The sequence below is a fragment of the Lolium perenne genome, chromosome 3 (assembly GCF_019359855.2).
Source record: "Lolium perenne isolate Kyuss_39 chromosome 3, Kyuss_2.0, whole genome shotgun sequence".
Lineage (NCBI taxonomy): Eukaryota > Viridiplantae > Streptophyta > Magnoliopsida > Poales > Poaceae > Lolium > Lolium perenne.
In genome coordinates, this window is record NC_067246.2 from 135,492,139 (window position 1) to 135,553,086 (window position 60,948).

Below are 60,948 nucleotides of genomic sequence, written 5' to 3' on the forward strand. Positions count from 1 at the left end.
AATCTTCTTGTGAGCAAGCATCTATTCTTGAGGAAAATGTTAGGCTAACAAAGGAACTTGCAAAGTTCACCACCGCCAAGAACAAGATGGGATTGGATGACCTCTTGAGTAAGCAAAGGTCAAACAATCAAAAGTATGGACTTGGATATGTCCCCAAGTCCCACAAGAAGAACAACTACAAGAAGGAGAAACCCGCTCAAGATAAGAACAAGAAGGTCACTAACAATGGCAAAGCCTCAAAGGGCAAAGCCACTAGTGGTGACCGCACGGGGCCAAACGATCACTATGCATTATTTGTTGATTACTATGGTGATGTCTATGCTAACTATGTTGGCCCTCCTAATGGCTATGCTTATAGAGAGTACTCAATTTGGGTACCAAAATATATTGTTGCCATTGTAAAGGAACTCATTAATCGATGGGTTCCTAAATCCTCTACTTGATTTTGTAGGGGTATTCCTCCGGTGGTCCAAAATGGGTGTTTGATAGTGGATGCACCAATCATATGACCGGAGGAAAAGGTGTGCTTGATCAATTCATTGAAGATATCAACAAGAAGTCAAGCATTACCTTTGGTGACAACTCAAAGGGAAAGGTACTTGGGTATGGCAAGGTAGCAATCTCTAAGGACTTGTGCCTTGAGACGGTTATGCTTGTTGAACACCTTGGCTATAACTTACTTTCTATATATCATCTTGCCGATGCCGGTTACAATTCATATTTCACTAAATATTATGTGCAAGTCTTTAGGAGTGACAATCTCAAATTGGTCCTTGTTGGATATGTGGAGAACAACCTTTACGTGGTTGACCTCTCGAAAGAGAGCCCCTCTTTCTCCACATGTCTAATGGCGGCCAAGCATGACGAAGGATGGTTGTGGCATCGCCGCCTTGGTCATGTTAACATGAGGAATCTTAAACAACTCCTAAAGGGTGAGCATATTGTGGGACTAACCGGCATTTCTTTTGAGAAAGATCGTGTTTGTAGTGCATGTGTAGCCGGAAAGCAACTCAAGAAGAAGCATCCCATCAAGAGTATTGTTACCACATCTAGGCCTTTGGAGCTCCTTCATTTGGACCTCTTTGGGCCATCATATTATGATACTCTTGGTGGGAGCAAGTATGGACTTGTCATTGTTGATGATTACTCAAGATACTCTTGGGTCTTTCTCCTTAAGTCTAAGGACGAGACCCATAGAGAGTTCATCACCTTCGCCAAGAAAGCTCAACGTATGTATGAATCCGAGATCAAGGCAATTAGGACCGACAATGGCACCGAGTTCAAGAACTACACTATGCAAGAGTTTGTGGATGATGAGGGCATCAAGCATGAGTTTTCGGCGCCATACACCCCTCAACAAAACGGTGTTGTTGAAAGGAAGAACCGGACTATCATTGAGATGGCAAGAACCATGTTGAGTGAATTCAACTCACCCCACAACTTTTGGGGAGAAGCCATCTCTACGGCCGTCCACTACTCCAACCGGCTCTTCCTCCGTCCCCTCCACAACAAAACCCCATACGAGCTACTTACCGGTAACAAGCCTAATGTCATGTATATTCGTGTCTTTGGATGCAAATGCCTTGTTAAGAACAACAAAGGAAAGCTCGGTAAATTTGAAACTAGAACCATAGAGGGTATATTTGTTGGATATGCGGAGAACTCTCACGCCTATAGATACTACAACCGGTCCTCCGGGACTATTGAAGTATCTTGTGACGTGGTGTTCTTGGAGGATAATGGCTCCCAAGTGGAGCAAGTTGTTCCATGTGTTGCAGGTAATGATGATGATCCATCTAGTGCCATCAAGCATATGGGCATTGGACACATCCGGCCCATGGAAGTTCATAATGATGATCAAGATGATGGAGTAGATGTCTCAAGCACGCCACAAGTGGAGCCTAGCTCAACTCAAGCTGAACCATCAAGTGCAACTCAAGAATCATCCTCTACTCAAGATGAGCCTCAATCCGAAGAACAAGAAGAAGATCCTCATTCCATGGAGCAAGATCATGATGACGATCAAGAAACATCCTCAACTCATGATCAAGCTCAAGTGGTCCCTCATGATCAAGTACTAGCAAGAGATGAATTCATTGATCATGAAGGAACCGTTCGGAAGATCAAGGCCGCTACAAGGGCAAGTGACATGAAAGTGGATCAAGTCCTTGGTAGCATCTCAAGAGGAGTGGTAACTCGTAGACACCATGCATTACTTATCACCTATTGTCAACATCATGTTTTTGTGTCTAGTTTTGAACCACTTAAGGTACATGAAGCCTTGGTTGATCCGGATTGGGTAATTGCCATGCAAGAAGAATTGGAGTGTTTCACTCGTAATGAAGTATGGTCTCTAGTTGAGAGACCCAAGGATCATCGCATCAATGTCATTGGGACCAAATGGGTATTCAAGAACAAGCAAGATGAGAATGGCATTGTTATACGAAACAAAGCAAGGTTAGTGGCGCAAGGGTTTGCCCAAATAGAAGGTATGGATTTTGAGGATACCTTTGCGCCGGTAGCCCGTCTTGAAGCTATTCGTCTTTTGCTTGCATTTGCATCTTTCCACAACTTCAAATTATATCAAATGGATGTGAAAAGTGCATTTTTGAATGGTCCCCTAAAAGAAACCGCATATGTGGCTCAACCCCCGGGTTTCGAGGACCCATGCCGACCCAACCACGTGTATTTACTCCATAAGGCACTCTACGGTCTCAAGCAAGCTCCACGTGCTTGGTATGAGTTCCTTAGGGATTTCTTACTACATGATGGGTTTTGCATGGGTACGGTCGATTCCACCCTTTTCACCAAGCGGGTTAAAGGGGGTGGCCTCTTTATATGTCAAATATATGTTGATGATATTATCTTTGGTGGAACTAACCCCAATCATAACAAAGCTTTTGAGCTATTGATGACTAGGAAATTTGAGATGTCCATGATGGGAGAGTTGAAGTTCTTTCTAGGCTTCCAAGTGAGGCAACTTGCAAAAGGCACCTTCATCTCTCAAGAAAAGTATGTGAAGGACATGCTCAAGAAATTCAACATGACCAATGCGAGTCCAATGAAGACACCCATGCCCGTAAAGGGGCAACTTGGTTCATGTGACGGTGAGAAGGATGTGGACATAAAGGTATACCGCTCCATGATAGGATCCTTGCTCTACCTTTGTGCCTCTAGGCCGGATATCATGCTAAGTGTAGGGATGTGTGCTCATTTTCAATCCGCTCCCAAGGAGAGCCATTTAGTGGCGGTCAAACGGATACTAAGATACCTTGTTCTCACTCCTACTCTCGGGCTATGGTATCCAAAGGGGTCAACCTTTGAACTCATTGGCTATTCGGATTCCGATTGGGCCGGTGATAAGGTTGATCGGAAGTCTACCTCCGGGGCTTGCCAATTTATTGGCCGGTCATTGGTGAGTTGGTCATCCAAGAAACAAAACTCCACCGCCCTATCCACCGCCGAAGCCGAATACATATCCGCGGCATCTTGTTGCACTCAATTGTTATGGATGAAGCAAACCTTGAAAGACTATGGTGTGTCTCTTGGTACGGTGCCTCTTCTTTGTGACAATGAAAGTGCAATAAAGATCGCCAATAACCCGGTTCAACATTGTCGCACCAAACATATTGACATTCGCCATCACTTCCTACGTGATCATGTTGCCAATAAGGATATTGATCTCACTCATGTGGGAACAACCTACCAATTGGCGGATATTTTCACTAAGCCTTTGGATGAAGCCCGCTTTGTTAACTTGAGAGGAGAACTCGGTATTCTTGATCCTAAAAACTTGGATTGATTAACTTCTTGCACTATATTCTTGCATTTATCTTGCTATCTAGCTTAGAGGTATAGCACATATGGGGATAGTCATCTTACCATGTCTTGGTATGATGCATACCTATGTGTGCAACATAAATAGACCCAATGTCATTATATGGACCCAAGCATGTCTCTTCGCGGTCACATGACATTTGCGCTTTCACATAGGGGGAGTAATCCCCCGCCCCTCATTGAGCCTTCATTATAAATTGATTTGACTATATAAGGCCCAATGATCTTAGTGCGAGCATCATTTCCAAAAATAACTTATGATTCTTGATATACACTTCGAATCATGCCCATTGTTGCTATTCACATCTTGTTTGGATTTTCTCTCCAATGGGTATGCCTAGAGAACTTTGTGTTTCCAACCCCATGTCTATGCTCATCTCATCATCATCTATCTATCTATATGTACATATCATCATTTGAGCACTCACACACATTTACACACAGCATAGGGGCAAAAACGAGGCAAAATTAGACAATTCTGGGCTGGCCGGTCCCTGGCCCGGTCGGACCGGGTCCCTGACCGGATGGTCCGGTGGACCGGGCGGCAACCGGGGTCTGGGCCGGGTCAGCCGGTCACCAGCCCGGTCTGACCGGACATCTGACCGGTCGCGCAGCCTACTATATATTGGGGAAAGGATACCCCTTGGGGTCATCTTCCCCATTGTTTCCCAATCCCCAACCTCCATGGCCGGCGCCCTGACCATCTCCACCACAGCCTAGGTCTTTCCCACCACTAGTTCCTCCCCAAACTTCACCCAACCATAGATCGGGGTCCCTCAAGCTTCTTCACCGAGGGATTTGGTCCTTCTCGAGTTCGTTTGGGAGATCTTGGGGATTTGGCCCTCAAGCCCTCTTCACGTTTTCTTCTTGCTCACTTGGGCAACAAGGACAATGTCATCGGGTAAATCTCCCTTCTATTCCCTCTCCTTCTTGCTTTTCCTCTCCCATTGCCACATGTTGAGGAAATTTGAGAAAACTTAGGGTTAGGGTTAGAATTTGTAAGTCCTCATGCCTTTTAGAGTGTCTCACACCACAATGCACTTCTCCACTATAGTGCTATAGTCTATATTCAAGTTTATGAGCTTTTGCATGGTTTTGTGGTAGAAAATCTGGGCACAACATCACAAATCGACAGATCCGGTCACCAGCCCGGTCGACCGGCCGCTCAACCGGCCGGCCCGGTGTGTGGCCCGGTCAACCGGTCGCAAACCGGATCGTCCGGTCTGCTGCCCGGTTTGACCGGCCTGTGCGCCGGGTTGCCCAGTTTTCGCACAATCTCATTGATACGTCTCCGACGTATCGATAATTTCTTATGTTCCATGCCACATTATTGATGTTATCTACATGTTTTATGCACACTTTATGTCATATTTGTGCATTTTCTGGAACTAACCTATTAACAAGATGCCGAAGTGCCAGTTGCTGTTTTCTGCTGTTTTTGGTTTCAGAAATCCTAGTAAGGAAATATTCTCGAAATTGGACGAAATCAACGCCCAGGGGCCTATTTTTCCACGAAGCTTCCAGAAGTCCGAAGACGAAACGAAGAGGGGCCACGAGGCAGCCAGAGCATAGGGCGGCGCGGCCCCTGCCCTGGCCGCGCGGCCCTATGGTCTGGGCCCCTCGCGCCGCCCCTTGACCTACCCTTCCGCCTACTTAAAGCCTCCGTGACGAAACCCCCAGTACCGAGAGCCACGATACGGAAAACCTTCCAGAGACGCCGCCAACGCCGATCCCATCTCGGGGGATCCAGGAGATCGCCTCCGGCACCCTGCCGGAGAGGGGAATCATCTCCCGGAGGACTCTACGCCGCCATGGTCGCCTCCGGTGTGATGTGTGAGTAGTCTACCCCTGGACTATGGGTCCATAGCAGTAGCTAGATGGTTGTCTTCTCCCCATTGTGCTATCATTGTCGGATCTTGTGAGCTGCCTAACATGATCAAGATCATCTATCTGTAATTCTATATGTTGCGTTTGTTGGGATCCGATGAATAGAGAATACTTGTTATGTTGATTATCAAAGTTATATCTACGTGTTGTTTATGATCTTGCATGCTTTCCGTTACTAGTAGATGCTCTGGCCAAGTAGATGCTTGTAACTCCAAGAGGGAGTATTTATGCTCGATAGTGGGTTCATGCCTGCATTGACACCTGGGACAGTGACAGAAAGTTCTAAGGTTGTGTTGTGCTGTTGCCACTAGGGATAAAACATTGATGCTATGTCTAAGGATGTAGTTGTTGATTACATTACGCACCATACTTAATGCAATTGTCTGTTGCTTTGCAACTTAATACTGGAGGGGGTTCGGATGATAACCTGAAGGTGGACTTTTTAGGCATAGATGCAGTTGGATGGCGGTCTATGTACTTTGTCGTAATGCCCAATTAAATCTCACTATACTCATCATGATATGTATGTGCATGGTCATGCTCTCTTTATTTGTCAATTGCCCAACTGTAATTTGTTCACCCAACATGCTGTTTATCTTATGGGAGAGACACCTCTAGTGAACTGTGGACCCCGGTCCAATTCTCTTTACTGAAATACAATCTACTGCAATACTTGTTCTACTGTTTTCTGCAAACAATCATCTTCCACACAATACGGTTAATCCTTTGTTACAGCAAGCCGGTGAGATTGACAACCTCACTGTTTCGTTGGGGCAAAGTACTTTGGTTGTGTTGTGCAGGTTCCACGTTGGCGCCGGAATCCCTGGTGTTGCGCCGCACTACATCCCGCCGCCATCAACCTTCAACGTGCTTCTTGACTCCTACTGGTTCGATAAACCTTGGTTTCTTACTAAGGGAAACTTGCTGCTGTACGCATCACACCTTCCACTTGGGGTTCCCAACGAGCGTGTGCTTTACGCGTCATCACTCATCACTACACTTGGATATATGCTATGCTTTTTGGATTCCCTCTTATTGATGACATGTACACTTACCCCACTGCTATCCTTGCTAAGTTGGAGTGGTGAGCCACCACGTGGCAATGTTGCCAAGCGAGGTAGGACGGCTGATCCTCCCCGCCGTTCTAGTAGTCGTGCACCCCCTCAAGCTCATCAAGGTACTGACACTGGCAGCTCAGCTCGGGGTAGAACCAAGTCTGTTGCTACCAAGCACAAGGATAAGAATGTTGCCCAAGAGGATGATGAGGTAGTACCAACCATCAATGTTGGGGCTGCAAACCGTCTTGAGTGGCAGGAATGGAGGACAGTGAATCCGTATCGCTTTGAGAAGCCAACTTACACTCTTGCGGACAAGGCATTCTGGACCAACACACAAGCAGCCCTCTGGGAGGGTTTCTATGATTCTCATGAGTTTATGAAGCATGGTAATATTGTATCACCCAAGGCCATCAATCCTGACGAACTTGCCTTGCATGAAGCCACAAAGTATCGTTTTGTGGTTCAAACCTTGAGGAGTCTGGGATTGTATGACCTTGTGTGCCTCAAGCCCGATGATACCCAAGATGATCCTACCTTTTGTCCCCTCCTTGTCCGTCAGTTTCACTGCACTGTCTTCTTCCATGATGATGAAGACCGCACCCTCACCTGGATGACCGGCAAGACAAAGTACTCATGCTCCTACTCTCAGTTCCGTGCAGCCATGGGTTGTGGTGATGACAGTAATCCAGGGTACAAGATTCATTCACGGTCCAGGCTTACTAGGGGTGACATCTCTTTCTGCTATCCTGCGAACCCTACGCCTGGACCTCCCACTATCTCTGGGATGTACTACTCCTATTTGGTACTTGCCAAGCTGTTCCGTGAGAACCTCATCAGCAAGTCTGGAGACCACAGTGAAGTCCGGAACTATCACCTCAACTTGATGTACTATTGTCATCCTGACAGGGTGAGGAAGATTGATGGCTGTGATCTTATCTACTGTGAACTGAAGAGAGCAATTATGGACCGCATGACTCCCAACTACGCCCAGTATGTTCAGCGACTCATCAACTACATTGTTCCCGCTCCTCGGAACGCTATTGGTGAGAAAGTCATCATGGATCCATTCAGGTTCCCCATTCAGGAGGCCACTCGTTCAGACATTCCCTCCATGACGACCACCACTGAGCGCCGTTCCAAGGCACACCATGATCATGATGCTAGCTCCAGTCACTCTCGGCGCTCCCAGCATGGGGCCGCTCGATTTTTCACATGCATGTTCCAAATGTGCAAGAACAGCAATGATGTTGCACATCAGACCCTTACTATGACCCAGGAGACACGGAGGCGCCAGAATGAATTCATGGCCTCAAGGAACCACCCTGTTCCTCCTCCTGGACTTGAGATGGAGCCTGTGATAGCACCTCAGTGGGAGATGCCTCTTCTTACCGATGAGATGCTCCAGAACTTCGACTTCTCCGTCTACGCTCATGGTGCTCTTCCTACTAGGCCTGCTCGTGCTCCCACTCCTACTGCTGGTGATGCTGATGATGATGCTGATGATGATGCGGGTGATGATGATGCGGGTGATGATGGTGCACGCGAGAGCTCCTCCTCGCTTGGGTTTGGTCACTACTGATGGGTGCGATAGCATCTCTCCTCTTTTCTTCGCCTTTTTGGTGTTCCGATGCCAAAGGGGGAGAAGAGAGTAGAGTCTAGACCACGGGGGTTCTTTGATTGCCACAAGCCATGGGAGTTGCTTTATTTGGATTTTATATGGCTTGTGCTTGTTTACTTTGAGTTTTTCAAGAACCATTTGCTATTTCCAATTATTCGTGTATGGATGTGTATGGACGACTATTATGTGTGCTACTCTATGTTAGGATGATTATGCTATGCTTATATATCTTGATATGCACATCTCCATACCATGCTTGTTTCCTAAAGATATTGGGGGAGCTTCTCATGTTTCACAAAATGGTGCACTTTGCATTCAAACGCAAATTCTCCAAGTGCACACATTATGGGGGAGCTTTCGTAATATCTTATATGGAATCAAGGTTTAGAACTTATCATAATATCTATTTGTGACTCTAGCTCGGTGTAATGTCCCAGGTTTAGAGACGATCGAGGGGTAGAATTTAGAAAGGGATGTGCATTGCATAGTAAATTCTGGGGAAATTTCGCGCTTTTAAACAAAAACTGCATCGAAGGGGGACAAGTTTCTCTCTCGACACCTTACAGGGTTAGGGTTTCGAGAGTGCGACAAACTTGCATCTCACTTCACTAGTTTAGGGTTTTGAGAAGAGAGGGGAGAGTTTACTTGATTGAATTCTAAATGATATGACATGGTTGAATTCAAACCAAGGTTGAATTTGAATTTCAAATTCAAACATTAAATAATTACCTTAAATAATTCAATTAAGGAAATTCATTAAGTAAATGAACAATAATAAATAAGATGAACAATTATAATAAAGTAAAGCTCATTAGGGAAAACTTTGAGCTTTATTGACCATCACACATATTACAATGTCATTACAATATTCATAAGTGAAATAAAAGAATAGTACAACACATTACATAAATGGGCAGAATTAAAAATAAAGAAAAATTACAAGTTAATAGTCCTAGTCTAAATTCTACAAGATCATCTTCACTTTATCTTGTATATGATGAACTCCAAGTCCATTTTTATCCATTCTTGATCCCTGCACAAAATCACATAGAAGAAGAACAAATTATGCCAAGTGGCAAAGCCACTTGGCAGGTTAGAAAAGAAGTTAAAATGGTGGATTATATCACAGCTCTGCCGAGCTGATCCTTTCCAAGCCAGATGCACAGGATCTGGTTCACACAGACACACAAGCAAAGACACACATCAGGTGTGCATGCTCAACACCCAGGCACTGAGTGTGCATGCGGCACCACACACTCACACATCATCAGTGAGTCACCAAAGTGACAAGCAGGAGCTGTCAACCAGGGATGCAAGAGAGCACCATATATAACCTTTTCAGAGCCAAACCCTAGTCATTGTTCATCCATCGACAGGCAGCAGTGGTAAGTTCATCAAGAACACTAAGAACACTTAGAACAGGAAAAACCACAAGCCACCAGAAACCATCCAGGGACAGTTTCACCAAAAAACTGTCAGCTGTGAGCAAGTACCAAATGGAGTAAAGCACCACAAGCTTGTAAGGAGGAGAAGGGCAAGCAAACCAAGCATCACAGAAGCAATCCTCTACAACAACACTTAATTCTAGGAGCTGGAGTGAGGTATACCACACAAGAGCCTGAGCAAAGATCATATCTTGCTCATACTTAAGCATGATTGCATCACAGGAGCACAGAAGGGTAGAAAACCCTAGGTGTATCATCATTTGGTTACTAAACCAATTGGTGCCAGCAAGTACAACTAAGGCTAACAGGAAAATAAACCAGGGAACACTGGTTATGACAACACAGTGTCAAAACCAGAGAAATCCAGCATGGATTTATTCCTTGCAGCCAATCAGAATCACAAAGCACCTATTGACCTAGCTAAACCATCAGATTGACAGGCAACATGTGCCTATCCTAATTATCAACATCAAAGCTACTGGAAATTCACTAAGTGACTAGCCAGTGAGCATTTATCCATCACAGAAAGCCACCAAATAGGGGAGCCATCCCAGGGCAGCACATGAATACTGCCAGGATCACCTCAACCACTTAACCAATTCCAACAAAGAAACCATGCACATATATCATCACCCAGTAGGGTTCAAAAGGAGGGTTAGGGTACACAACCAGGTGTTGGCATCCATCTAACCCTACCAAACTAAATGAAATGATCATAACTGCAGAAAGCAGTTCACATCAATTATCCATGTGATTAAGCCAAACTAGACAGATAACTGAAATACACAAGCAACCAGTAATACATACACTTGCTCATGATCTAGAAGATCACTGCAAACCACAGCAGGTGCTGGGGTAAGCAAGAGCATGCATCAGCACATGCTTGAGTACTACACAGGTCAAGTAAAAGCATCAGTGAAACACAAGCCATAGGACAGCAGTGAATTATCCGATCGATGATTATATGATCATCGTGGCTTGCCTTAACATACAAAAGCTTGACAAGGGCAAGTCTGGCAGCAATCCATGAATCATTTAAATGAAATAGCCACGGTTAAGCAACGGTTATATCACAGGACAATTACATAAATCATTTATAATTGTATCCGAAGCACTCCATCCAGGGATGGAGTTGATAATCTGTGATAATGATCAATTGAGCATAATCATGAATCTGAACTCAATGAACTAGCCCAGAGGCACTGGCACTTGCAAATATGCAAGGATTAACCACCACAATCAAGCCAGGGACAGGATTAAGCACACACAGTATGCCCAAGTGACAGTAAAAAGAATAGGAGCATGCCAACAGGCCATGAGCATCACTGGATGCTCATGAGCAATCACAGGAGGGCCACAGCCAGAAATTACAATGAACAGAAATAGCTAGGTAGCACGAAGCATGGTAATAACAAAGACAAGAAGCAAAGCATACGCATAGTCGTAGAGCGACAAAGACAACATAGGCATCCAGGCAGAACAGAGCAACATAAGCACATACAACGAACCAAGCCGGTAGATTTACTGACAACGTAGCGATGCTGAGCACGGCCAGCACCTCCACAAGGAGGAAGCCATGGCCAGGGATACCGGAGGAGGAAGAAGAGAGGCACAGGAGAAAGAGGGAGGCGGCGCGTGTACCGGAGCGAGCAGACGGCAGCGTGGCCGTGGCGGCCACGGCGGCGCGCGCCGAAGACACGGCGGCTTTGGCCGAGGCCATGCCAGGCCCGACGAGCGCCGCAGCGCTCCACATCTTGGCGGCGACGGCCGGCGGCGTCATCACGCCCGAGGTGCCGGTGAGCACCGCACCACCGTGCGGTCAAACGAGAAGGGGATCGGCATAGGGGCGGCTTAGAACCAGATCTATGCCGTGGATCTGGTGCGCCATCGCGTGGCGGTACAGATGCACCCCATGGCGAGGGCCATGGCGGCCGGTGATCGCCGGAATCGGCCGGCGACGATGCGGGCGACGCGGGTCGCCAGAGCGTGATTGGGGAATTAGGGTTAGGACGAGCGGCGCGTGGTGAGGGAGTGAGCGACCGACCGCTCAGGTCGGTTGGACCCGAGCTGGTCTAGCCAAACCACTGGGCTCCACTGACAGGTGGGCCCAGGGGCAAATTGGTCTTTGCTAAATTCCATTAAAAATCAGAAACTTGGAAATTTCATAGAAATTAATTAATAACTCCAAAAAAATAATGAAAAATATGAAAACCACTCAGAATAAAATTCTCTATCATAATAAAATATGAAATGGAATTTTTGGAGATAAACTAAAATAAGTTCAAATTTGATGAATTAACTAATCATTTAAATCACACATGTTATTTTCAATAATGAAAATAAGTCCATAAATTCATTTGGACTCTAAAAAAACACCTTGACAACATTTCAAGGTTGTATTTTACTCTAATTCAAGTATTCTCAAATTATTCTTAGTATTAACCTCTTACATGAAATAATAACGACATCGGAAGGGGGGAACAAACCCTAAAAATAGAATCATGCATAATTGCTTCTTTAACCATTGCCCTTATCGGACAATGATGCTATTTTTCAGAACAAGAGGACAAGGGTCAGTCCATACCTTCCAAGCTGAGAACTTTGCGGTGTTCGTGCAAGTTCATCACTTGCTCATGTCATTTGAGTATTTTTATCAAATTACTTGCAAAGTATTATGGTTATCACTATTGCACAAAAATCAAAACCACTACTTTCATAACTATGAATATGACTATGTGGTGGGCAATGGAACCATGGATTGTGTTGATATGGTGGAGGTTCCATTGCACGGGCTTATATCCATCTAGGATTAAACAACAAATGTCGCCAGTGATTCTTGTGCCGTAATACCCGTGTTAACCATAAGATCCGGAGTGGGACGGAGTAGTCAAAAGTGTTTCCACCTCTCGTTCATCAACGGATGCACTTTACCGTAGACACTTGTATCTCATCGGCGGCAAGTGGTAGGCTGGGGAAGCCTTAAGTCCCCACGGCACGATCCGTAGACACTTGTCGTGCGAAGTGCAAGCGGTAGGCTGGGAAGCCTTAAGTCCCCACGGTATTGCGGTCTATGAGGGATTGTAAGGTGTCCGGAACGGTCTATCCATGTTGATAGGGGAAGGCATATGAATGCCCGAACGGTCTCATCATGGATATAGGGGAGGACAATCTTACAAAAGGGTGGGTGTTCGAGGTAGCGGAGGAACATGATTGGCTAGACCTTATACCGGGCCTCACACCGAAGGAAGTGTGGACGGGAAAGCTGCCCGGTTGGCACCAAGGTTAAGATCTCTTATGGGTAAAGCAACACACCTCTGCAGAGTGTAAAGAACTGTGACCTGTCACTCCCTGTTCCGGGATTGAGGAACTGCGAACGCGGCCGGAAAGGAGCTCCATGAAGTTCTAGTAAACCGGTGAAGGCTGACGGACATAGCTCTTTGAAATAAAAGCAATCTCTTGAAGAAACGTTTATCAAAACTTGCATTGGTGTTAGACTTTCTGGTCTAATATCGTAGCTAGTGCATTAAACACCTCTTATCTATAATGAACTTGTTGAGTACGCTCGTACTCATACCACTCTTAAACCCCATGCTTAGATTGTCCGAACCATCCGGAGGAGGAGGACTACGACAGCAATGATGGAGCCGAGATCATCGGCTACGAGGAACCAGACCTCTCGGGAGGTGTTGAAGGCGTAGACTACATCATAGTCTACGGATCCGGGAGGCTTCCGGAGGAGAACAAGCCTAAGGATATCAGGAGGAGTAGTAGTAGCCGAGCAGCGCGAACTCTTACTATTTATCTGCTCGTTTAAATAAATGTTTAGTTTAATGAGACAATGTTATTGTAAGTTAAGTTGGGTTCGCCTCGAACCCAGGAGTTATCCTCTCAGAACCCAAGAGGAGCTCCGAGACGACTTGTGTATGATGATTGTAATAATATGTGAATGAGTTATGGACCCTGCTATGTTCTGCTGTACTACTCTGAGGGATGTAATATTTGCGGAATGGTACTTCGCGAATGTTATATCAACGACTGGCATACTACAACATGCGATGGTATACGGGGTCACCACGGTTGGTATCGAGCAAAAGCTTTGACCTTAGGTTGGAACCTAGTAAATGGGACTAAACGTTAGGAGTCAAATAGGATTAGTAAAGAATTCTCTAAAAATATGGTGTATATTCAATTGAGAATACAACAATCATATCTTTTAGTGCGATAATTCTTTATTATCTCTATTATGATGCATTATTACTAATCTTATAATCTTTCTATTTCTACAGCCAACATGGCAAGTTCACGACCGGGAAGAAACGTGAAAGTTATGGATTCCACACTGAACGAGTACAAAGGAGGACTTGCTGATATCCTACGAGCCATGTTGCTGGAATTTGGGTGTGATCCCCAGATTCCAGTAAAGAAGTACATGTTCTATGATGGACCGGTGTTAGCCAAGTGCAGTAGGACTGCGACTTCGAATCTTTGGGAATGAGCGTAGTCATGCCAGTGGAGAAGCTAGGACAACCAACACAGCCTATCATATAGCTGTTATGAGAGCCATAACCGACATACGGGAACATAAGACAAAAGAGCTTATGGATTCCGAGTTTTCCCATATTCCCCATAATCAGGAAGAAGAAGATCCCATGCTCAACCACTACAAATACGCCAAACGCAAACCCATAGCAGCGGCAAAATATATGGATAATAGCCGTAACTTCATATCATTACTCTTTCAGCTGAATCATCATCTGATAGGAGCTATTGATACGATGCTAGAGGAATTTACCGAACCCAAGGAGGAAAGTAGGGGAAAAGAACCTATGGAGAATGTAGTGCACACACCAGTTTATTCAGCTGGTGACTACATCAGCTTTGATCCACTTGCACGTGAACCTACACCTGTTACACCTGGGAACTTTCTGGGTAGTTCCTATGGGGGATACGAAGGCGGAGCGGAATCCGGGAACAACCAGCGTTCCGAGACTCCGATCGAGAATTCTAGGGGTTGGCGTTGGGGTAGTGATACTGGAACCCATAGTACTACTGAGTATTATGATGGAGAGATGAACGATGATGCAACAACCCAGAACCAGAGCTATCCTAGTAATGAAGGAGTGGATGGAGGATATCCGACACAGGTTGAGTCGGGTATGGGTTTTGGTAACCCTTATGGTGGGGCTCGCGGAGAGGACACCCGGTGGGTGGCCTCTGATGCACTCACCGCGCGGTTTGGGAATACTGATTTCTCCTTAGGGTCATCATCGGATTCGGACTACAAGCCAACGGGAGACCTTATGTTCCGGGGTCTATCGGAGGACGACACGTTCGACCGGATGGAAGCTTTGGAATGTATCGGGAGTGAAGACCGATTAGAAGTCCACCAAGGGAGGCGTGGCTATAATACACAAGTACCACTTGTATTATAGTTTGTAATATTTGTATAAATTTGTATATATACTTTAATAAGTGAGTTTGCATACTCACATCGACTTGAGTATTGTAATAAGACCACTTATGTATGTATATACAGGGTATATGTTTTGTATGATTTGGTTTTGCTTCTTGATTTCCATTGCGTGACTAGTTCTGTGCACAAAGTTGAGCTCAGAAAACTTGCGCATGGAGTAACTATGAGTATCATCTTGTGTTGCAGAACTAGGGGGATTATGTCGGGAACGTTAGGAAATGAGACGGAAGCGCAGCGCATGGAGCGCGAAGCAAAGGAAAAGGAAGAGGCTGAGGGTGCAGCCAGAGATCAGTTTCCACCACCACCACCACCCATGACGCAGCAAAACTTTATCCAGTACATGCAACTGGCGGAAGAAAGGCAACGTGTAACACTGGAGCTGCAGAACAAATTCCTTCAGGATCTGATGCAGCAGAATAGGGTGGAGAGACCTGAGAACCAGGGAGTCACATTAGCAGACTTCCAAAACACCAAGCCGATATCTTTCGCATACGCGCCCGAGCCGATGGACGCGGAAGATTGGTTGATGGATACTGAGCGCAAGCTCAACACTGTTGGATGCAATGACCAAGAGAAGGTCCGATATGCTACCCATCTGCTATGTGGACCTGCCGCATCATGGTGGGACAACATTGTAGCCGTGTATCCGGCAGGAAAGGTATTCACCTGGGAGGAGTTTGCAAGGAAGTTCAGGGAATCCAATGTCCCTGAAAGTATTGTGGAACTGAAGCGTCGAGAGTTTGAGAGTCTCGAGCAGAAGGATAAGGCAATCCTGACTTATGTCAGGGAGTTTTCAAAGCTGTCCCGGTACGCTGTTGAGGAAGTCAACACCGAGGACAAGAAGAAGAAGAGATTTCTGAGGGGGTTAAGTCCCCAGTTCAAAGTACAGCTGCGGATGATGAGAGCAACAGAATTCCAAGAGTTGGTGGATGCAGCCATCACTCTTGAAGATGACTTCAAACAACTGCAAGAAGAGAAGAGGAAGAAGGCCAAGTATGAGCCTAAGAGGTTTGTTAGTAACAAGCCTAACACCAGCTTGAGTTTCAAGCCTAGATACAACAACAACAACAACAACAACAACTACTACGGTAGTAGGAAGAATCAGGCATTCCAGACTGCAAATCAAAGTGTTTGCAGGAGTTGTGGACTTCCAGGGCATTTTGCCAGGGATTGCAAGAAACCAAGGATTATATGCTTTGGTTGTCGCCAGGAGGGACACATGCTGAAGGACTGCCCCAAGAAGAATAGTGGAGGAGGTCAATCTGGAGGAGGAGGAAATCGAGGAAACACCGGAGGGAACTGGAAGAATAAGAAGCCCTTCGGCAAGCTGAACTGCACTGGCCTGGAGGAGGTGGTCAACTCTGACCAGGCGGTGATAGGTACGCTCCAGATACTCACTCATCCTGGCAAAGTACTTTTTGATACTGGTGCAACTACATCATTCATTTCTCAACAATTCATCATCAAACATGGGATTAGTTGCACTAAGTTAGATACACCCATAACTATACTTTCTGCGGGGGGAACGATATTAGTAACCCATGCCAAACAAAAACAAGTCATTATGATCAATAAGTGCGCGTTTGACGCGGACCTGTTCATTTTACCGATGAAGGACATTGATGTCATTCTTGGTATGAACTGGTTAGAAGCTAATGGAGCATTGATCGACTGTGTAAACAAGACGGTGTCATTAAAAAGTCCCGATGGAAGTAGAATGATCTACCAAGGCGACAAACATACTCAGATTGAAGTGGAGCTACAGCTGAATAGCATGAAGGAGGTGAAGTTAGAAGATATACCTGTAGTAAATAAATTCCAGGATGTGTTTCCTGCGGAATTACCTGGTATGCCACCAGATAGGGAGATAGAATTCACTATCGACCTAATCCCAGGAACAGCTCCGATTGCTAAAGCACCATATAAAATGGGGCCTAAGGAACTGAAGGAACTGAAGGAGCAATTGGATGACTTGGAACAAAAGGGATTCATTCAAGAGAGTGTTTCACCATGGGGATCACCTGTGATCTTCGTGGATAAAAGGGATGGAGGAAGAAGGATGTGCGGAGACTACAGAAATCTGAACAACGTCACAATCAAGAACAAGTATCCACTTCCAAGAATTCAAGATCTATTTGATCAGGTTAGAGGAGCGGGAGTCTTTTCCAAGATTGATCTAAGATCGGGTTATCACCAGATAAAAATCAAGAAGGAGGACGTTCCGAAAACTGCCTTTGTCTCAAGGTATGGACACCATGAATACCTTGTAGTACCTTTTGGACTAACCAATGCCCCAGCAATATTCATGAATCTCATGAATAAGATTTTCATGCCATATCTTGACAAGTTTGTCATCGTATTCATCGATGATATCTTGATATATTCCAAGAACAAGGCAGAACATGCCGAACATTTGAGGTTAGTGTTGCAGACACTAAGGGAACACCAACTTTATGCCAAACTCAGCAAGTGTGAATTTTGGCTAGATCAAGTGGAATTTCTTGGTCATGTCATTAGCAAAGATGGAATCGCTGTCAACCCGAGCAAGGTAGCAGCAGTTTTAGAATGGGAAGCACCCAAGACTGTCAAGGAAATCCGAGGATTCCTTGGAATGGCAGGATATTATCGGAGATTCATTGAAGGATTCTCTAAGATCGCAGGACCAATGACAAAGTTGCTAAGGAAGAACACACCATTCGTGTGGTCAGAGGAGTGTGAGAAGAGTTTTCAAACTACGAAGGAGAAACTCACCACAAAGACCGGTGTTAGCAGTTCCGGAAGTTGGCAAGGATTACACCGTGTACTGTGACGCATCCAAACATGGATTGGGTTGCGTACTCATGCAAGATCAGAAAGTGATATCCTATGGATCAAGGCAACTCAGACCTCATGAAGTAAATTATCCAACACATGACTTGGAGTTAGCAGCGGTCGTATTTGCACTTAAAACATGGAGACATTTTCTCTATGGAGCTAAGTGTGAGCTCTATACAGACCACAAAAGCCTCAAATATTTCTTCACTCAGAAGGAACTCAACATGAGGCAGAAAAGATGGCTAGAATTGATCAAGGATTATGATCTGACAATCAATTACACACCAGGGAAGGCTAATGTAGTAGCAGACGCCCTGAGTAGGAAGAGTACCGGGAGGAGTGGAACAAGAAATATCACCGGAGTTGAGGAAGGAAATAAGCCAAGCCCAAATACAACTTTGGGAGAAGGAAGCCCATGAAGGATTATCGGCGTTGCAAGTAGCCGAGGAACTTAATGTTAACTTGAAGAATGAGATAATGATGGGTCAGTTGGACGATCCATTCATTGTAGAAGAGATGAGGAGAATAGATGAGGGAAGACCATCGAATTTCACCGTGGAGAATCTGGATCTTTGTGGTTCCAGAAGAGGATTTGTGTTCGGATATTGCTGAAATCAAGGAAGTAATACTCCGGGAAGCTCATCAAACACCATATTCAATACATCCAGGAAGTACAAAGATGTACATGGACTTAAAGGAACTATTCTGGTGGAATAATATGAAGAGGGAGATAGCACAATATGTGGCAGAATGCCATACCTGCCAGCGAGTGAAGGTTGAACATCAGAGTCCCGCAGGGAAGTTACAACCTCTACCTATTCCAGAGTGGAAATGGGAGGAAATAGGGATGGATTTCATCACCGGACTACCCATGACCAATAAAAAGAAGGACATGATATGGGTAATCGTGGACCGGTTGACGAAAAGTGCACACTTTTTAGCGGTAAACCAGCAGGATAAAGGAGAGAAACTTATCGATCTTTACATCAAAGAGATCGTAAGTAAGCATGGAGTGCCAAAGAAAATCGTATCGGATCGAGGATCTGTGTTCACATCAGCATTCTGGAAGCAGCCTTCACGAAGCTTTAGGATCCAAGTTGGATTATAGTACCGCTTATCATCCACAAACCGGTGGACAAACCGAGAGAACCAATCAGATCTTAGAAGATATGCTTAGGGCTTGTGCCCTAGACTTCGGAGGATCATGGGAGGAGCATCTACCTTTAGCAGAGTTTTCATACAACAATAGTTATCAAAGCGACATCAAGATGGCACCATTTGAAGCTCGTATGGAAGGAAGTGTAGATCGCCAATATGTTGGTATGAAGCCGGAGCAAGCAAAGAGTTCAACCCTGATTATGTCAAGGAAAAACAACAAATCATTGACATTATCGAGACAAGCTCAAGATAGCTCGTAGTCGGCAAAAGAGTTACGCCGATCGAAGAGAAGGACGTGGGAGCCACAAGTTGGAGACATGGTTTATCTTAAGGTAAGCCCGATGAAAGGACTCCAGAGGTTTGGAGTAAAAGGGAAACTCAGTCCTAGATATATAGGACCTTTCAAGATACTGAGTCAGAATCGAGGTTTGGCCTTTGAATTGGATCTACCGGGAAGGCTAGCTCAAGTTCACAATGTATTCCATGTTTCACAACTTCGGAAATGTTTGAAGACCCCAGATGAACCAATCTCACATGAGGAGCTTGAGTTACAACCAGACCTGACGTACATTGAGAAGCCAGCCAAGATTCTCGAAGAGAGCTGGAAACAACTCAGAAATAAGGCGATCAAGTATTGCAAGATACAATGGAAGCATCATCCCGAGAGGGAGGCCACCTGGGAAAAAGAGGAAGACCTAAGGAAAACATACCCCGAGCTGTTCAGGTATTACAACCACAACTTCGGGACGAAGTTTTCTTTAAGGGGGAAAGGCTGTAATGTCCCAGGTTTAGAGACGATCGAGGGGTAGAATTTAGAAAGGGATGTGCATTGCATAGTAAATTCTGGGGAAATTTCGCGCTTTTAAACAAAAACTGCATCGAAGGGGGACAAGTTTCTCTCTCGACACCTTACAGGGTTAGGGTTTCGAGAGTGCGACAAACTTGCATCTCACTTCACTAGTTTAGGGTTTTGAGAAGAGAGGGGAGAGTTTACTTGATTGAATTCTAAATGATATGACATGGTTGAATTCAAACCAAGGTTGAATTTGAATTTCAAATTCAAACATTAAATAATTACCTTAAATAATTCAATTAAGGAAATTCATTAAGTAAATGAACAATAATAAATAAGATGAACAATTATAATAAAGTAAAGCTCATTAGGGAAAACTTTGAGCTTTATTGACCATCACACATATTACAATGTCATTACAATATTCATAAGTGAAATAAAAGAATAATACAACACATTACATAAATGGGCAGAATTAAAAATAAAGAAAAATTACAAGTTAATAGTCCTAGTCTAAATTCTACAAGATCATCTTCACTTTATCTTGTATATGATGAACTCCAAGTCCATTTTTATCCATTCTTGATCCCTGCACAAAATCACATAGAAGAAGAACAAATTATGCCAAGTGGCAAAGCCACTTGGCAGGTTAGAAAAGAAGTTAAAATGGTGGATTATATCACAGCTCTGCCGAGCTGATCCTTTCCAAGCCAGATGCACAGGATCTGGTTCACACAGACACACAAGCAAAGACACACATCAGGTGTGCATGCTCAACACCTGTGCACCGAGTGTGCATGCGGCACCACACACTCACACATCATCAGTGAGTCACCAAAGTGACAAGCAGGAGCTGTCAACCAGGGATGCAAGAGAGCACCATATATAACCTTTTCAGAGCCAAACCCTAGTCATTGTTCATCCATCGACAGGCAGCAGTGGTAAGTTCATCAAGAACACTAAGAACACTTAGAACAGGAAAAACCACAAGCCACCAGAAACCATCCAGGGACAGTTTCACCAAAAAACTGTCAGCTGTGAGCAAGTACCAAATGGAGTAAAGCACCACAAGCTTGTAAGGAGGAGAAGGGCAAGCAAACCAAGCATCACAGAAGCAATCCTCTACAACAACACTTAATTCTAGGAGCTGGAGTGAGGTATACCACACAAGAGCCTGAGCAAGATCATATCTTGCTCATACTTAAGCATGATTGCATCACAGAGCACGAAGGGTAGAAAACCCTAGGTGTATCATCATTTGGTTACTAAACCAATTGGTGCCAGCAAGTACAACTAAGGCTAACAGAAAAATAAACCAGGGAACACCGGTTATGACAACACGGTGTCAAAACCAGAGAGAAATCCAAAGCATGGATTTATTCCTTGCAGCCAATCAGAATCACAAAGCACCTATTGACCTAGCTAAACCATCAGATTGACAGGCAACATGTGCCTATCCTAATTATCAACATCAAAGCTACTGGAAATTCACTAAGTGACTAGCCAGTGAGCATTTATCCATCACAGAAAGCCACCAAATAGGGGAGCCATCCCAGGGCAGCACATGAATACTGCCAGGATCACCTCAACCACTTAACCAATTCCAACAAAGAAACCATGCACATATATCATCACCCAGTAGGGTTCAAAAGGAGGGTTAGGGTACACAACCAGGTGTTGGCATCCATCTAACCCTACCAAACTAAATGAAATGATCATAATCGCAGAGCAGTTCACATCAATTATCCATGTGATTAAGCCAAACTAGACAGATAAGCTGAAATACACAAGCAACCAGTAATACATACACTTGCTCATGATCTAGAAGATCACTGCAAACCACAGCAGGTGCTTTGGGGTAAGCAAGAGCATGCATCAGCACATGCTTGAGTACTACATGTGTCAAGTAAAAGCATCAGTGAAACACAAGCCATAGGACAGCAGTGAATTATCCAGTACTGATGATTATATGATCATCAGGGCTTGCCTTAACATACAAAAGCTTGACAAGGGCAAGTCTGGCAGCAATCCATGAATCATTTAAATGAAATAGCCACAGTTAAGCAACAGTTATATCACAGACAATTACAGAAATCATTTATAATTGTATCCAGCAGCACCCCATCCAGGGATGGCGTTGATAATGCAACAGTAATGATCAATTGAGCATAATCATGAATCTGAACTCAATGAACTAGCCCAGAGGCACTGGCACTTGCAAATATGCAAGGATTAACCACCACAATCAAGCCAGGGACAGGATTAAGCACACACAGTATGCCCAAGTGACAGTAAAAAGAATAGGAGCATGCCAACAGGCCATGAGCATCACTGGATGCTCATGAGCAATCACAGGAGGGCCACAGCCAGAAATTACAATGAACAGAAATAGCTAGGTAGCACAGAAGCATGGTAATAACAGCACAGTAAGCAGCATACGCATAGCTGTAGAGCGACAAAGCAACATAGGCATCCAGCGGCAGCAGAGCAACATAAGCACATACAACGAACCAAGCCGGTAGATTTACAACAACAGCGATGGCCGAGCACGGCCGCACCTCCACAAGGAGGGAAGCCATGGCCAGGGATACTGGAGGAGGAAGAAGAGAGGCACAGGAGAAAGAGGGAGGCGGCGCGTGTACCTGGAGCGAGCAGACGGCAGGCGTGGCCGTGGCGGCCACGGCGGCGCGCGCCGAAGACACGGCGGCACCTGGCCAGGCCATGCCAGGCCCGACGAGCGCCGCAGCGCTCCACATCTTGGCGGCGACGGCCGGCGGCGTCATCACGCCTGAGGTGCCGGTGAGCACCGCACCACCGTGCGGTCAAACGAGAAGGGGATCGGCATAGGGGCGGCTTAGAACCAGATCTATGCCGTGGATCTGGTGCGCCATCGCGTGGCGGTACAGATGCACCCCATGGCGAGGGCCATGGCGGCCGGTGATCGCCGGAATCGGCCGGCGACGATGCGGGCGACGCGGGTCGCCAGAGCGTGATTGGGGAATTAGGGTTAGGACGAGCGGCGCGTGGTGAGGGAGTGAGCGACCGACCGCTCAGGTCGGTTGGACCCGAGCTGGTCTAGCCAAACCACTGGGCTCCACTGACAGGTGGGCCCAGGGGCAAATTGGTCTTTGCTAAATTCCATTAAAAATCAGAAACTTGGAAATTTCATAGAAATTAATTAATAACTCCAAAAAAATAATGAAAAATATGAAAACCACTCAGAATAAAATTCTCTATCATAATAAAATATGAAATGGAATTTTTGGAGATAAACTAAAATAAGTTCAAATTTGATGAATTAACTAATCATTTAAATCACACATGTTATTTTCAATAATGAAAATAAGTCCATAAATTCATTTGGACTCTAAAAAAACACCTTGACAACATTTCAAGGTTGTATTTTACTCTAATTCAAGTATTCTCAAATTATTCTTAGTATTAACCTCTTACATGAAATAATAACGACATCGGAAGGGGGGAACAAACCCTAAAAATAGAATCATGCATAATTGCTTCTTTAACCATTGCCCTTATCGGACAATGATGCTATTTTTCGTAACAAGAGGACAAGGGTCAGTCCATACCTTCCAACTGAGAACTTTGCGGTGTTCGTGCAAGTTCATCACTTGCTCATGTCATTTGAGTATTTTTATCAAATTACTTGCAAAGTATTATGGTTATCACTATTGCACAAAAATCAAAACCACTACTTTCATAACTATGAATATGACTATGTGGTGGGCAATGGAACCATGGATTGTGTTGATATGGTGGAGGTTCCATTGCACGGGCTTATATCCATCTAGGATTAAACAACAAATGTCGCCAGTGATTCTTGTGCCGTAATACCCGTGTTAACCATAAGATCCGGAGTGGGACGGAGTAGTCAAAAGTGTTTCCACCTCTCGTTCATCAACGGATGCACTTTACCGTAGACACTTGTATCTGTCGGCGGCAAGTGGTAGGCTGGGGAAGCCTTAAGTCCCCACGGCACAGTCCGTAGACACTTGTCGTGCGAAGTGCAAGCGGTAGGCTGGGGAAGCCTTAAGTCCCCACGGTATTGCGGTCTATGAGGGATTGTAAGGTGTCCGGAACGGTCTATCCATGTTGATAGGGGAAGGCATATGAATGCCCGGAACGGTCTCATCATGGATATAGGGGAGGACAATCTTACAAAAGGGTGGGTGTTCGAGGTAGCGGAGGAACATGATTGGCTAGACCTTATACCGGGCCTCACACCGAAGGAAGTGTGGACGGGAAAGCTGCCCGGTTGGCACCAAGGTTAAGATCTCTTATGGGTAAAGCAACACACCTCTGCAGAGTGTAAAGAACTGTGACCTGTCACTCCCTGTTCCGGGATTGAGGAACTGCGAACGCGGCCGGAAAGGAGCTCCATGAAGTTCTAGTAAACCGGTGAAGGCTGACGGACATAGCTCTTTGAAATAAAAGCAATCTCTTGAAGAAACGTTTATCAAAACTTGCATTGGTGTTAGACTTTCTGGTCTAATATCGTAGCTAGTGCATTAAACACCTCTTATCTATAATGAACTTGTTGAGTACGCTCGTACTCATACCACTCTTAAACCCCATGCTTAGATTGTCTGAACCATCTGGAGGAGGAGGACTACGACAGCAATGATGGAGCCGAGATCATCGGCTACGAGGAACCAGACCTCTCAGGAGGTGTTGAAGGCGTAGACTACATCATAGTCTACGGATCCGGGGAGGCTTCCGGAGGAGAACAAGCCTAAGGATATCAGGAGGAGTAGTAGTAGCCGAGCAGCGCGAACTCTTACTATTTATCTGCTCGTTTAAATAAATGTTTAGTTTAATGAGACAATGTTATTGTAAGTTAAGTTGGGTTCGCCTCGAACCCAGGAGTTATCCTCTCAGAACCCAAGAGGAGCTCCGAGACGACTTGTGTATGATGATTGTAATAATATGTGAATGAGTTATGGACCCTGCTATGTTCTGCTGTACTACTCTGAGGGATGTAATATTTGCGGAATGGTACTTCGCGAATGTTATATCAACGACTGGCATACTACAACATGCAGTGGTATGCAGGGTCACCACACTCGGTTTGTCATCATATACCAAAAAGGGGGAGATTGTAAGGGTATTTCACCCTTATCCATTATTTTGGTAACGATGACACTGTGCTAAAGTATTTGGCCTAATATGTTTATAAGTACAATCTCAGGTATTAGGCAATGAGGCGTAAATGGTGTATCAAAGGAACAAGAAGGCTAAAGGAGACCCCCCATTTCAACAACAATCAAAAAGGGGTTACAGGAGAAATCCGGTCACCTGCCCGGTCCAACCGGACCAGCAACCGGCCAGTCCGGCGTGGTGGCCGGTCAACCGGGCGGCAACCGGGCTCCAAAGGAGGAGCCAGCAGATCCGGTTTGCGCCCGGTCAACCGGGCTCTCAACCGGCGGGTCCGGCGCTCCGTCCGGTCGACCGGGCGGCAACCGGGCGCCAACCGGCCGCCAACTGGAGGAGCTCCAGGACCAGCAAAAAGGCGTCCGGTCACTGGCCCGGTCAGACCGGCCTCACCACCGGGTTGTCCGGTCTGTGGCCCGGTCAGACCAGGTTTGTCGAGGAAAAGCTGAGGTGGCAAGTGGCAACGGCCATATTTCGAAGAACACTATAAATAGCCCTTCTCCTACCTCTAGACGGTTAGGCACTATACTACAAGCTGTTCTTGAGCTCTCTCTCTCTCACTCTATTGCTAGAAACACCAAAAGCCTCAGATCTCCCTCCTCCACCCAAACTCAAATCCCTCCGGGGAATCATTAGAGGAGGACCCGATCTACCGTTCTACCAAGCCAAATCTCATTCCCCCTTGTATTCATTGAGAAGCTTGCTTCCTAGGGTTCCTTGGAAACCCTAGGTGGGCAAGAGGAGTCCGGAAGCATCCGGGCTGTGGATTTGCTCCGGGCAAGATTGTGAAGGTTTGGAGGCTACCTCAAAGTCTACCACAAGTGAGTGAGCTATTCCTTCGTGGGATAGGCTCCGGAGAATAGGGTGAGCCTTCGTGGCGCGGGGAATCCTTCGTGGGACCTCCACTCCTCCAAACGTGACGTACCTTGTTGCAAAGCAAGGGAACACGGGAATACATCCTCGTCTCCGCGTGCTATCGGTTATCTCTAACCGAACTCCTTACTTATGATTTAACTGCCTGTGAGAGCCTTCGTGCTCGAGTTAGTTGTATCCTCATATAGGTTGCTTCACCTAGTTTGCATTAGGCTCATCTTTATATTCCGCAAAGCCTAATATTGCAAAGAAAGAATTAAAATTTGTAGAAACCTATTCACCCCCCCTCTAGGTTTACCATCTCTATACTTTCACATTACTACACCAACAATAATCTGCACTGGATATCACCGAGCCGATCCACGGCATGGAGTTGTACGCAAAATCAAGCCATGAGGTAAGATCTTCACCGAACGTATACACGAGAAGCAACATCACACACACACGGACCGGCGTGGAACATGGCTCGTCACCAAGTCTTCAATACACATCGTTGCGAGGGACATCTTCAAGCGACACACTACTCACGCATTCTGCTACACCATCGCCGACACATCAACGCCAAGGTCTATATCAACGTGATATTCATCAACATCTTCGTCAACACATTGTCGTCGCGACACAATATTGTTCACATGATGTACATACATGATACAACTATGACGCCCTCTGACAGTATAACTGCAAGGCACGGTGATGGCATCACCGCATCCACGACACTAACGACGGGTAAGATTGCATCGACAAACTTATGTCATAGTTGTGATGCCCCTACAATCGCGCATATGGTTATGGAAAAACCGGTTTGTGCTTGTGGGCTTCCTTCAGTCCCGACAAGACTGGTGGTCTCACTTATGACCGTGTACTCTGATATCTGCAAGACGCCATTAACGGTACCTTTCAAGGTGCAAAACATCGGCCATAATAGCAACATCGTCCATAAAATTGGAAGAAGAAAATCGCACAATTTTTTGCGCCTTCGGCACATACAGCTACACCGACGACAACGAGTACTAGATCGGCCACGACTATCTCGGCCACGGCAACATCTCATTCGGATACTCTTGACATCGACAAGAACGTCTACAGGTACAAATCGGCAACAACTTCAGTCAACAACGTCCGCTTCATCACTTGCGCCCACGACACTCCTTCTATGATTGTGGGAGGGAAGAGAAGGAACCATAAGAGGACATTGATGATGGCAAGGTTGAGAAGGTGACGAAAGCGCAAGACTTCAAATCCAGTCGCAATCGTCTGCTTCACTCCCGATATGATCAAGGGGAATGTTATAATTCATGTACATCTAGGAGCTAGAGATAGACTAGGATTCTATATCTTCTTGTACTCCAAGTCTACCTCCCCATTTTACCTCTCTATATACCCCATGAGGGTCATGGAAATACAACAAGAAATTCTAGGGTTCTATATTTTCTATAGATACCTCGTCTTGGATGTTCCACCGGCCGAAGGACCGGGACAGCGAGAGAGAGTTGGTGGTTGGCGGTGGTGAGCTTCTAGGCAGCCTCATCTCTGGTGGACAAGTGGACGCAGTTTCGGGTACAGTGAGCTCCGGGTGAAAACCATGCACTAGTCTTGGTTTGTACCGGCGATGGTGATGCTCTCGGTCGCCATCTCCTTGTTTGAGGCATCGTTGTGGAGCTCCTCACCTCTTGTGTTGGTGTTTGGTCTGCTCGTCTCGTTGGCATTGTCTTTCAGACGTCTGAAATGTACGTTTGCGTCGGCCCGCGGACGCGATGTGGCCCAGGGCGACCGTTTGCGTCTGGGGTACCTCCAGCGGTGCGGACGCATTTTTTAACCGGGGACAGCGTCAAGCTCGCTAATGTCGTTTTACGTCTCGTCGACGACTGCCGCCGGCGATTAACTGTTCCCGCGCGACGACGATCGTTCCCGCGCTTGCCCAGTACATTGGCAAGTTTCGCCGCGAAACGCCCTGCGCGCCAACGCTGTTTCCCGCCCCGCCGTGGCTATATATGGTGGACACCGGCGGGGGCGACCGACACACCTCAAGCTACCATCCATCCATGGCCGACCACATTAATTGGGAGCACGTTGTTCACATGTGCCGCCAGCTCCACCCGGAGGAGGAGGAGGTAGCCACCGCCGGCGTTGAGGCCTAGCAGCTGGACCTGGAGGTGGCGGAGGTCGCGGAGGCGGAGGCGGCAGAGCGCGCGGAAGGGCGCCTTGCGGCGACCAGGGCGGAGATCGCCAACGCCATGGCCGAGCTCGCCGACGCCAGGGCCGAGCTCGCGGAGGCGCGGGCGGCCATCGCGGCCCCTCCGGCCGACGCCGTCGTCCACGACATCGCGGACGACGACGTCCCCGTGCCCATGCGGTTCGAGTGCGCCGGCGATCAGCGGATTCTGCTCGCGTCCTTCGAGTCCCTGGCTGGGGATGCCCAACGCCGTCAGGCTTGGGTGGCGAAGGAGGAAGCCCATAGCTATGCGATGGCCATGGATCGGGGGTTAATGTGCTCCGACCTGGACTCGCTCCAGCGTAGGGGCCCTTCTCCCGCGCGGGTCGAGCAGGAGAACCGCGAGCTGGAGGCCGCCATCGCCGCCAGGGACGAAGCAGTGGCGGCGGCGGCTAGGGACAGGGCCCGATTTGTCGCCGACGTGGCGGCGATCTAGGCGGCGGCCCAAGCGAACGAGGACGCGGCGGCGCTCCAAGCGGCGGCGGAGGAGGAGGAGGAGACCAAGGAGGCGGGGGGCTACCAAGGTGGCGGAGGCCCAGGCTGTGGCCCTGTGGGATAGCACCCTGGCCGAGGCCCTCGAACGGCGCAGGCGGCAGGACGAGATGTTCGTTCGCCACCGTGCGCCAGTAGTTGGGGCACGCGACTGCGAGTAACCGAGGCCGGTGTAGGCCGCACGACAGCGAGTAGGTGCGGCCGTTGTAGTTTTAGGTTAACTCGACTAACCATCTCTGTAAAGATGGTCCTTTTGGCCAATCAATGGTAATGAAAACTCTTTTGCTTACCTACTCACTGTCGACCGGGCCCGGATGCACCCAAGGCGGACAGATTCCGCGACCGCCGAGCGTTCGCGGAGACGCAAACCTAACGCATATTTGGGCCAGGTTTGCGTCTCCGCGGACGACCCGATCACTATGCGTCGCCCCGCTAAAGCAGGACGCATTTCCGATCACGGCGGACGAAAACGGTCGCTCAACATCCGTTTGCGTCGCGCCACTGGAGATGCCCTTAGTTGTCCACTTGTGTGTGGGCGCAGCCTTGGGGCCGGCTTGGAGTAGAGTCTCGGGACCGGCATGTTATGTTCCTTGGTGTATTCGTTTTCGGCTACACTTCTTCTATATATAGCAATAAAAAGGCCAACTTTCGAAGAAAAAATTGTTGCTCTATGCCAACCAGATGGCGTAGAGTTCGGGCGATTTGCACAAAAATAACCCAAAAGTGAAAGAAAAGCACAGAATGACCCTCCGGCGAAACTATTTCACCAATCTAACCCTTTTGTGTGGCGCCCCTCCCACGGGCGCCACACATGCCCATGTGGCTCCCCTCCTGCCGGCGCCACTGACCCAGCCGACGTGGCCCCCTCGCCGCTGAGCTGGTGCGCCCATCCGACGTGGCAGCATGTGTGGCGCCCCTCCCAACGGCGCCACACATGCCAACTTATATCAAGTTTTGGGTCGAAAACATCCAGGGGCTCCGGAACCTCTGGGACTTAGCCGTTTTGCGAGGCTCGATGTGTGGCGCCGACTCCACTGGCGCCACACTAGCATATGTGGCGCCGATGCCACGGGCGCCACACATAGAGGCTCGCGAAAACGGCTAAGGACTTATCGTCCGGAGCCCCCTGGATGTTTTCGACCCAATGTTGATATAAGTTGGCATGTGTGGCGCCGATGCCACGGGCGCCACACAAGCACTTCAGCGCCGATTGGAAGGGCGCCACACATTGACTTTTGTTAAAAACATGAAAAATCCTACCAAACTCCAACGATTCTGAGTACAACATTGGACACAACAAGTAGCAATTTCATGACATACACATATAACACTTCATAGGTCACATTGGAGCACGTAGATTCAAACAACAAGTAGCATTACAGACCATGGTTCGACATGACATAGGGTTCACAAATCGATACTTATGAATATAGAGTTCACAACAACACGTGGGCACATCCTAGTAGCGTCCTCGACGTGCCGTCCTCGCGGGCTGCTTCCGGACGGCCATCCTCTTCGTCCGCTGCCGTGGCTGCTCCTGCTGCTGCTCCTGCTGCTGCTCCTGCTGCTCCTGCTCCTGCTCCTCCTCCTCCTCCTCCTCATCCTCCTCCTCCTCCTCTGAAGAGAACGGCTCGTCGTTCCTCATCCTCGACATATCTGATCTCCGCCGCGGCCCCTCATCCTCCTCAGTGACAACCTTCTTTCCTCAGCTGACATAATCTTCCGGAGTGTACCGGTTTGGACCCTTGCCCCTTGGCTTCAACTGGTAAGCTGACCGTGCGGCTTGCTTGGAGGTACGCTTTGGAAGTATGGCTTGACTCAGAATTAGCTCGTCCTCAGGAATCTTCACAAACACGAACACATGAGATTACAAAGTTGAAATTAGGAAGAACATGTTTGACAGCAACAAAATAGTCCATACCTCCCGCTCTTCTGAAGAGGAAGATGTAGCGATTTCGGCTTCCCGGCAACCTAGCAAGCTGGCTAACCGCCGCATCTTTCGTGCAGTGTTCTGCGTCATCCCGTTCATGGTTACAAATCCACCACATCATAGTATCGTACATTCAAAGTTGGTGATCATACCTTAATGAAATACCGCAACGGTCGGACAGGCTTGTCATCTCTCCCGCTCTGCTCCCACATAACCTCGCACTCCTCAGCTGTTTTTTCGATCTCCTTCCGCTGTGACAAATATAGCATACACAATTGAAGCGTTCACATGGCAATGTAGATGATGTACTAGTTAGTGAGAGAATAGAATACCATGAAGTTCAGCTCGGAAGCAATAGAAGTCGATCTCCCTCTGCGAGCAAATCTGTCGTGCTGGCTTTGCCCAACCTCATCGAACTGGATGGGGTCGTCCAAGATCTCCTCAGGATACGCGTGCTTAACTAACTCGATACGCGTGTTCTCATGGAACCACTCGAGGTAGTTGTTGAAAGCGGCGAAGTTGTGAGGCACAATCTGCTCAGGGCCAGCATTCCGTGCCGCTTCCAAACACTGTTGGAACGCTGCGATGTGGCCGCTATGATGGACTGGCCAATTTGTGATCTTCCTCTGCCGCTGCCTATCAAGCCTGCAAGAATCAACAAGTTAGTTTGTACCTCTTCTATCAAGAATCTTCCATCGCATGATTCCAGAAGTTTACCTATGAAGCGCCTTGTCCGTGTCTTGCCACACCGGTGGGCACTCGATACAGCCCAAACTGTCTCATCACTCTTTGCGGCTGGTGGTGTTCAACAAGCCACATGCATATGAGTGGGCAGCGCATACGCGTAACCGCGCCTCCTCCGTGCACTTGTGGTTGAGGTCAGTCATCGACGCGCCAATACGGTAGTAGCTACCATATGGCTCCCATTCCACCTGCAGCATACAAACATCTCAGAATTTAGAACATGCCAGTAGAATCAATGAAAACTAGGATTGCAAAAGAGTGATCGGTTACCTGCTCAGCGGTAAGAGTGTCCAACTCCGCAGTGTACTGCATGTACATGATCTTTGGATCGCCCGACATCTCCGAGACATTGTCCCAAAGGTATGCCCAAGTGGGCTCCCGATCAGGAAAGTGAGGGTAATGAGGCCATGGCCTCTCGTTGAGTACCCTAGGCCGCCCAACTGATAGGCGGTCCCAGCTCCATACGGAAAGTAGGAGCATGCATCCACCAATACCGCCGCTCCCAGTCCTGCTCCCAGTTCTGCGACAAGCTTCGTCCAACTGCGCACGTAAGACATTTGGTTAGTACTCTGTCTAGCACACTACTATAGGAAAATAGTACATAGAGCAAATCATCACCTGCCGGTAGAGGTAGGCAAGTGCCGCTGTTCCCCAACTCCAACGGCCATCCAACACCGTTAGCGCCTTCAGCCAACACCAATGGGCCAGCTTCCCCCCACTGTCAGGAAAGAGAGTCCTCGAAATCATGTACCATAAGTACACGCGGGCGTACGTCCTCCGAGTGTCCTCGTCGGCCTCTTCCGGGCATTCTCCAAAGTTAGTCCTGATCCATTCGAAAGACGCGCCGGCGGGAGCTCTCTTCTTTGGATCTGCTGGCGGCGGAGGAGCCCTGCCAATAAGCACCTCCATCTGCTGGCGCCACCCATCAGAAGCTGTGTTCATACACAGTGGCTCGCCCTGAATAGGTAGTCCAAGGATCATGGAAACATCCTGGAGAGTAGGGGCCATCTCGCCGGCCCTCAAGTGGAAGGTGTGAGTCTCCGGCCTCCACCGGTCGACAAGGGCGGTGAGTGCCGACGGGTTCATGAGTGGACCCCCACGGCTTACAAGGGATATGAACGGGAGAAGACCGGTAGGCCGGATGAACTCCGTGTACCTCTCGTCGTACGGTATATCCGATGTGCCATGGTAACGAATCTTCAAAGGTTGAAGATCCGTTCCCTTCTCCGTCATATGAACAGCCCGGTGCACCCTGTCGTACTCTTCATCCAGAAGCCACACCATCCTACATGTATGAGCAACACATACAACATATTATGAGCCATTCATACCAAATATGAGCAACACATACATGAGAATATATCCAAATAAGCCATCACACATACATTCCTAACAAATATGAGTTATTCCATCAAGAATACTAGGCATATGTAACACATATGAATTTCGTAAAACATACCATTCCTAGCCGCATAATTTCGTAAAATTTCATTCAACACATCTAGGGTTCCTACATATCTAGGGTTCCTACATATCTAGGGTTCCTACACATACACATTCAACACATACATAGCCATTTCAAATCTAGTTTCCATGTCTAGGGTTGATGTACAAATCTAGCAAGATCTATGAAATTAGTGGATGAATGTGAGGGATTCGAAGGGGATTACCTTGAGGAATGGATGGGGAAGAGATTGGCCGGTCAGATCTGACGAATTTGTGCCCGATTTGTTGGGGGAGAGAGGGAGGGAGGAGGAGGAACCGCCGGCCGCCTTGGGGGAGAGAGGGAGGGAGGAAAAGAAACAGAGAAGAAGATGGTCGGGCTGGGCGCGGGCGCGGGCGCCACACTTAAGTGGATGTGTGGCGCCCGTGGCATCGGCGCCACACAGGCAAGTGTGGCGCCCGTGGGGTCGGCGCCACACATCGAGCCTCGCAAAACGGCTAAGTCCCAGAGGATTTATCTCACAGTATGTTTGGGCAATTCCAAGTGCATGTGTGGCGCCGTTGGGAGGGGCGCCACACATGCTGCCACGTCGGATGGGCGCACCAGCTCAGCGGCGAGGGGGCCACGTCGGCTGGGTCAGTGGCGCCGGCAGGAGGGGAGCCACATGGGCATGTGTGGCGCCCGTGGGAGGGGCGCCACACAAAAGGGTTAGATTGGTGAAATAGTTTCGCCGGAGGGTCAGTCTGTGCTTTTCTTTCACTTTTGGGTTATTTTTGTGTAAATCGCCTAGAGTTCGTAGGTAAAGAAAGCACTTGTCGAAAACAACAAGAAAAGGACATTTGTGTGCAGTGCAGGAGTAGCATTGAAGCCCCTTCTTCAACACCACGCTACCCATCCTACTTCCTACCCGAGACGTTCAAGCTCGAAAGGCTGCCACGCCCTTGTTTCCCGCTGCTCTCTGAGCTCTGCCCCTAGCTTCTTCAACACCACGCTACCCACCATCCTACCCAGTACCCACGCTCCGCTCTGCCATTTCGACAGCCGTTCAGTCCTTCCCCACTTCCTTGCCAGCCCAAGCCCCTCACCAGATGGCGTCTCCTTCCTCGTCGTCCGCGCCGGCGTCGCCGTGGGTCATCCTAGGCAGCATCCCTCGCGTCGCCGCACCGGACGACGGCAGCGACGTCTCCGTCGCGCTCACGGCGCCGCCGCGCGTCTCGATCCTCACCGTCTCCCCACGCGTCTTCCCGGATCCCCCAACTCCCCACTTCTTTCCCTTCGTCCTCGCCGCAGACTGCAGACCCCTCCGGCCTGCTACTCCTCCAGGCCAACCTGCAATGCGCCCCGACCCGTGAAGTCATCGACCGTCCCGACCACCAGTTCGTCACCTGGAAAGACAACAACGCGCGCTACTTCGTGCTCGACGCCACCACCGGCTCGGCTTTCCACCTCCCCGACCCTCAGCCCACCATCATGCACCAGGCGCTCCTCGGCCTTGTCGTCTCTCCTGGCGGCGGCGGCCACTGTTAGCATAAGCCGTTGTATGGCGACGGCGACATGACGCAGCTAGCGGGCGCAGCGGAAGCATGACGACGCCCAGGTCTCGCGGAGGAGCAGCGGGCTCACGAACGAGGAAGACCGGATCGTGAAGCGTTTGTGCGCGGGGCGATCGGTGAGTGCGTTGAGTCAGTTTGTACCGTTGTAGCTAGCTGCATGTCGTGTGTGCATGATCCACTAGGATAGGTGATGTTGGGATTTGCCCACGGATCGATCACATCAAACTAGACGAACACACGCAAACACAAAGTTTATCGCCAAAGGTACATATCGTGCCTTGTCTTTCTTTATTTTCTGTTTTCTCAACTCACAACTTCTAATTACAAAACGCAGCCTTGATGTGTGTATATATACACTTCTAAGGCAACCGACCCAAGCAAATCTAATTCTACTAGTACTTGGACTCTACAAATCTAACACGTACAAGACCTCCCTAATTAACCTAGTTAAACTAGTACTACCTAATACGACTACCAAACCTAGCACTACACGGACTACTTATACAGCCGACTACAACTCAACTAGCTAGTACTAACACGTAGACTACTAAGACTCGTAACCTGCCTATCCTGGACTAACTATCTAGACTACTATGACTCACACTTGAACGTGTCAATCATAAGGAAAGATTATTCCTAACAATCTCTCCCTAATCTTGACTTGGCATCCTCTCGTACTTCTTCTGGTCTTGACTCCTTGCAGATTCGCGGCTTGTCGACTCAACTCCAACGCATGATCCGGACTACCAGCCCACACGGTCGCATCTACGCGTGCAACATGCAAGACTAGACGCACCATCAGTCTTCACTCACATCGATCCTTGCTCCCGGGCAACTCCTCGAACGTGACGCGCTTCAACTGCAATGGATCCTCACAGAAACGAGCACTTGGACACAACGACGACTCACACAGACGACGCCGACATGACGCGCCAACTTGCACGACCATGACTCATCGGACTCCTCCGAAGACGACCTTGACGAGAAACCCGCGGACTACGATCTTGACGAGACTCCCGGTACCACACCTCGGCACCACCTCTCCCATCAACGATCATCCACCACCTCGCCTCGCCGACGACTGCACCCTGCCGTCCCTTCCGTGTCGCTCCGCCTGAGCAACAATAGCCCGCCCCGAGGCGCTAGTAGGATCGCCTCCCCGGGGCAAGCGTAGCTTCAAATCTTGAACCTCGCTCTGATACCAATTGTTGGGATTTGCCCACGGATCGATCACATCAAACTAGACGAACACACGCAAACACAAAGTTTATCGCCAAAGGTACATATCGTGCCTTGTCTTTCTTTATTTTCTGTTTTCTCAACTCACAACTTCTAATTACAAAACGCAGCCTTGATGTGTGTATATATACACTTCTAAGGCAACCGACCCAAGCAAATCTAATTCTACTAGTACTTGGACTCTACAAATCTAACACGTACAAGACCTCCCTAATTAACCTAGTTAAACTAGTACTACCTAATACGACTACCAAACCTAGCACTACACGGACTACTTATACAGCCGACTACAACTCAACTAGCTAGTACTAACACGTAGACTACTAAGACTCGTAACCTGCCTATCCTGGACTAACTATCTAGACTACTATGACTCACACTTGAACGTGTCAATCATAAGGAAAGATTATTCCTAACAGGTGAGTGCTGTTAGTGGTGTGAGTGCATGGGGTGCGTGGGTGCTGCGCCACCGGACGGCTATAAAGTCAGCCATGTATTGATCGTTTGAGTAAGGGGAGTTGCAGCAATGGAGCCAGCTGAAGAAAAAGAAAAAGTAGGGCGTTCGTGCGCCCACGGCGGCGCTCCGTGCGCCGGCCGGCAGAATTCTGTGTTGTCTCCGTTGCCTTCTTCTACCTCTGTTCGTGAGTGAGCTGAGAGAGAGAGAAGAGCTAGCTAGTGCTAGCGCCAACAGCCACTACATGGTCGCGGAGCTCCAGCCCATCATCGGCTGCAGCACGGCCACGCTCCTCTGCTTCTCTACAGAGGTTGGGGAGTGGGTGGAGAAGAGCGTCCATTACCCGCTCCCGCCCCGCCCGCTGTCCCCCATCTGCGTACTCTCGCACCACGGGAGGCTCTGGTGGATCGACCTCTCATGGGGCGTCATCACCTGCGACCCCTTCGCCGACGAGCCGGTCCTGGGTTTCGTCCCATTCCCGCCTGGGAAGGTCCTGCCGTGCAGGCAAGCTAAGGGAGTCACCGACATGTTCCGTTGCGTCGGGGTGAGCGGCGGCAAGCTGCGTTTCGTGGACACATACATGGACAGGCGTGCTCATGTTCATGCCGGCAGTATTCCCACCGTAGGCGTGTGGACGCTGGCCGATCCAGACTCCACGGAGTGGACGCTGGAGCACGAGGCGAGCTTTACTGAGATCTGGGCCGATCAGAGCTACAAGGCGACCGGGCTGCCGAACAAGGTGCCCAGGCTCGCGCTCATTCACCCCAAGAACCCGGACGTGCTCTACTTCTTTCTTCAAGAGCGCCTCTTCGGTGTTGACGTGCCTGCTCGCAAGGTGGTGGAGTGCGAGGTCTATGGGCTGGTTGCGCCGCCAAGCTGCTGCATCGCCACCCGCTTCGTGCGGTCTTGGGAGCTGCCGCGGGCACTCTCCTCAGGTGGCTATGAATATGATACCAGCATATCCTTTCCCTTGTTTTTTATGTCTGTTTTGTAATGATAGCTGTGAATTTGTGATGAATGTCCAATTGTTTCCAGTTCTAAAACCGCCATGCTTCATATGAGAATGCAAATTGCACGTTTATACCTGTGGTTTATTAGGAAGATATAGCATTTGCATTACTTCAGGTCATCAAAATAGTACTAACAAATTGCTACTTTCTCATTCGTTTGATCCAACACATATATATCCATATTTGTTGAAAGGGTTGTGACTTATCTTTGAAGGGAACTGGTCTGATGGTATCAACTTGGCGGCAGAATCTTATGCTCGACCATATCAGCCATCCCCAGAGGATTACCACATGGTGGGTTCTCTTAGGCAGACATTCATAGGATGAATTGGAGGAACATCAAGCAACTATTTATGGCTAACAGTGTCCTAGGTAAGCTCAGTTTCCCCCGACCTGTATGCTACTTCTACTCTTGTTTTGCACTACTAATGTTATTATGTCATATTTCATTTCATCCAGGTAGCAAGTGTGATGCTCATTTTAAGTTATGGACTGGGTGTCATAATCGTCTTGCAAGCTCTCACAAAGTTGCTTGACTTGTTTCCTGTTAGTGTAGGAGATTGTGATTGATCACGGAATGCTGTGGAAACACTATATTAGTTGGTTTGTATCTTTCCTTATGGAACACATGTATCGGAAATATGACTTGGTTCCCGTGATCATTTGAACTGCGAAGCTGTGATTCTCTTTGATTATTGGTTGTTGTTTACTTTCCCGTATTTGATCCGCGTACCATGCCTTATTTGTTACAAATTCTTGTCATTCCTCTTGATAGTCGCTTGTGTGAAATGTAATAGCGAACGCGCTACATCAAGTTCTTAGGCACCCACAATGGGCCCATGGGTGGGGTCTGTTGAATATAATTGTCTAGTCCTCCCACATCAGATCGGTATTTTGGTTGAACTGGCTAGAGCATGCAATTCTCACATGATATCATATCTACTAGGTCCTGGATTCAAATCGTAGCCAACGCGGTATTTAAAGTAAATACTTGTGGCCTCACTAAAAAAAAATCCAAGGATACACGTCTAAGACATGTGCGAGATCTCTTGTTACTGATGCATTTCGTTCGACGCCAATGATGTTGCAGCTCCCGTGCCTCCCATTGGCTCATCTTACAACGCCGGCATAGTTGTCGGCGGAGAGTACTCGACGGAACGGGGAGACCAATATTTTTGTTTCCGTAGATTGTTTCTAGTATTCTTTCCGTCGACAAAAAAATAAAGGAACCCATAATCTAGCATCAAGAAAGGAGTGGTTCAACTAGCTCAGCTGGCAACAAATTAAATCTTTTTTTTATAAAGGGAATGTATTAATATCGCTAAGATACCAATTACACCTAGCTTCTACAACAACAAAACATTATGAAGACATGCACATAGCCCTAAAGCAAAAAAAAATGAAGAAGAACAACAAAGAAAGATCATGTTACAGTGATCAATTTCTTGTAGCTGCAAAACAACCTGCCACCAGGATAGCACCCGAAGTCCAAATTCTTCAAAAACGATACCTCCAAGAAGAAAACATTGCACAAGCATCGTCGTTGCCCGATCTTAGATCTTAGGTTTTCAAACTGGAGAAAGCCCGCAAATCAAGAACTAGTACACTAAATAGAGTAACCACAAACGTCACAGTTAATGGCCATTAACGGGGCGTCACAAGAATTTCTTGGATAACTAGAAGCGGGACGCAGATCCGGCGTGACACCCATCGCTGCAACATTTTGTTCCGGTCATCTCTATATTTGTGAAAAAAATGTCGCAATATTTTGAGCAAACCCGCAACAAATTCCTATTTGGTTGCAGTCCACTAAAGAAGACGATAAGATGTGTGGGTACGGTGTAGCCAGATCGCTTGTTCGCAAGGATCTTGATTTCTTGTAAATGCATTTTCTATCTTCTACAAAACAATATTTCCAGGCAGGTATGCTATTATCATTCCACACACTTGACGATCAGCAGGAATGGCTACCGATCCAATGCAAGAATTACAGGGTATAGCAACCGTTCACTGAAGAGAATCAAAGCTTCGCAGTTCAAATGATCACTGGAGCGATCCATCATATGCCCCAAAATTACATCTTTCAGTACAAGTTGTTCCCTCCTAGGAGATAATAAATACCAAAAAAACGATAGTGTTTCACAGAATTCTGATCAGTCACCATGTGATGCACTAAGAAACATGTTAAGCTACTTCGCGCACCAAAGCATGCATGACACCAGGGCGGACCTTATACTGCAGCCACTCCATAACCTGAATTCAGCGCAACTACACCTGCCACCTGAAACAAAGAAAGTATCGACACAAGAGTGTTAGTACTACTACAGTACAGGCGCATGGTGTTTGAGGCCAGGGCAGAAAATATCATATAGGTTGGGGGAAACTGAGCTTAACTAGGACACTGTTAGGCATACACAGTTGCTCCCCCATTTCAACCGATGAATGTCTTCTTGGTAACTCCCACCAAGTGGTAATCTCCTCCAGATGGTTGGTATGGTCTAGCAAACGATTCTTCAGCCAAGTTGATACCATTAGACCATTTACCTTGTCAGATATAACAAATATTAGCTACAAGCCTTTGAACAAACTTTGATATATATGTGCTAGAATCACTCAAATTTGAAAGAATGACCCAAACTACTCTATGGGCTATATATCTTGCTTGGAAACCGCAAGCATAAACCAAACATCATTTCTGTCTGAAGTGGAATGGTTGTCTGGTTCTTATGCCACCTTTTTTTTTTTTTGCAAGGGAGTTGCACCAAATGTGTTAATTACTAGCTCTACTATAGCAATCACATTCTCATCCATCATAAATCACATTAACTACAGTCATAAAATGCCCAGGGGGAAATAAAAATGGTGTAACACGATTATTTTATGGTAGGTAGGTATTACCTCCGTTCCAAAATATAAGCTTTTTTAGAATGATAAATTAACTATCTAAGAACTCTTATATTTCGGAACGGAGGTATATCATATATATGCATCATTAAGAAATGATCATCCAGATGCAAGAGACTAGCATATTATTTAAAATGTGACATTTTATAATTTATACTTCTTGTATAAAATCTGAGCACTACAAGGGGAGCGTCTAATTTAGGAGAATTTGGCATGCATCATACATACCAGGTCAATAGACAACATTATCACAGGGTTATGAAGACAGTATGTATGCTCATTCTACTAGTATTCACACTCTCACCAATTCATATATCAACACTGAAACGTAGTCATTGGTATGCATCTATACGGATCTACAGGTCCCATAACAAACCGACATGATTGTTGATTGATACGATCGTTGTGTGCCTCAGCCTTACTACTTAAACATTGCAAAGCAGCAAAACCATTAGAAGTAGTCGATGCATTAACTATTTAAATATGCCAGCTATAGAAGTATTAGTACTAGATTTCTATATGGATATTCCATGCCAATATATATGCACCTAAAAGGTGGAAAATTGGGCATACATCAGACAACCAGATCAATGGGCAGCAGACATAAAAACAGGGGACTAATGAAATGAACGATTCTTGATTGGTACCTGAGGAGAGTGCCCGCGGCAGCTCCCAGGCCCGAACGAAGCGGGTGGCGATGCAGCAGCTGGGCGGCGCAACCAGGCCATAGACCTCGCACTCCACCACCTTGCGAGCACGCACGTCAACACCAAAGAGGTGCTCTTCCAGAAAGAAGTAGACGACGTCGGGGTTCTTGGGGTGAATCAGCGCGAGCGTGGGGACGTTCTTGGGCAGCCTGGTCGCCTTGTAGCTCTGATCGGCCCAGATCTCTGTGAACGTCGCCTCGTGCTCCAGCGTCCACTCTGTCGAGTCTGGATCCGCCAGCGTCCAGACGCTCACAGTGGGAGGAGCACGACGCTTGCCCATGTACGTGTCCACGAAGCGCAGCTTGCCGTCGCTCACCCCGACGCAACGGTACTGGTCGGTGACTCCCCAAGCTTCCCTGCACCTGAGCACCCTGTCCGGCGGGAACGGGATGAAGCCCAGGACCGGGTCGTCGGCGAAGGGGTCGCAGGTGAGGACGCCCCATGAGAGGTCGACCCACCAGAGCCTCCCGCGGTGCGAGAGCACGCAGGTGGCAGCCCACGACCGGGGCGGGAGAGGGTAATGGACGGGCTTGGCGACCCACTCCCCAACCTCTGTAGAGAAGCAGAGGAGCGTGGCCGTGTCGGTGCCGATGAAGGGCTGGAGCTCCGCGACCATGTAGTGGCCGCCGCCACCGGGGGAGACGACAAGGCCGAGGAGGGCCTGGTGCAGGATGGTGAGCTGGGGCTGGGGGGCGGGGTCGGGGAGGTGGAACGCCGAGCCGGTGGTGGCGTCGAGCACGAAGTAGCGGGAGTTGTTGTATTTCCACATGACGCCTTCTTGGCCTGGTTGGTCGATGAGTTGACGAGTCGGGGTGCAGCGCAGGTTGGCCTGCAGGAGGAGCAGGCCGGAGGGGTCCGCGGCGAGGACGAAGGGGAAGAAGTGGGGCGTTGGCGGATCCGGGAAGACGCGCGGGGTGACGGTGAGGATCGAGACGCGCGGCGGCGCCGTGAGCGCGACGGAGGCGTCGCCGCCGTCCGCCGGCGTGGAGACACTTGGGATGCTACCTAGGATGACCCACGACGACGACGGCGGCGGCGCGGACGGAGACGCCATCTGTGGAGGGTCTTGGGCTTGGGCTTGGGCTGGCATGGCAACGAAGTGGAAAAGGCAGAGCGGAGCGTGGTGTGGAAGAAGGCGCAGAGAGCCTCGGGTAAGGTGGGCGTGGCAGCCTTCCGAGTTTGAACGTCCTGTCTCTCCTCCAATGCTACTCCTGCAGACATACGTATGTTCATTGTCATTTTCTCAGCTGCTTTACCTCCGATGGCAATTCACCCCATGGATGAAGCGCGTAGAGCAATGATTGAAGCTCGGTTGCATATATAGAACTATAATTTCAATTTTGTAACTAGCCCCATTTTTATTCAAATAAATAAAAATATGCAGTGAGAAAACTCACAGTTCAGGCTTCAACAAAAAATATCCAATTTTGAGTAAATCGCATTTTGCATCATCCAAATCACCAATTGGTTCATTCTGCGTCAGGTTTTGCAAGTTGCTTCTACCCATATGGTTAAGTTGCTTTCTACAATGAGAGTCGCCATGTGGGTCACGGCTCCTCTCCCTCCCCTCTCCGGTAGCCTCGCCGGCTAGAGTTGGAGAGGTAGAGGGGCCGGTATGTATATTACCTTAGGTCTAGTAGTTGTTGTTGGTCTAGGTGCCAGTTTAGCGATATGTCCACGGGGTAGTTTCGGCGGGAGCTCGCGAGCTGCTTCGGCTGGAAGATGGTGGTGCTCTCGTTCCTTGCTGAGCTCCGGTGGCCGGAGATGGCGAGGAATAGAGTTCCCCCCTACATCCCTGCCAATAAAGCTCGAGCGTCGGCCTCCAAATCAAAGCGATCTAAGTGAACCTCTGATTCCCCATTGTAGTCGTGGTTAGACAGGGGGAAGAGGAGGTGACCAAAGATCCTCGATATGGAGTAGGGCAGGGAGACGATAGGTGTGTGCCTTGCACGCTGGAGAAGTAGATTCTGGTGGAGTTCTTCAGCGGTGGCCAGAAGCTGCTAGATGCTGCCAGCGCTATCTGCGCTATCTTTGGCAAATGGAGCCACTCTTATCCTCTGCGTGAGGATCTTCTCCGACCCCACTTTGGGAAGCAACGCCAACGACGCCCCAAGTGGCGAGTTCCCCGGCGGCGACGATGGTGCTCGAAGATGGAGGTCTCTGTTCGGCCATGGCGACCAAGGACTGGACCATGTTTTTGAGATAATTTAAAAGAAAGATGCAATGGGAGAAATTGAACTCTTGGTTTCCGGTTGGGGTTGCTACATTGTGCGTTCCGCACATGCACGAGCCAGGTCGTGTGGTTAGAAGGTGTGCACTCGTTTTAAGTCATCAGCACACGGAAGAAATTGAACTCTAGACCTTCATCTACGGAGAAATAGCACCTAATACCGGATGCCACTTGGACTCGCAATGTTCTGTGATTACATATTGAAATATACTTCATATATGCCTTTATGGTTGTTTTTTCCCAAAATTTGCTTAAATTGTAACTAAAACTAATGGTTTTTTATCGCTATCGAACCAGATGAACCGGCGGTCCAACCAGTAAACCAACCACCTCACAGGTTCGATCGCCGGTCCGATTTTTTAACTATGCTTGTACTATGTACCGACGGCTTTGACTAATACAAGTTTCCCAACCCTTTCGGGGTCTCTCCCGTTCAAAAAGAAGAAAAAAAAAGCCATATGGTTGAGACACTCCATGTATGCTGGCGTCTAGGCATGCGTGGATATAGGACACCATCAATTCCTCCTCCGGTGGCTCATTTCCCCCCTCCCCTCCTCTCACCTAGCTACAGTTCTTGACCTTATCCTCAACCTCATCGGGCCGCTCCTCCTCCCTCTCCGCCGGGCTAGCCGGCCGGAGTTGGAGAGGAGATGGCGCCGGAGTAGATAGTAGTAGTAGTAGGTATAGTTTATGGTCCCTAGTGGTGTTTGGCGAGTATGCCGGGAGTGAGGTGGCGGATCCCATCGGCTGGATCTGGCGCCGCGTCGTCTTCTTCCTCGACTTCATGGAGCTCCGGCGGTCGGAGCCAGAGATGTGGCGGCGGAGGGAGACGAGGATCTCCGTAAATAAAGCCGTCTCTCGTGGATCTGGTCTCTGCCGATGCTGCGGTGGTCTCCTCCTATCTGCTCATCATGGTGGTGAAGGAGAAGAGGGTTGCCCGCCTGCTCATCGCCGGCTACCTCATCCGCAGCAGGGAAGCTTGTTGGCTTCTACTTGGAGGCTCTTCTCGGCGCCTCTGTCGCCGAATCCTATGGCTGGACGGCAGCCCCTCCACCGGAGGACTATCACGGTGCCTCTGTCGCCGTACTTCTCGGCTGAAGGACAGCCCCTCCACCCTGGGAGGTTCACCACGGCGCCACTGTCACCGTTCTTGTTGGCCGTAGGGTGGCCCCTCCTTCCTGAGGCAACGACGCTCGTTCTTCGTCCTCAGGTCTTTCTCAACCTCCAATCATCTAGACGGAGGCTCAAAAGCATCGTCGGAGCTAGCTCCCACCTCTATGCCCCAAGTGGTTATGTCCCCGGTGGCATGGAGGTTGACTCCGGCGACCTCGACGGCAGTGGATCTGGAGCTGGCCTGGATCGCGTTTCTTTTTTCCATTCTAAGGTCCTTAGTGCAAAGTGCTTGGGTCGATCTGTAGTTTTCTTTTTTCTCAGGATCATTTATGTAATTTGTGCTACCACCGCTCAACAAAGCTCTAGGTCCTTCGGGGCCTCTCCTGTTCAAAAAAAAAAAATCCCTCCTCTGTTTCTTCTTCTTATCCCCCTTCTTTTTTTTCTTTTTGCTGCTGGAGGTCATCTCGTCTGCGAGGGTTTTATGTTTCCCACGTAAATTTGGCCCCTTTTTCTATCAAGTTGTGATAGGCCAAAGTATGATTTTCTTACAAATGGGGCTAGCTGCTAATATATTGTAACAACTATCGCAAAAATTAACAACATGCGACTATAAAACATACACGCCCTATAACCCTTTGCATCATCTCCAGAGACATAACAGCAAAGAGATATATAGCTGCTTAATGGTTCAGTGACCAACTAGATTTCATAACACACGCCATAGCAACCTAGAGCGAACTGCTTGATAAACAACAAATCCAAATGCACGTCATAACAAAATGATGTCTAGAACGGGACAGGTATGATAAAACTTTCGCACCATTTCAAACTCAGACCGCTCACAAAAATGTTAGCAACACCTGCTAACGTGTACATGTATGAATCATAGATAAACTGATGTATTATAACAGATGGCTTTCAATCTTCTGATGGAACACCTGCAGCCTAGGGGGTTACCAGGATACAACCTACACTCCTGACAGATTAGGGTTACCAGGCTAGAAGCCATGTCAAAAATAAAGAGGTGGGTAGATTTGGTCTGCTAACATATATGTTACAGCTGCTGGAGCTACACTCATCACAGATACAACGAGTTGGCAAACATGATACCCCGGCGTAGGCTCTCGCTTGCCAATCCGAACTTGTTCTCAAGGTTCACCTCCCCAACAGCTTCAGCAGCAGCTTTTAGCTGGAAACAGAATCACACAGTCAGTTGGTTCGAAAAGGAAAACAAGGCGGAGTTTGATTTTGACAACTATTTACAGACACTGGAACAGGCAAAGGAAGTGGTGGGCATGCATAAAATGGCGTAGAATAAAGTGGATGTCAATCACAATTCATATATACGGAGATAATAAAGGAGCAGGAAACTTTTTTTACATATCAAACTACATTTCCTCGTAACAGCAGGGACTTAAGTCACCATTACATGTGAATAAATACCACTTATTTACTTTGACAAGCAAGTTGTGTCATCACGCAGTAAAACAATTGAAGTTGGTTAAACTATTCTTGAGCGCACTGAGTCACGAAATGATTCCAGCTAGACTCTCAACTTGCACGTAATATTTTGTCATGCCACAATGAGAGTAAATAATGTTCATTTGAAACTTTAATGGACATTTTCCATAGAAGCCAAACAGGATGATCAAAGGCAGACAATTTTGTATCCAAAAGCAAAATGAGCCAAATGGGATAATCAAAGGCAGATAAATTCGTATTCAAAAGCACAATGTAATAAAAGGCAAACGTTCTGATTGTCCAAGTGATTTAGGTACTAATGGCGGGAAGCAACAGGTGGAATATGGTGCAATCCAGGGAGCTAGGTACAGTTGGTCTACCTGATTCAGAAATTCATCCAACCTCCTAACTAGCCGTATGATGCTTCCTTCAAAAATGTCGGTCATTTCTATGACCTCTCCAAAGGTGGAGCCCTGTGTGGAAAAAATAATCACAAATCAACATATGGGTAATGAAATTGCATCTGATGGGAAGATTATACATAACAAGATCAAATGTCACAATTGGAAATAAGATATTCCCCATAAAACCCGGGGAAAAGAGATCTCTATCATGAACTGCATAGGCTGACCAACCTTTGACCAGGAGTATATGACATCCATCAGGTAGGGTTTACAAGTTGATTCAACGTATTCCTCCACATTTACATCCAATTTGCATTCCCGTTGTACCTAAAACAAGAACAAGACATCAGAGAACCCAACCAAGTATAGAGACTGAGAAGATGGCAAAATAGTGTGATTGATACAAGTATGCACCTCAGCTATTTTTCTTGCAGCCTCTTGGAGTTGCGTCATTGGCTTAGAAAGCTCATTTCTCAGGCGTATTTGCTCACTAGACTTCTCACACGGTACAAAACAGCTAACCACGGAAGCAACTTGATGATGATCCAGGTCATTAAATGTACCTAGTCGCATAGACAAATTAATGCAGCACTGAATATAAACTTAACAAAAAAATCGTAAGACATAATCATATTAAAAAGGTACCATTAAACATAAGTTCAGTGATAAGCAGCTCATCCCCAGTGTCAATTAAGCAGGCAGCACGTCCCTTTAACTGGAGAACACCATCCGCATCAATGTGACCCAGCATTTTCAGAACGCGAGACCGGTTCTTTAGTTCATCTCTAAATTTTTGTAGCTGAATGGAGGAGAATGTAAGAACACATTCAAGCTGTTTAAAGAGGATCAAGTACACAAAATTCAACCAACCTGTGAATCCCGCATCTTTGACTTTAGTTGTTGAATTTCATGATTCAGTTCAGCTTTTTTTTGGTACCATGACAGTTGCTGGTCACTTTGATCAGACTAAGACACAACATAGCATTAAAAAGTGGGTCTGAGTAAAAAAAGCACTGGAGATTTCTTAATTGAAAGGTACACGGCATACCTTATGTAGTGGGTGAGAATCTAGTTTCTGCTCGAGAACCTCAAGTTTATGAACCACGTCAACTAAATCAGGTTCTTCAATACCCATGTCCTATTAATTATACCAGATAATATCAGATTCTCAAAATGTAGAAAATGACAGAAGGATTCAGAAAGATTGCTTAAGGATCCCAGATGATATATTTTAGGAAATGATGCTCCAAGGAAGAAATGCTAACATAAGGTAGATCAAGAGAGAACATTGAGTTTTGCAAACATGTGATATAATAAATAAACAGGTGAAGATCATATCAGTATTTCAGCTATAGCATTTGTTTTCTATGCCTGTGTATCATGATGGATGATGTATTTGTTGAAGTGTATAAGTGGATTGCCTAGCCCTTTTCATCAGATCGGTCTTTTGAAATAGTTGGTTAGTGCATGAAGCTTGACAGTATTGAGGAAAAACAGATATGCCATATCTCATCTGAAGAGCTGGCTCAGGTACATCTAAATCCTGACGAGATATATTTGAGTTCTCATATTTTCAATTTTCAGTCTCAGTAAACGAAAATGATACTTTCCATGCAAAACTAAAACAGGTTATAAAAAGACATTATGTAAGTTCTGCCATGCAAATTTAACATCATCTTAAAAAGAGTCATCGTGTAAGAATGTTCACCGTAATTGGATGTAGCTTTGGAAGCCCTTGGGGGTAACGCTTTCCTAGTTCTTGAACTGCAGAAAGTATGTTTTGTCTTGCTTCAGGTGGTCGTAGATCAGATGGAATGTTGATTCTAACGCTGCTTAGACCAGATACTAAAGGTAATGGTACAGGCACCTGCAAAAACCTCAACATTAAGTTAAAAGTAATTTTTGACCATCATAAAATGACAGTCCAGCGAACTGAAGATATGCCACCAAAATAAAACCCTTTGTCACAAGCTTCAACTCACCACATGCATCTCTCCCTTCTCCCCAGCGCGAGGTGGGCATGGCTTTGAACGTGATCCATTCTCATTCGAACTAGAAGAACAATGAAGCAAGGTATCCACTATATAGTTATTACCACGAGATGCACTTAATGCAGGGGGGAGAGTAGTAGATGCTGCAGGTTTCTTCACAACATTTACAACAACACCCCATCCCCAATCTGTTGAACCATCCCTCACCTTAACCTGCCATGATGCAAATTGTTCAGTACAAGGGAATTTGTGTAAATTTTACAAAACCCATATCATAAATCATTACAAAGCAACATTTAATATTAAAAAAAATGGTGAACAGAAGTAGATACGGTATTCTTGCTGTAGTGCTGTTTCTTAACAGTCAAATACAAGAGTTATAACTGATGAAGATGTACATCTCATCCTCAAGCAAGAACAGACCCTATGAGAAATGGAGTTACATACCAGCCTTCCAGGAACCAAATATAACAAAGCTCTTTCTGGTCTTATCATCTCAGACATGATTTTCTTCTCAAGTTCAGATATATCAAGCACTAATTTGTGATATTCAGCAAGATCATTCTGTACAGGGAGAAGTGTTAAGACTGTTAATCAAACAGAAGAACAATAATGTATACTGCAATCAAAATAGCATACCTCTCCAGAGGAGTCCAGCAGGCTAGCTTCATTTTCCAACCTTGTAATCTTTTGAACCACTTCAGGTAATGCCTGAAAAGCAAGGGAAGCTAATCTGTTACATTCCCAGCGACATGTTAGGAGAGGCATCTACAAAAGGTCCTGAAACAAACCTTTTCATACTGAAACTGGTGGAAAGAATTCCGGATGACATGTTCAGCAGTAAATTGGCCCTCAGCACGACTCAGTAAATTCAGAATAGTGTAGTAGCTCAGTCGGAAAGTACTGATGAGAGGTGCTGGTTTACCTAACACCATGTCCTTGATAACACTCATTTCCATCTGCAAAACTAACTCATGTTAAGACCAATTATTACAAGTCAAACTAAAGGAAGCACTTGAGTACAAAACAAACACTTATAGTGTATCTAAGTTGCAAGAATCATGGCTTACAAAATAAGTCTTTACAATTCAAGCATGAATATGGAACAAAGTAAAAGTCTTGGATGACAGTCTCAATGGCATAAAATGAATGTTGACACACCTACACAGAAAGCTCCCACACACTGTGGGGTCTGGGGAAGGGTATTTCTAGGCAGCCATTCCCTTGATTTTTATTGTGCAAGGAGGCTGATTCGAACAAATTAAATTTCAATAACTATTGAGAAGCAAAGTTAAGCATGACTATGGAAAGATATCTCTTGGGAGAACTTCAACAGAGCAAAATGAATGGATGCATTTGATTAAATTATTAAATTTATTTAAAAGTGTCCACTAGGTTTCTTGAGTCAACAACAAGAAACCGAACCTCCTTGCATGATTGGCGTGCTCTTAAAATTCATTAAGAAAAAGAAAGCTAGTTGCAAGGTAAGACTGCAGGGCCTTACCTTCTCATCTATCATTATAACACAAATGCCACGTTCATCCTTGCCACGGCGACCAGCTCTTCCACTCATCTACAAATGAATACAAATTCACAGTAAGAAGGGCCTGTACATTCTATTTCACCTACTAAACCTATATGCCTGACTTCACTTCATATCAGATTTACCTGTATATATTCTCCAGAACCAATATAACGGTTACTATCACCATCCCATTTTTTGACAGATGTGAAGACAACTGTTTTTGCAGGCATGTTCAGCCCCATGGCAAACTGGAAAAAACAATCATGTATTAATGAAATGCTGCTCCTACTGAGTGTAAGATGCACACTCGATAGTATAAAACAATAGTTCTCTGCCAGCTAAAGTCCCTTTGGGGATGTATGCAACATGTAAAGGGGCAAAAAAGGTTAAGATCAAGTGGGATGATCAGGTCAAAGGGCACACCGTCTCAGTAGCAAAGAGAGCTTTCACAAGACCTTCTTGGAAGAGCAATTCAACCAGCTCCTTAATTATTGGAAGCAGCCCAGAATGGTGTACTGCAATACCTCGTTTAAGAAGAGGCAACATCAACTCTATAGCAGGTAAACCTCTATCTTCCTCGCTCAAACAGAGAATAGCACTACGGAAAACCTGATCAATGTTATCCTTTTCTTCTTCAGTGTTGAAATCAAGTTTTGACATTGACATCGCATGGTGCTCACATTCTCTTCTGCTAAAGCTGAAAATTATGACTGGTTGAAACTTGCGCTCCATAATCATCTGCATATTAGCATTAATCAAAATTAAGCGAGATATGGCAGAAATTAATTAAACCAAAGTATACAAAAACATCAGCAAATAGAACATTCACAAGTGAGACATGGACTAGTTTTCTAACCTACTCCGTAGTACAGTAGTTAGTAAATTTACAAACTGCATGCACCTTGAAGAAAGCATAAACCATCTAGTGTTTGTAAATTTAGGAAGTACAATAAGGCCAGAATTCATGTCATCCTACCTTGACAATTCTGTATATGTCAGAAGTTCCAGAAGCATTTCCGCCTTTTGCTATTCGACCACTGGCTTTAGGTCCACCACCCTTCCTCCCATCTGGTTGACTAGGTTGCTTTACAAATGTGTCTTGAAGCTTTAGAAAATTATCCTCCCTGAACTGACCATTTTCATCCACTACGAGGTAGAGACCAGACCCACCTATTGGGAAGACATAGTGCTGTAACGGTGTGGGCCTGAAGTCTGTGTACACCACGTGACAAGGCTGCTTGTGCAGGTTGCATATCCACTCAGCAAACTCGGTTGCATTGGACATGGTAGCAGACAGGAAGACCATCTTGATGGCAGGGGGGAGGAAGACAATACTCTCTTCCCACACAACGCCTCTCTCACGATCCTTCATGTAGTGGATCTCATCAAATATAACCCAACCAACCTCCTTGATCACCTCGGAGCCCCTATAAAGCATGGCCCTGAGGATTTCCGTGGTCATGACCAGGCAAGTGGCATTTGGCTGAAGCGTGACATCACCAGTCATCAACCCAACATCGGAAAACTCCTGACTAAGCTCCCTGTACTTCTGATTGCTGAGGGCCTTCAGCGGAGAGGTGTATATGACCCTCTGCTTGTCTCTGAAGGACATTGCAATCGCGTACTCAGCAATGGCTGTTTTCCCCGCAGAGGTGTGAGCCGAGACCAAGATTGACTCGTTGCGCTCCAAGCACGCGATGGAGACGCTCTGGAAGGGGTCGAGCTGAAACGGGTATGTCTTGGCCATCTCCCCGTTAAACACGGGATTTGAAAGGGTCCCATTTACAGCCTCGTCCTTGGCCAAGTCGTAGCCGTTCGGGACGGCGACTTCATGGATGCACGACCGGGCGAGGTTCGGACGCTTGGCAGCCGAGCCAGGCTGGGGCGGCTGCTGCTGCCCATCCGGAACAGCAGCAGTGGAATTGTCTTGTGAATCCAGCTCGGCTGATTTCCTCTTGCTGCTATTCTCCACCTCCTCCATATTTCTTCGATACGACGACCTGCATGTCACATCAGAAACATGAGCCAACTGCAGCAGCGGGAGAGCGTCAGAAACATTACTTGTTTCTCTAGGGTAAAATAAAACATTATAATGCAGACAGGAACAGATAGGAGCAGCAGCAGCGCTAGACTAGAATTACTACATCAAGAATGGTGTGGGCTTGGCAAATAATGGCCACCTTGCAAGATTCCAGTACCACGGTACCAGTAAAGCCGAGACTAGTTCAAAACCCTAAACCGCCACGGTATCAAAAGGAGATTACCATTCCCCGAGCTCCCACATCACGGAACCAGTTGTTTATTAAAAACTTGCAGAAATTACCGGAACCGACGGACTGGGAACACAAAAGCGACATGAATCGGTTCCAGCAAGCTACGCTAAGCAGGGGCGGACACAGCGTGGGGAATGGGTTCAATTATTAAACCCTGAAACCTTGGGGGAAATAAAATGCTACTGCTATCACTCCACCATACGGAAAGAATAACCCGCAAGATACTGGGACGGATTCGTCCGAGGAAGAGGGATTCCATTAGATTGCTCTCGCGGCGAAGGAACGAACGGAGGAGAACTCGTAAAAGAGGAAGCGAGCAGGTTAGGGATTGTCACCAGCAGGAGAAGGGGGCCAATCCAAGCGGGGGTTGCGGGAGAAGAGTTGCTTCGTGGGGACGAGCTCCGGCTCCGGCTTCTGCTCAGGCGGCGGCGGCGACCCCTCGGCCCTCGCTTCTCTGCTCCTGGCGTTCGAGCCCTTGGCTTGAGGTGTGCCTGAAACCTATTTTGCTTGCTTTGTTTAGCAAGCTGAGACCGATTTGGCAAATCTGCGATAGTTTCGGGCCGGAAAGTCTCGGCCCAAACCAAAACGATCCAGCCCAGACAAAACTCCCCACCTTCTCTCTCTAGACGCGAGCTCTCCAATAAAACAAAAACAGTGGCAGTGTAACACACACAAAAAAAAATGGAGCCAAATGGCAATACCTGCTGCTACTGCTAGCACTGCTGGCTGACTGGAGGGCGGGCTGCTCCACCTGGTCGTGGTGGGACCGAGATCCACAGTACTATGCCTTGACCCCCTTTTCTGACTGTTGGATCGAGAATGGACAGTCAGATGCGCATGAACAGTTCTCTGCTACAGAACACGTCTACAGTACATCAGCTACAGATATTCGTCTACAGTAATATGCTACAGGGCCATCTACAGTACATATGCTACAGTACTCAATCGTGGATGTACATTTGCAATCCAATGGTTAATATGTCAAGGCACATCACTGTTCATTGGTGACTTGATAGAGTCAAGGCACTGGATCTCGGTCCGTCGTGGTGCTCTTGCTCTTCGCGGACACCGCTGGTCGAGCAGCCGAGCAGCTAGCGGCCTCTGCGCGTGAGGGCATCTCCAGCGGCGCGACGCATTTTAATGTCCGCGAGCGTCCGTTTGCGTCGCGCTGCGACGCAAAAATGACTGTTTTTGTCCGCGCGTACGTTTGCGTCTGGGGTCTCCTTCAGCGGGGCGACACATTTTTTTTCCTTTTATGACACAGTGTTCATTTAAACATAGTTTCAAATATAACATTTTGAAACATGATTTTACACAAACTAACACATAGTTTGGAACATGGTTTACACAAACTAACACATAGTTTGAACCATAGTGGACACAAATAAAACATTGCAAAATGAGGAAACCAGTTGCGTTGATTTCCGTATGTTCGCTGCCAAGAAAGAACATTCGAGGGCACACCCAATCACCCAAACTGGAAAATCCAGTGGGAGGAGATGGTGCCCTTGTTGGTTCTACCGATGATGCGAACATCCAGAAACCTCGACTACTGGCTTCGTCTGGCCCGTAGCCAGATTTGCTGCAAAGAAAGAACACTCGACGTTCTAACTATCGGTGCCGGAGCCGGAGTCGTCGGTGTGGTAGTGCCTGCGGCAGGCTGTGTCGTCGAACACCTTGACGATCATCTCGCCGTCCCCCTCGTAGAGGAAGGTGAGCTGGCAGTCGGGCTCGAGGTCGAGGTCACGGGCGAACTTGTCCCACCCCGGCCGCCAAGTCGATGCACCCGGTCTCAGGCCCGGTCCGACCAGGCGCCAGCCCGGCCCAGCCCGGCGCCGACCGGATCCCCAGCTGGTGCCAACCAGGCACTATCCAGTATGCCTGGACCCCTAGCCCGGTCACCACCCGGTGCCAGGCCCGGTTCCAACCGTCCTGCCCGGTCCCAGGCCCAGTCGACCGGTCGTATGACCGGCCGACTCCGAGTCTGTCTCGACCAGATCCGATCTGGGTCGGTTTTCTATGTGTATTTTTGACTCCTGGTCGTCCTGAACCCCTATATAAGTGCCCAGGACGCCCCCAAATTAGGTTTGGACCATGTTTAAGATAAACCCTAGTTCATAGTTCATTGCTTTGCAACTCTATCGAATTTCTACATTATATTGCATTGATTTGGTGTATAGCCTTAAAAGTCTTGTGTGATCTGTTGTTCCATTGGGAATTAGACGGTTGCAACTTACCGCTTCGTGGTCGGCGGCTACGTGCGCAAGTGTGTGGAGTTGCGAATATCTTGCAGGGTTGAGAGCTGTTGCATTGGTGATAGGGACTAATCGAAAGACTTCATCGCGTCATATAAGTTATCATCCTCTTCATCGTCAAGTTATCTCCGTTGTGTTCATCCCGTGATCATCATCACCACCGTGCTTACTGAGAAGATCGGGCAACCCCTTATCATCTTGGTATCAGATTTCAGTGTTTCCTCGGTAAGCCATCCACAATCCACCCCATAGTCGAGTTGTGAGTGTTTTCCTATCCAGAAAAAGCCATAAAAAGTTAGGGTTAGGGTTTGCCATAGCCTTAGATTGTACTAATTTCGAGTTTTAGTTGCTTTTCGTAGTTGTTTTTGCGTATCTTTTTCTTCCATCTAGTATTGTTAGGGTTTGTGTTTCCGCTATCATCTAGTGCTAGTTTTTGTTACTCCGAGTCCACATAGCGTACAGTGTGTTTGTCCCAACCATAGACACAGCCTTTCGATATAAGTGACTAGGAACTTCCCCAGAAGAAACTAGTTTTACCGCTAGATAGGCTGCTCGTTAGGGTTTTTGGTGCTTTGCAATTTCTGTTGGCCGTGTTATCAAGGAGTTGAGTCTAAAATAAAAAAATAGAAAAGAAGCAAAAAGAGCTACATAGCTGCGTGTGTTACAAAAAGAAAATCCAAAAAGAAAAAGTGAAGTGCTAGTAAGATTCAAGTGAAGGCCTAGTTTACTTTTCTGCACCTGTAGTTGAGCAATCTTGTGCCTGTTTCGTTGAGCTTTGCTAGCGTCTCTCTAGTGCATTCCAACATGTTCATCCATATAGTTGCATTGCCACATTTATCGCCTTGTGTGAGTATCATTGGTTGTCTACGATCAGCGCTAGAGCTTGTTATTGGTGCAAATAGGTGGCCTACCTAAAGCCCCACATATATCATGCTTTGTCGTCTGATTTGTTCTTATACCCTTGATATTCGCTTCGCTACATCTGTGCACTAGTTGTCCCTACAAGTGGTAAGCAACATTAATTCACTTTGGAGCGGTAAGATTTTCTTTTCTTATCAGTTTTGAGTGAGTTGTGAGAGTACCACCATATATTTTTTATTTAGTGCACTAACCTACTAACCATGTCTTCTAGTGATGAGAAAATTGTTAACCAGAAAAACAAGAATTCCGCTGATATGATGACATGGAGGGAGTATGAAGCTCTTCGTAATGAGATGCGACGTGAATTCCGCACTCAGGACGATGAACTTAGGGGGACTGTTCAGGAGATCTCCCAAACACTGGATGCTACTAATGAGATCGTCACTACAATGAAAGATCAAATGACGGATATCCAGCACAGTCTTCAAGTTTTGCAACTAGCTGTTGATAATCTCACACAACAACAACAACAACAACAACAACAACAACAACAACAACAACAACAACAACAATAAGAAGAAGAAGACCCTGATCTTCAGGATGAAGCACCTGGAGTTGGTCGTGGTGTTGGACGTGGTAACTGATACGTCTCAAACGTATCCATAATTTCTTATGTTCCATACTAGTTTTATGAAAATACTCACATGTTTTATACACACTTTACATCATTTATATGCATTTTCCGGCACTAACCTATTAACGAGATGCCGAAGCGCCAGTTCCTGTTTTGTGCTGTTTTTGGTTTCAGAAATCCTACACGGGAAATATTCTCGGAATTGGACGAAATTAATGCCCAGGGTCTTATTTTTCCACGGAGTTTCCAGAAGACCGAAGAGGATACGGAGTGGGGCCACGAGGTGGCCACACCATAGGGCGGCGCGGCCAAGGAGGGGCCCGCACCGGCCTATGGTGTGGGCCCCTCGAGCGACTCTGCCCTTCCGCCTACTTAAACTCTCCGTCGCGAAAACCCTATTACCGAGAGCCACGATACGGAAAAAGTTCCAGAGACGCCGCCGCCACCAATCCCATCTTGGGGGATTCAGGAGATCGCCTCCGGCACCCTGCCGGAGAGGGGAATCATCACCGGAGGGCTCTACATCATCATGCCCGCCTCCGGATTGATGTGTGAGTAGTTCATCCTTGGACTATGGGTCCATAGCAGTAGCTAGATGGTTGTCTTCTCCTCATTGTGCTATCATGTTAGATCTTGTGAGCTGCCTATCATGATCAAGATCATCTATTTGTAATGCTACATGTTGTGTTTGTTGGGATCCGATGAATATTGAATACTATGTCAAGTTGATTATCAATCTATCATATATGTGTTGTTTATGTTCTTGCATGCTCTCCGTTGCTAGTAGAGGCTCTGGCCAAGTTGATACTTGTGACTCCAAGAGGGAGTATTTATGCTCGATAGTGGGTTCATGCCTCCATTGAATCTGGGACAGTGACAAAAAAAAGTTCTAAGGTTGTGGATGTGATGTTGCCACTAGGGATAAAACATCAATGCTTTGTCTAAGTATATTTGTGTTGATTACATTACGCACCATACTTAATGCAATTGTCTGTTGTTTGCAACTTAATACTGGAAGGGGTGCGGATGCTAACCCGAAGGTGGACTTTTTAGGCATAGATGCATGTTGGATAGCGGTCTATGTACTTTGCCGTAATGCTCTGATTAAATCTCATAGTAATCATCATGATATGTATGTGCATCTTTATTTGTCAATTTCCCAACTGTAATTTGTTCACCCAACATGTTATTTATCTTATGGGAGAGACACCACTAGTGAACTGTGGACCCCGGTCCATTCTTTTACATCTGAAATACAATCTACTGCAAACTTTGTTCTCTGTTGTTTTCTACAAGCAAACATCATTCTCCATACCATATGTTTAATCCTTTGTTTACAGCAAGCCGGTGAGATTGACAACCTCACTGTTAAGTTGGGGCAAAGTATTTTGATTGTGTTGTGCAGGTTCCACGTTGGCGCCGGAATCCATGGTGTTGCGCCGCACTACACTCCTCCGCCAACAACCTTCAGGTGGCCTTCATCTCCTACTGGTTCGATAACCTTGGTTTCTTACTGAGGGAAAACTTGCTGATGTACGCATCACACCTTCCTCTTGGGGTTCCTAACGGACGTGTGCTTCACGCGTTACCAAGCTCTTTTTCTGGCGCCGTTGCTGGGGAGATCAAGACACGCTGCAAGGGGAGTCTCTCACATCCAATATCTTTACTTTGTTTTTGTCTTGCTTTACTTTACTTTATTTTCTGCTTTGTTTGCTTTCTCTATATCAAAAATACAAAAAAATTAGTTACTTGCTTTATTTTATTTACTGTCTTGTTTGCGTTCTCTATATTAAAAACACAAAAAAAATAGTTACTAGTTTTACTTTACTTTATTTAGTTTGCTTTATTTACTATTGCTAAAAATGAGTAATCCTGAAGTTGAAGTTCGTTCGTTTAAGTAACAAGGGGAGAAAGTTTTAAAGATGCTTGGTATAGAATTAGTGATGCTCATCATAGGTGCACTAAGAAACACTCCACTATTATCCTCCTTAGGAACTTTTATGTTGGTATATCTAGCTGGAATAGGTATGTTCTTGATACTCTTTTGGGGGGAAATTTCCTAGGTACTCCTGCTTTAGAAGCTAGTTGCATCATTGAGAGTCTAGTTGGAATACCACCTATTAATGAAGCTAAAATTGAAATCTCTCTTGAGGATGTCATGAAAAAGTTGGAAGCCATAGAGAAAAATCTTCCAAGTGTTGAGACTAAATTGGGAATAGTACTTGATAATACTGATAAACTTGATAAATCCGTAGGAGGAATTAATGAAAGAATTGCTATCTTAGAAACTATTGCTATCGATGGTAATCAAACCCATAGGATTGGTGAACTTGAAAAAGCTATGGGAACCTTGGGTTCAACTTTTTCTTCTCTCAAGTTTAAGGAGAAAGCTTATGTGGGTAAGGAGCAAAAATTCATGTATGTCTCTAAGGTGCCTAAGCCAAAGAATTATTATAAGCCTAAAATTGATAAAGCCCTTAGTACCACTATGGGAAATTTAGATAATGGAGCATCTAAGGTACCCTCTGCGACAAGTTGTGTTTGTAAGGAAAATTATGATGTTGATGCTTCTTCTCTTGATAATACTTGATTCACACTTTCTGCGCCTAGCTGAAAGGCGTTAAAGAAAAGCGCTTATGGGAGACAACCCATTATTTTACTTCTGCACTTTTGTTTTATATTTGAGCCTTGGAATTTATTACTACTGTAGCAACCTCTCCTTATCTTTATTTTATTGCATTGGTGTGCCAAGTAAAGTCTTTGATAGTAAGGTTGATACTAGATTTGGATTGCTGCGCAGAAACAGATTTCTTGCTGTCACGAATTTGAGTAGAACTCTCTGTAGGTAACTCAGAAAACTCTGCCAATTTAAATGCGTGATCCTCAGATATGTACGCAACTTTCATTCAATTTGAGCTTTTTCATCTGAGCCTGTTAAGTGCCCCTGAAAAATTCGTCTTTACGGACTGTTCTATTTTGACAGATTCTGCCTTTTATTTCACATTGCCTCTTTTGCTATGTTGAATGGATTTCCTTGTTCCATTAACTTTCAGTAGCTTTGGGCAATGTCCAGAAGTGTTAAGAATGATTATGTCACCTCTGAATATGTGAATTTTTGATTATGCACTAACCCTCTAATGAGTTTGTTTTGAGTTTCGTGTGGAGGAAGTTTTCAAGGATCAAGAGAGGAGGATGATACAATATGATCAAGAAGAGTGAAAAGTCTAAGCTTGGGGATGCCCCCGTGGTTCATCCCTGCATATTTCAAGAAGACCCAAGCATCTAAGCTTGGGGATGCCCAAGGCATCCCCTTCTTCATCGACAACTTATCAGGTCACCTCTAGTGAAACTATATTTTTATTCCGTCACATCTTATGTGCTTTACTTGGAGCGTCTGTTTGTTTTTATTTTTGTTGTTGTTTGAATAAACTCGGATCCTAGTATTCTTTGTGTGGGAGAAAGACACGCTCCGCTGTTTCATACGAACACAGGTGTTCTTAGCTTTACTTTTAATGTTCATGGCGAAGGTTGAAACTGCTTCGTTCATTGTTATATGGTTGGAAACAGAAAATGCTTCATGTGGTAATTGGTATATTGTCTTGAATAATTTGATACTTAGCAATTGTTGTGCTCAAATAGATCATGTTTAAGCTCTTGCATCATGTACTTTGCACCTACTAATGAAAAACTACCATAGAGCTTGTTGAAGTTTGGTTTGCATGATTGGTCTCTCTAGAGTCTAGATATTTTCTGGTGAAGTGTTTGAACAACAAAGAAGACAGTGTAGAGTCTTATAATGCTTGCAATATGTTCTTATGTAAGTTTTGATGTACCTGTTCATACTTGTGTTTGCTTCAAACAACCTTGCTAGCCAAAGCCTTGTACTGAGAGGGAACTCTTCTCGTGCATCCAAAACCTTGAGCCAAAACCTATGCCATTTGTGTCCACCATACCTACCTACTATGTGGTATTTCTCTGCCATTCCAAAGTAAATTACTTGAGTGCTACCTTTAAAATTTCATTCCTTGTCTTTGCAATATATAGCTCATGGGAAAATAGCCTTAAAAACTATTGTGGTATTGAATATGTTGCTATGTATCTTATTTCTTATAAGTTGCTTGTTGAGCGGTAACCATGTTTCTGGGGACGCCATCAACTTTTACACTTTTGTTGAATATCATGTGAGTTGCTATGCATGTTCGTCTTGTCTGAAGTAAGGGTGATTTATCATGATCAAATGGTTTGAGTATGCATATTGTTAGAGAAGAACATTGGGCCGCTAACTAAAGCCATGAATCATGGTGGAAGTTTCAGTTTGGACACTAATCCTCAATCTCTTACGAGAATATTATCTATTGTTGAATGCTTATGCATTAAAGAGGAGTCCATTATCTGTTTTCTATGTTGTCCCGGTATGGATGTCCTTAGTTGAGATCTATCAAAAACGAGAAATCAAATGCGATTTATCTCCTTGGACCTTTGTTCAGGCGGCATAGAGGTACCCCTTTGTGACACTTGGTTGAAACATATGTTATGCAATGATAATCCATGTAAATCCAAGCTAATTAGGACAAGGTGCGAGCACTATTGGTATTCTATGCATGAGGCTTGCAACTTATAGGATGTCTTATGCATAACACATATGAATTATTACTACCGTTGACAAAATTGTTTCTATGTTTTCAAAATAAAAGCTCTAGCACAAAAATAGTAATCCATGCTTCCCTCTGCGAAGGGCCCATTCTTCTACTTTATGTTGAGTCAGTTTACCTACTTCTTTCTATCTTAGAAGCAAACACTTGTGTCAACTGTGTGCATTGATTCATACATACTTGCTTATTTGCATTCATCATATTACTTTGTGTTGACAATTATCCATGAGATATACATGTTGAAGTTGAAAGCAATTGCTGAAACTTATATCTTCCTTTGTGTTGCTTCAAAACTTTCTACTAAGAAGTTATTGCTTTGTGAGTTAACTCCTATGCAAGTCTTATTGATGCTTGTCTTGAAAGTACTATTCATGAAAAGTCTTTGTTATATGATTCAGTTGTTTAATCATTGTCTTTACAATTGCTTCGAATCACTTCATATGCTTTACAATAGTATTGATCAAGATTATGATAGCATGTCACTTCAGAAATTATCCTTGTTATCGTTTACCTACTCGAGGGCGAGTAGGAACTAAGCTTGGGGATGCTTGATACGTCTCAAACGTATCCATAATTTCTTATGTTCCATGCTAGTTTTATGACAATACTCACATGTTTTATACACACTTTACATCATTTATATGCATTTTCCGGCACTAACCTATTAACGAGATGCCGAAGCGCCAGTTCCTGTTTTGTGTTGTTTTTGGTTTCAAAAATCCTACACAGGAA

At 46.4% G+C, this 60,948-nt stretch overlaps 4 protein-coding genes and 1 long non-coding RNA gene across 5 annotated transcripts; 1 reads left to right on the top strand and 4 right to left on the bottom strand.

Moving 5' to 3' along the window:
* Window positions 1-30,169: 30,169 nt before the first annotated feature.
* Window positions 30,170-31,083, bottom strand: LOC127338410 (uncharacterized). The gene is made up of 3 exons (XR_011754121.1): window positions 30,915-31,083; window positions 30,754-30,843; window positions 30,170-30,675 (listed from the first exon to the last, which is right to left on the bottom strand). It is a non-coding gene; the product is annotated as an uncharacterized lncRNA (long non-coding RNA).
* A 461-nt stretch (window positions 31,084-31,544) lies between these two features.
* Window positions 31,545-32,885, bottom strand: LOC127339642 (protein MAIN-LIKE 1-like). The gene is made up of 3 exons (XM_071827354.1): window positions 32,125-32,885; window positions 31,777-32,046; window positions 31,545-31,694 (listed from the first exon to the last, which is right to left on the bottom strand). The coding sequence occupies exons 1-3, from the start codon at window positions 32,788-32,790 to the stop codon at window positions 31,545-31,547; spliced, it is 1,086 nt and encodes a 361-aa protein (XP_071683455.1). The 5' UTR covers window positions 32,791-32,885.
* A 3,553-nt stretch (window positions 32,886-36,438) lies between these two features.
* On the top strand, window positions 36,439-37,901 carry LOC127342512 (uncharacterized). Its single transcript, XM_071828152.1, has 3 exons — window positions 36,439-37,131; window positions 37,421-37,578; window positions 37,666-37,901. The coding sequence occupies exons 1-2, from the start codon at window positions 36,441-36,443 to the stop codon at window positions 37,531-37,533; spliced, it is 804 nt and encodes a 267-aa protein (XP_071684253.1). The 5' UTR covers window positions 36,439-36,440; the 3' UTR covers window positions 37,534-37,578; window positions 37,666-37,901.
* Window positions 37,902-39,212: 1,311 nt separating this feature from the next.
* On the bottom strand, window positions 39,213-42,036 carry LOC127342513 (uncharacterized). Its single transcript, XM_051368476.2, has 3 exons — window positions 40,758-42,036; window positions 39,601-39,750; window positions 39,213-39,487 (listed from the first exon to the last, which is right to left on the bottom strand). Exons 1-2 carry the CDS (start codon window positions 41,905-41,907, stop codon window positions 39,638-39,640), a joined length of 1,263 nt encoding a protein of 420 aa, XP_051224436.1. The 5' UTR covers window positions 41,908-42,036; the 3' UTR covers window positions 39,213-39,487; window positions 39,601-39,637.
* Window positions 42,037-44,963: 2,927 nt separating this feature from the next.
* LOC127342514 (DExH-box ATP-dependent RNA helicase DExH10) lies at window positions 44,964-52,314 on the bottom strand. Its single transcript, XM_051368477.1, has 17 exons — window positions 52,150-52,314; window positions 50,518-51,541; window positions 49,965-50,279; window positions 49,685-49,789; window positions 49,521-49,589; window positions 48,808-48,975; window positions 48,656-48,727; window positions 48,464-48,580; window positions 48,008-48,229; window positions 47,734-47,892; window positions 47,074-47,163; window positions 46,896-46,991; window positions 46,667-46,824; window positions 46,440-46,584; window positions 46,257-46,352; window positions 46,002-46,094; window positions 44,964-45,349 (listed from the first exon to the last, which is right to left on the bottom strand). Exons 2-17 carry the CDS (start codon window positions 51,520-51,522, stop codon window positions 45,239-45,241), a joined length of 3,021 nt encoding a protein of 1,006 aa, XP_051224437.1. The 5' UTR covers window positions 51,523-51,541; window positions 52,150-52,314; the 3' UTR covers window positions 44,964-45,238.
* Between the last annotated feature and the right edge of the window lie 8,634 nt (window positions 52,315-60,948).

Bases quoted from the DNA above. Each gene is read 5' to 3' on its own strand.
- LOC127342512 (XM_071828152.1), top strand. From the start codon at position 36,441: ATGGTCGCGGAGCTCCAGCCCATCATCGGCTGCAGCACGGCCACGCTC. The intron at 37,132-37,420 runs GTGGCTATGAAT...TTATCTTTGAAG, and splicing joins GCCGCGGGCACTCTCCTCAG to GGAACTGGTCTGATGGTATC.
- LOC127342514 (XM_051368477.1), bottom strand. From the start codon at position 51,522: ATGGAGGAGGTGGAGAATAGCAGCAAGAGGAAATCAGCCGAGCTGGAT. The intron at 48,976-49,520 runs GTAAGGCCCTGC...TTAGTTTTGCAG, and splicing joins TTATAATGATAGATGAGAAG to ATGGAAATGAGTGTTATCAA. The intron at 48,230-48,463 runs GTATGTAACTCC...GCATCATGGCAG, and splicing joins ATTTGGTTCCTGGAAGGCTG to GTTAAGGTGAGGGATGGTTC.
- LOC127339642 (XM_071827354.1), bottom strand. From the start codon at position 32,790: ATGGTGTGGCTTCTGGATGAAGAGTACGACAGGGTGCACCGGGCTGTT. The intron at 32,047-32,124 runs GTGATGATTTGC...TTACGTGCGCAG, and splicing joins TTGCCTACCTCTACCGGCAG to TTGGACGAAGCTTGTCGCAG. The intron at 31,695-31,776 runs GTAACCGATCAC...TGTATGCTGCAG, and splicing joins ACACTCTTACCGCTGAGCAG to GTGGAATGGGAGCCATATGG.
- LOC127342513 (XM_051368476.2), bottom strand. From the start codon at position 41,907: ATGCCAGCCCAAGCCCAAGCCCAAGACCCTCCACAGATGGCGTCTCCG. The intron at 39,751-40,757 runs GTACCAATCAAG...ATATCTGACAAG, and splicing joins GCCGCGGGCACTCTCCTCAG to GTAAATGGTCTAATGGTATC.